The 67,935-nt window shown below is 57.0% G+C and overlaps 1 protein-coding gene across 1 annotated transcript; it reads right to left on the bottom strand.

The window, feature by feature from the left end:
• Positions 1 to 21,138: 21,138 nt before the first annotated feature.
• Positions 21,139 to 51,118, bottom strand: CYTH4 (cytohesin 4). The gene is made up of 13 exons (XM_037068105.1): positions 50,996 to 51,118; positions 42,531 to 42,613; positions 40,460 to 40,524; positions 39,205 to 39,271; positions 37,635 to 37,753; positions 36,050 to 36,130; positions 34,654 to 34,766; positions 32,869 to 33,017; positions 27,108 to 27,219; positions 25,456 to 25,532; positions 25,037 to 25,108; positions 24,552 to 24,706; positions 21,139 to 23,362 (listed from the first exon to the last, which is right to left on the bottom strand). The coding sequence occupies exons 1-13, from the start codon at positions 51,012 to 51,014 to the stop codon at positions 23,290 to 23,292; spliced, it is 1,185 nt and encodes a 394-aa protein (XP_036924000.1). The 5' UTR covers positions 51,015 to 51,118; the 3' UTR covers positions 21,139 to 23,289.
• Between the last annotated feature and the right edge of the window lie 16,817 nt (positions 51,119 to 67,935).

Here is a 67,935-nt window from a genome sequence, read left to right as displayed (position 1 = left end):
CCCCTCCCCTTTCCTTCCTACAGCCAGCTCCCCCAGCTCTCCAAGCCTCTGCAGGCTGGCTCTGATGAAAGGTTCATTTTCCTTTCATTGTGCAGGTGACAAATTCTGCCGCCAATAATCACTTGTGAAAAATCAACAGTGAAGCCCAGAGGCTCTCAGGCCCCTGGAGAAATTTGAGTGGATTTCCGGAGGAGCAGGGTGGAAAAAAACCAGGGGCGGCTGTGGGATCTGGGGGAAGGGTGGCCAGGGAGGGACAGGCAGCCTTCCCACAGGCTGGACCCTTCCTCCCCTAAGGAGATAGGGTGGCCCTCTAGGCAGGAAAATGAGCCCCCCAAAAGAGGGTGGAATGGCATGTTGGGGAGGCAGGCCTGGGGAGGGAAGGGGAGGGGAGGGGGAACAGAAGGAAGGGGTGTTCTGTCCTGAAGGCTCCGAAAGCCTGGGAGGAACTGGGCTCCTTTGGAGGACAGCATGGAGACACGGAAGGTCTCAGAGCAGAAGATGACTATGAGGAAGGCTCTGTGTCAGCTGTCCTCTCCTCAACCCTTCAGGAAGGGGGGCTTTGAAGGAAGACTTGGTCTCTAAGGACCCCAGCCTGCACCCTCTCCTGGGAAGGTCCGGGGTTGCCTGGAGCAGTGAGGCGGAGGCGGGGATGGCACCCACCTAACACAGATAGAGCGCCACCCTCATGCCAGGCTGTCTCAGGGATCCCCACAGGGTGACGCAAGTGGCATGTGGTCGAGCCTGGCTCTGTGGGCCCCCGCCGAAAGAACATTCAGGCTGCAGTCTGTCTGGGGTAGGGGGACTCCCCTAAATGGCCTCCTTTGCTCCTCCCCCTCCCCGGCCCATTTTACAGATGAGGAAATCAAGATTCAGAATTGTCAAGGGTGAGGGGCCACGGAGGAAGTCAGTATTTCTGGCTTCTGGACCAGTGCTTGACACACAGTAGGTGCTTAATAAGTAGCCGAGAGTCAAGATTTGAACCCCTGTTTGGACTCCAGACTCAGTGCTCTCTGGATAGTGCCGAACAACCTTCTCTGAATGGGTGCTGGTGTCTGATACCATGACACCCCAGAAACCGATCCATCTGGGAAATGTCCGACCTTCTGGAAATGTAGCTCAGAGAGGGAAAGTGACTTGCCCGAGGCCATACAGTGGCAGAGCAGGACTGGGACCCAGGTTTTCAGACTCTCCCTGCACCTCCGGGCCCAGGCTGGAGTCCCTGGGGATCCAGCCCCGAGCTGTGTGGGAAGGGTGGGCGCTGCCCAGGAGTGGTGAGTGCTCCCCGGCCCGGAAGCTGGACAGGAAGGCCCAGGGTGGGCGGTGGGGAGGAGGGAGGGCAAGTGCCATGGCAACCACCCACAATGAGGAAAAGTGAGCAGCCATGGTGGGGGTACTGATCCCCCCTCAGCTCTTAGGAACCCCGCACCCCAACCAGGCACAGCCGGAGCCCTCAGAGGCAGGCCTGGCCCCCCAGGGCCTCCACCGTCACTGTCTCCTGCAGCCACGTCGACCACTTCAGCACCTGGTTTCCATTTGTATCAATGTCCAGCGGCTGGTGGCGGCAGATTGCTGTCCTCATAATCCTTCTCGCTCTCTCCCTCTTTCTCTCCATTTCTCTCTGCCCTTCCTTTTCTCCTTTCCTCTCTCCATCTCTTTTTCTTTCCATCAGTTAGTTCCCTCTCTCTTTCTCTCTCTCAGACTTTAGCTTCAGACAGATGTAGTTTCAAAGTCCCAGGCCGGGCATTTCTCAGCTGTGTCACCTTTGCTGAGCCATGTCCACGTGTCCACTGCCTTGCCAGCGGCCTTGCTTTTCTCCTCTGTACAATGGGGTTGCAAGCTTTGCCTGCCTGCAGGGTCCCCTGGGCATTTGGCGGGTGCTCACTCATCGGGGGCTGCCAGGTGGGTGGAGATTCGTGGGAGAAATCACTGGACTCCAAGCGCCACCTGCCCACCCGCCTGCCCACCACGACACTGCTCACTCCCTGCTCTCCACCGGGTCCCAGGAGCTGGCCACTCCCTGCCAGCTCCCCCCCAGAGCCTCCCAGAAGGTTAGCAGCAGCTTCTCATGGGGCTGTGTGGCTTTTTTCTGAGTCTCCTCTACCCCATTTTTCTCTCACGATTTTCTCAGGGCGGCCGCCATGCAGAAGGGAAGGAGGGGAGACCGAAGGCATTTGCCCACTAAAGGGGACAATTAAGGATGAGAGGGGTGCCGTTCTGGGCAGGACTTGGACCAGGCAGTGCTTGTTTCCGAACCTGCTCCCAGGGGCTGGGCCGGGCTGGGTTTAAATGCGGCAGAAGGGGCCCTGGAGTGGGGAGGGAAGCTGGACCTGCCTAGCCCAGGGACGGCCTCTGAGCCTGTTGAGGCCCTGGTCTCCTCTTCCGGAAAATAGTCCTGATGACCCCTGCCCTGCACCCTGAGGAAGGGGCAGACCTGGTGATATGTTGGGGGATGGGCTTGGCTGGCAGAGCCCCCAGCCCTCTCTGGTTCCTCCCGGGGCCCTTTGGCTCTTCCCCCTCTCTACCACGCTCTGAGCTGAAGGCAGCTCCGGGCCTCTGAAGGAAGGCAGGCTTCCCAGCAGCCCTCCCACTACCCTGGCGCTACGCAGACCCTCAGCTCGGGCCCCCACAGCCTTCCCTGGTACGGGGCTGATCCCTCCCGAGTTTTAAAATTACAGTAAAATGTTATCTAACACACAACTCGCCATCTGAACCATCTTGAAGCGCCCAGTTCTGCGGCACCAAGCTCGCCCACATTGTCACCCATCTCCAGGACTCCTCATCCTCCAGAGACTGCATCCCCACCTCTGATGGCCTCCCCACGCCCTCCCCCGCTCTCTCCGGAGAACAGCACTCTTCCTCCTGTCTCCAAGCTCCTGGGCATGGGGGTGTCTGTCCTTTTGTGCCTGGCTTATCGGGCTCAGCATAATCAGAGGATGCCTTCTAACAGGCGAGAAAACAGGCACAGAGAGACCACGGGGGGCTCGTGCAAGCTTGCCCTGTGCCGCTTCCTCCCGCCGCCTCTTTCCTGCTGCCTCCGTCCCTGTGAGTGTCACAGCTCACCTGTCACTCTCCATTTCCAGGAGTAAGAGGAAGCTATGAGCTCAGACGCCCTGAGGGCTGGCAGAAGAGGCCTGGGTTCATTGACTCCGAATGCAGGGCTCGCACATTCAGGGCAGCCGCCCACCTCTGCCAGGCAGGTGGGGGGGGCAGTCTCAGGGTTTGATGGGGAAAGTGCCAGGGCCACCAGGCCCTTAGCAGACCCAAGTGTCACTTTTCCAAGGCTGACCCAGATGAGCAGACCTTGCAGTTGCCTCGGGCTGTGTTGACATCCTTTGGCCCCCGGGGGTTCTCTGAGTAAGGAAGGGACAGGCTAGCCCAGCAACATGGCCTGAGGGGCCGCCCTGGACAAAGTGAAGTCTGACGGGGCTGTGGCCTTCAGGTGACCCACAGACCCCTCCCCCGCTCCTCTCAGGCAAAGTGGTTAGGAACTGGGACTACTGTTGATTGTGCTGTTAGCGTGAGCTAGGGGCATGAGCAAGCCGGGCATCTGGGGAGGGAGAGGGAAGTGGAAAGATTTCTGCCAGCAGCGTCAGGGAGCCCAGTGGGGCCGGTCTGAAGGGCCTTGAGTGCCAGGCGGAGTAGTTTGACACCGTCCCCAATGCTGTGGGAGTTACCAATGGTTCTAGAGAGAGGGAGAGATCTGTCAACACCCAGCCCAGTGTCAGGGCCATTAAGACCCAAACTGTGGACAGTGGCCTGGAGGGAGTGAGGCTGAAGACAGCGAGACTGGTGAGGGAGGGGGTCTTTCCAGGGGGTCCTGAGACCTAGTTCCCTTGGTGTCCAGCCAGGCCTCCCACCTGGACCAGCATCTGGGTCCACCCGGGTGAGCCCCCTCCGCTGCCCTGGAGCCCTGGCCAATGCTGCTGCGTGGAGTCTGAGAAGGGTCCCAGGTCCCAGCCAGTCCCACTGTGCCCTTTCGGCTCTTCATTGAGGTGACACCGCCAAGCCTCAGACAGGCCCCGGGTGCTGGTTACTTGTTGCCATCTCTGGGTGTGCTGTGGCCCAGAGTATGAAGGGAAGAGCCCGAGGAGACTGGGAGGGGAGGGGAGAAGGAGCCCGTCAATGAGAGACAGACAGGGTCCTGGTGACGCGGTCAGGGGCTGTGTGTGCACCCTGGGGTGTATGTTTTGGGAGGGGGTGACGGGGAGTTCTAACGGTCCACTGGGGGCTGCACCCACTGATTTTACTATCCCCTCCCACCTTTTCATCGCCTACGGAGGGTTAAATTGGGGCTCTGTCAGCTCCAAGAGGGGAGTATCCCTGGTCTAGGAATCACCTGTCAGGATAGGTCTCCGGGGGCTGCTGGGAGGCAAAGCTGCCCCTACTCCTTCCCCTGGCTCCACAGTGGCCCTGATCCACCATCACACATTCTGGACACCCTCCCAGGAGAGAGGCTGGGGCGTGGGTGGCAAGGTGCCTCGCTGCAGGGAGGGGCTGCAGGGAGGGGTTGCAGGGAGGAGGAGGGGAGAGAGAGAGGAGCAGCGAGAGGTGGGAGAGAAAAGGAGACAGAAATTGAGCGCAGGCGAGAGCCCAGCAAGCCAGCAGTGACGATCAAAACCTGACGGTCGGCTGAGGCTTCCACGTACGTCTGTCTGCCTCACTCACACACATTATGTGTCAGTCCTCAAAACAGCTTCAGGTACTAATATTTCCAAGGCATAGTTTATGTTTGCCTTTTATTTAATCTGTTAGGAGTTGCTAATCTGGAGTTGCTTAAATCTTTTATTTAATCTGGACTTGCCAATGCATTTATATGTTACAATATTCAAAAGATAAGTGTGTGCAGTACCTGGTCTCCGAACCCCAGGGATCAGGCTCCCCTCCCGGGAGGCAGCCAGCTTCTTGACTTCCCTTCCCCTCCAGGGTGTCTGCACAGAGACAAGTAAACACACACTGGGGAAAGCATTTTTCACACTCAGGCTCCCCCTGTTTAACCCACTGAAGGCAGCATTCCATCACTCAGGTCTTCTGTGTCCCCCTCCCAAAGTATTTTATACTGGAAGGCACTACTAAGGCTCAGAGAGGTTAAGATACTTGCCTAAGGTCATTCAGACGGAATGGGGTGGTGGGCAGTGGCTGAAGTAAATACGTAGGGTGGGAAGGGGTTTGTGGGGTGGGGATCCATTTGGGGAAAGAGAGACTGGAGGAGGAGAGAAGCTCTACAAGGGTGGGGGTAGCGAGCGGAGCCTCGTGGCAGGGAGGGGGACAGCCCCACGGGGGGGGGGGCGGCGGCTTGAGCTGGGCAGCAGAGGGACAGGTCACAGGTGTGGGCGCAGGGGAGGCTTGGTCTCCAGTCGCTGCCTCTGGGGTGGAGGGTGCAGGTGGTGCGGCTGGGGGTGTCCTGGCTATATCATTGTATGCCCCCTCCCAAATCCTCTGCCAGGGGCCAGGCAGGTCCTCGCTCCCTCCCCTGGTCCCCAATTTCCAGCCTCCCAGTCAGGTCTGGAAACTGCTCCCAGTCCAGCTCCTGCCATCAGACCTTGGGCAAGCCACTCGTAAAATGGGTGTGCAGTGAGGGGTCGGGAGGAGCAAAGCGGCTAGGGCCTTTCCCCCCCGGGGGTTCTGCGCTACTCTGTGTTGACACTCCACCGCCCCTATTTAGTGGCACACACACACACACCACCCTGAATTCCCATCCTCCCCACCACTCCTCTGGTTTGGAGAGTGCCCTTGGGGGGGGGGGCTATTAGTGTGCTCCCATGCCCCTTTGCTCAGGTCGGAGTCCCAAATGCCAGGGCAGGGAGCGGCGGGCTGCCTCCGCACTTTAATGACACTCCCCACTTTCCGTCAGAGCCTGGCTGAGCTCTGGGCTGGGGCGGCGCCACCCCACCCTGTTCCTATGCTCCTCCGGGCCCTGAAGTGCTGCGCCAGTGACCCACCCCAGGCTCAAACCGACACGGCAGGTATTTCTCCCTGCAAGCGACACCTCCTGAGCCTCACTGGGCTCCTCTGTGAGGGTGGGGGGTGAGGGGAAGGGAACCCCTCTTAGGGTGGTTGAGAGGAGGAGAAAGTGCCTGTGCCTGTCTCAGTGCCTGAAATGGTTAGACACTCAGCACACATCTGCCAGGATGATGGTGAGGATGATGATGGTGGTGATGGTGACGATAACCATGATGCCAGCTGGCTTGGCTGGAGGCTCTGGAGCCAGAGTGGACCTGGGAGAGGTCCCCAGCCCCCTCTATGCCGGGAGGTGGTGGAGTAATTTGTTCAAGGCCTGCAACCACTAAATTTGAAATAAAAGGCCAAAGTGAGAGGCAACAAGCATTTGTCTGAAGTTTTAGAAAAAAGAAGAAGAAAGAGCAGCTACTCAGGACTCACCGATTCAAGCAGAAGCCCAACAGTGCCCAGGTTAGGGGGCTGTGACACGGGGTGTTCTTGGAGCGGGGCCAACTCCAGCCACAGAAGGACGGCGTTTCTGCGCCTGCCGATGACATGACACGGTGCGCTGATCCTAATGGGCGTTTTCGATTTCCCCACGCCATCGCATCTGCTTTCCCGTTCCCCTTGCCAATAGCTCTTGGGTTCACACCGCTGCGTAGGCCCAGGCTGAACGTCACTGGCCCTGTTTAAAACCTTCCCGAGGCTGGAGGCTGTATATACGGACAAGGCAGCCCCTCTGGGATGGTGGCCTGGCTCTTCCACTCCCACGGGTGGGTGCTGCGCCTAAGTCCCCCCACCCCCCACCTCACTCTCTGTCCCTTCTTTGAAGTCTCATAGTCAGAAAGGCTATCACCTGGCCTAGCCCTCTGACATGCTCTGGGACCCTGAGCTAGACAGGGCCCTCCCTGTCAGCTAGCTGACAGTTCAAGGAGCGAGACTGGCTTGGCAGTTTCCAAACCCATGTCGCGTTTAGAGGCATTTGGAAGCTTTTTAAAGAGTGTGAGCTCCTGGTGCCCTCCCTTTTCAGACCTGGTGAGCCAGCCCCTCCAGGATCCGAGTGGGGGATCTGCAGCCCCCAGACCTGTGCCTGGTCACGGGGGGTGGGGGGGTGGGGGGGTTGGGGGGTGCCGCGCAGACCAAAGAGCCTTCTGGCTCTTGACTCCAAGCTGCTGTCCAGCAGTCTTCTGAGATCCAGAGAGGGGAGATTATATGGCCCCTCCCAGTCTCCTCCCTCACTGGGCTCCCGCCCAGCCTTCTGCCCATTCTTGTGGGCTGAGATGAAGCATCTAAGGACCAGGCTGCCCTGGGACTGTCAGGGGAGCAGGCAGCTTTGCCTCTGCCTGGGGCCACCCTCGTCACCTGGTTCTGACCCCTGGGCTGCGGGCCCTGTCTCACTCTGCTGAGCCCGAAACTGTAGGGGTCTGCTCCTGCAGAATGCTTCTTGGACACAAGTGCCCACAGGGCTCCCTCCCCAGGCAGGGAAGGACCTGGGAAGGACAGGAGTGGCTGTGGTGCTGGTGTGGGAGGGGAAAGACCAGAAAGGCTGGCACGCAGGAAGTAGGCTGGTCTGTCCGAGGCCTGGTCCTAGCTCCTCTTGGGAGAGGTGCTTCGGGGGAGGGGCTGATTGAGATGCACTTTTCGTTTTGGGGAAATTAAAGCCCTCAATTTGAGAGCATGGCAGCAATTAGTATCTAATCAAGGGAGGCACAGCGCAGGGAAGCTTTCCTGAGCACCCACTGGAGGGCGGGCTGACCGGGGGAGGGGCAAAGCTCCCGCCTCCCCTCCCCAGGACAGATGAGAGTGTAACTTAATGAAACCGTTTGCATTCTAGAGGAGGGGGAAGGAAGCAGAAACATGGTATTACCTGGACTCCACGCCTTCCATCCTGTGCCGCAGGAGCCCTCGGGAGAGGGGCAGGGAGGAGAGGCAGATCTAATGGAGGAGGCCCCGGGGACTTCTTCAGGTACTGCGCCCACACAACGGCCTTTGAAGCCCACAGACCTGTGCTCAAATCCAGGTTCTGGCCTTTGTGGACCCTGTGACTTACCTTCTCTCTGCCTCCACCTCCTCATCTCTAAGAGGGGCAGCCCGGGAGGGGGACTGGGCTGACAGTGGTCACCGTACCTCATGCAGTGTCTGGCACATAGTAGGTGCTCAGTGAAGGTGAAAGAGAGAGAGAGAGAGAGCGAGCTCGCTCGCACTGGGTTGGAGGTCTGGTGTGCAGGGAGGAGGAGGAAGCTAGAGCCCGGTTGGAGGGGGCTGACACAATGGACCCCTGTGGGGCTGCACCTGGGGTGCCGGGCCAGGCGGTTCTCTGTGCAGTGGCTGGTGTGCCCCAGGAGACAGGGCACAATGGCAGGAATTCCTAGGCAGAGGGCAAGACTCTAACAGTGGCCAGCAGGGGCAGCTGCCTGGGGCCGGGACCACAGCTGAAAAGTGAGAAGCACCTCTCCCTTCCTCCCAGAAGTCTCCCCATCGCCCTACACAGCTGCTCGCCTCCCGACTTGCGGCACCCACGGGGCTGTGGCGTGGTGGGTGTTAGCGTGCCAGGCAGACGGCGGGTGCGCAGTCAGTGTCGGGCCCTGTGGTGGACTGGGCAGCAGCGGCACAGGGTGGCCGGCTCTGGCTGCCGCTGGACCGGCCGGGGCAGAGGGGGCTCGGTCTCCGTCGGTCAGATTCAGGTTTTGATGGGCCTCTTGCTCGCGGAGTCTGGGGGCGAGTGGCTGCCAGTATGTAGACCTCATGTGTGGTCGCGTTTTCCCGGGCTGGTTATTAACAGCGGCAGCGTTTGCCTCCTGCCTCCTCCCAGCAGCGGTGCCCTACGGGAGCCTGGCCCTCAGCTCCCAGGGACAGTTTTGGTCACTGAGAAGGGACAGTGGGGGTGGAGAGAGGGGCCTCTCCGTTTGCCGAGTCTGGGCCACATCCCAGGCCCTGTGCTAAGGTCTCGACACCCTTTGCTGGACTCCACCACATCTTCAGAAGGCAGGCAGACTTGTTCCCATTTTCCAAACAGACAAACAGGCTCAGACAGGAGGTTACCTGGCTTGCTCAGGCGCATGGGCCAGGGGTGGTCAAACTTGGAGCTCCCTGACTCACAGTCTGGCCTCCATCCCACGGGGCTGGCACTTCGGGAGAATGGGGGACAAGGGCCGGAGGCTGAAGCCAGGCAGGAGTGGGTGGGCAGGCCCACTGATCTTGGCTAATGGCCCCTGGTGGGCCTGGCACTAATGGGCACTGAAAGTGTCAGGGGCAGATGTCATGGGAAGGCGGTGCCAGCTGTAGTGGGGCCAAGAACACCTCTCCCAACCCTCTGGGCAGGAAGGAGGGGTGGGAGGTGGAGGCTCAGGAAGTGGGTATGTGCCCAGCTTCCCATGGCTCTTCAGCTGGGTTCAATGTCCTCTTTTACCTGATGGGCTAATAAGCTGCACCTCTCAGGTCTGTTCTGCTTACCAAGGGCAGTGATGTATGGGGGAGCACCTTGTAAAATTCAGGAGGCCACCTGGAGTGGGTTGCTATTCGCTTCCCCCACCCACAAGTGCTCTCTCTTTGGGGATCCCAGAATCCTGAGGATGCAGGCAGGCGCACCCACATTATGCTAGGGTACCACTTGTCTCCTGCGGAGCAGTCCTACATGAGGGACCCACAGAGTGGCCTGAGTGGGTGGGTGGGAGGTGCTGGCTCAGCCAAGAAGAGCCTGTCTCTGACTGGAGGGCTGGTTTCCATGGCAACCAATTGATCGTTGGCGCTGCAGAGACTTAAGGAGAATGAGCAATGGGCCTTTCTCCCAAGCCGGGCAGCTCTGGTTTGGGCTGGGAAGACACACCTGCGCCTCTCACTGGGAGGAGGAGGACACCTCAGCTCGCTGTTGGGCACCTGCTCTGTGTGTTTCCTGAGCGACCCATTGCATGGGAAGAGAGGGGAGGCCTAGCATTTATGAGGCACCTACTATATAAAAATGAAGATACTGGGGCTTGAACCCAGCCCAGCAGAGTCCCAAGCTCATGGGCTTAATGATTAGCTTACAAAGCTTCCTATGATGTTTGTGAAAACTAAGCACATTTATGGGGGCCCAGCATGTACCCTTGACCACAAGAATGTTACCCTGCCCACAAGCATGAAGCCCAGGGAGGCAGGGGGGGCCTCACTGCTGAGGGCGGTGAGTGCGGGAGTGGGCGGGGAGGAAGAGTCAGGCACACCCGCTGGGGATGGGTCGAGGTTGGAATGGGGAAGTAAGGCATCGCTGAGGGGCCACTGGTTTGGGCAAAGGCAGGGAGATGGGATGAGCAGGACATGGGGGAGGGGCTGGACCCTCCTTCTGCAATGTGGGTCCGTCTGGTTGTCAGCCCCAGAAGTCTGTGCTGGCCGCACCCTGCCCCATCTTAACCCAGTTCCACTCCTCTCCTCCCTCCTGCCTCCCCTCTGGGTCTGGAGATAGTCTGGTCTCAACTCTGCTCCCCTCCCCTTTTGCTCTCCTGAGTCCCTGGCCCTCTCTGGCCACACGGGTCCCCCCCTCGAAGGAGGAGGTTGGCACGGGGTGGGGGGTGCTGCCCCCAGGACGGGAGCATTGGTGGCTCCTGCCTCTCTGCTCCCTCTGCTCACTCGCGCCTCTTGCTTTTCTTTCTCTCCAACTCCTCCAACTGCTTCCTTGCCTCCCCTGGCCTGGGACGACCCTGACTCTCTCAGCCTCTTTTCCTGCCCCCTGGGGGTGATTTTACCCTGGCCCCGCCCCAGCCCCATCTCGTCCTAAACCCAACCCCTGCTCCAGCTGTTACGTTTGGTTCCTGTCCCAGCTCTGTTCCTCCCCTGCCCCCCACATCTTTGCCCCAGCCCCGCCCCATCCCAGCCCCCATCCTGTGCTTTTGCCACTCTGACCTTGCCCTCCTTTGCCCCTCTCCTATCCAGCCCTGGCCCCATGTTCATGCAGAACTCCTACCCCAGACACTGCCACTCTCCTCCCCCTGCCTCATCCCTGCCAGTCCCTGTCCCTGTCCTTCACTGTCTTCATTCTGAGCCCTTGTCCCAGCCTCAGCTTCCCAGATGGGCTCACTTAGGTCCTGCTCTCATTGCCATTCTGTCCACGGCAGCATCAGCCGCTGGCTGCGGGCACAGTCGGGGTGGCAGGGGAGGGAGAGAGTGAGGAGAGAGGTGGGGCTGCAGGTGGGGAGTCTCCTTTCTGGGCAGGAGGGCTCTGACCAGGGCTGACTGCTCTTCACTGAGCATCCCCAGTGTGCCAGGAACTTTAGACGACAGCGTCTCTCACCTCCCAACAGCCCTGCGTGGCAGGCATTAGTCTCCATTTTATTGCAAGAGGTGCAGCTGTGTCCCCATCATAGGCATTGGCAGGGTTCACCCCAGACACAGGTCGTCCTACTCAGAGCCCCGTTCACTGTTGCAGTGGGACTTGAGGACAGGAACAGTAGTCAGCCCCTGGGTCCCTGAAGCCCCGTGGGTCTCCAAGGATGGTCAGGGCGCCCACAGGCACAACACAGGTGAGTGATGAGGATATACAGGAAGGGGGAACAGCTTGGAGGCTGGGACAGACAGCGTGGGGGATGCAGTTTGAGATGAAACTGGGAAGTGGAGCAGAGCCACTTAATACAGGTCTTGGAGACCAGGCTCCATGGCTGGCTTTTAGGGAGAACTGGGGATCCACTGAAAGTTCTTGAGTGAGGGAGGGACAGGATCCCATCTGTATTAATTCCTACCTTCTTTCATTGATCCATTTATAAAAAATTTTACTAAGTACCTTCTCTGGGCCATGCCTTTGCTGGGACTGACGATACAGACATACCATCACACTCTTTGCCTTTGCAGGGCTCTCAGGCTCACCTGGATAATTATGCATTTATGTTCATGAATATTCATAATGGCACTGATGTTTCAGGATAGCTTTGTATGGGGGGGGCAGTGGAGATGGGTGAGAGATCTGGAAAGATCTCCTGGAGTCAGGGCCTGCACTGAGTCTTTGGGGGTTGAGGAGAGGGTGCTGGGCCCATGGGAAGGTAAGAAGATTCTAGGAGGAGGGGGCAGTTTGAGCAAATGCCTGGAGGCCTGATCCAGTGTCTTGGGTTCAGGGCTGGGTGTTTGGTAAGACTGAAGAAGGGTGCTGGGTCAGCTCCTCCAGTGTCTTGGGTTCAGGGCTGGGTGTTTGGTAAGACTGAAGAAGGGTGCTGGGTCAGCTCCTTGTGTCCCGCGCTGGGGAGCATGGCCTGAACGGAGAGGACAGAGGCGAGGCAGGGGAGAGGGGTGACACAGGCATTTTCCTGTCTGTAGGCTGGGGAATGAAATGGAAAGAGCTCGGGAGGGGACAGGGAGAGCTGGCAGGAGATGACGAAGGTCAGAGCGAAGGTCAGAGCGGAGGGAATGGGGCAGAAGGAAAGACAGCAAAGTAGCCCCACATATCCATCCATCCATCCATCCATCCAGAAAATGTTTGCTAAGCACCTACTATGTGCTAGGGACTCTGCTGGGCTCAAGGTGGAACCAGCCAGGCTTGGTCACTGGGCTGGGAAATCAGGCGGTGAGCACACGGTGAGGACAAGCAGGACTGGGGGTGGGTGGGAGGCACTTTGAGTTCAAGGTGACTTCCTCCCCGTGGCTGAGACTCAGGTTTCGGGAGGCAGCCAGGGGCCGGGGGTAAAAGGAAAGAAAGTGGGGAAGTAGAAGAAAGCTAGCTAACTGTGTGGGGCTTTGCTGTTTCATTTTCACTCGGTTCTCAGGTAGCATGATTCCCATTTGTTCTGATGAGGAAACTGAGGCTCCTGGACGTCAGCACTTGGCCCTTTGGTGCAGGGGTGGGCAGGCTTTCCTGGGAGGGGCTAGGTAGTAAATATTTTTGGCTTTGGGGGCCATACCTCTGGGTCAAGACCAAGCAACTCTGCCACCGTAGCAGAAAAGTAGCTGTATTCAGGGCCAAAAATTAACGGGCATAGTTGTGTTCTAATAAATCTAGTGTGTCTGTGTGAACATTGAAATTAGAATTTCATATAATTTCTACATGTCAGGAAATATTTTTTCAATTTTCTTTTAATTCAAAAATGTAAAAACCATGCTCAAACCATTGGTGGACAGGAGCTAGGCAGAAGGCTCCAGTTTGCCCAGTCTATCTGGGTAGCAGTTTACCTGCCATCTACCTGGTTGAGGTAGAGCCGGGTTTGAACTCGGTTATGCAGACCCTGCACTTCCAGGCCAGACCAGCTCCAAGTGCTGTGCACACCCTGGGCCTCCCTCCCAGCCTGTCCCCATATCTGTTCCCTGCTGTCTTATCATCTTCAGATGCACAGCGCAACCAGAGACAGTGGCCTGTCTTGAGGAGGAGTTTGTGGGGGAGGCCGTGGGCCCTGGACCCGCCTCCCTAGAAGGGGGTCCTACCTAGTCACAGTACCAGACGGGAACAATTGAGATATCATTTCTGGGCTGCATCTTCCCCATCCGTAAAGTGAGGCATGAGAATGTGTCTCTTCCCTGGCTGCCTCAGTTTCCCTCCTCCGCTCCTTGCCTCTGAGCCTGGTCTAGACTAGACTGGAAACGTCGCCTCTCACAGCTGTGCCCCCCTTACCCCGACCCCTGCCAGCCTTAAAGCCAAGACCAACGTCCTGGGCGTCTCCCAGCTGGGATGGTTTCTAAAAAGCTTTTAAAAATGAGGTCCCCTCTGGGGTGGCGGGAGTGGTTAGGAGGGGGGCGAAGCACTTGGGAGCTTCCCTGGTGGGCAGCGGCGCTCGAGGCCCTTTTGGAAGATCTATGGCTGATTATTATGGAAATCAGGCCCAGCAGAGCGCCTGCTGGCGGGGGAGGGGGAGGTGGCGGGGCTCGTCTGCAAGGGCTTCATGCCCGATGCCTCTGGCTCTTCAGCCTGGGAGGAGGCAGGGCTGAGTGTCGCAGCCCCCTCGCCTCTCCTGGCACAAGTGGAGCCTGGAGCCACTGTTCCCGAGCTAGCTAATAGGCTGGCCAGCCTTTGAGGCGCTGAGGTTCATTCCCAAGACCTGGGAGTGGGGGCCTTGCTGCAAATTCAGTCCAAACAGAGCAAAAGGCTGTGGGGCTCAGGCCCTGCCTGGAGAATACAACTGGGCGTGAGACAAGTCGTGTTCATTGAACGTGCACTTTGCATCCAGCACAGTGCTGAGTGCACTGTGGCTGTTGATCTATTTAAACCCTACTGTTGATGTGAGCATTTTATTATTCCCATTCTAGAGATGAGAAAATAGAAACTCAGAGAGGCAGAGCTCACAGGGTCAAGCACCAGGGGAAAGACCTGACCCCCTGGCTGTCTGCCATATGTGGGCAGATGTTTTTTTTTTTTTTTTTAAGATTTTATTTATTTATTTTTTAGAGAGGGGAAGGGAGGGAGAGAGGGAGAGAAACATCAATGGGTGGTTGCCCCTTGTGCACCCCCTACAGGGGACCTGAGCTGTTCCACAACCCAGGCGTGTGCCCTAGACTGGGAATCAAACTACTGACCTTTTGATTCTCAGGCCAGTGCTCAACCACAGAGCCACACCAGGCAGGGCATGTGGGTAGCTTGTACACCTTTGGTTATCTTGTCTCCAGCTGGAGGATAAACCCCTGGAAGTTCCAGTGGCTCCATCCAACCTGAATTGCTGGGTGCCGGTGTGGAGGCGCCTCTGGCGCTGGGCAGACTGACAACAGACGTCTGGGGCAGAGCTAGGGCACAGGTGGGGGGGCGCTGAGAGGTGTGTGCGTCTGACTGTGCCTTGTACCAGGAGCAGAGGGCCTCAGGTGGGCCAGCAGGGCACTGTCCACCCTGCTGCCCGCCCCCCTGCAACTGTCAAGGTGCACGAAATCCCATCATCCAAAATCCAATTTCTTTATATTTTTCACATTCTGGAGAGGGGAGACCATCTAAGCTTAAAAGTGATAGAGGAAATAAAAATGGGTAAGTCAGATGCATCTCCCAGTCTGTAAGCCAGAAAAATGACCTCCCGAGACAGGCAGCAGCAGCCTTGAAAGATTTTGTAGCAAATGGGGTCTGTCATCTTTGCTCCATAATGAGCTCAGACAGACCATAAGGAAAGACAGCAACCCGCAGGTACCGGGCAAAGAGCAGGAGCAGACAGTTCACACTAAGAAGGAAAATCAAATGCTTACCCACCACGTGGAAAAAAATTCATTCCCACTCAGAGACATAAAAGGCATGAGAACTTTAATAAATGCAATTACGTTCAAATTAACAAATATTTTTAAAACATGGCGGTATTTCATCTACTGCTGAATGATTGAACTGCCTTTAACTGAGTCCCGCGACACACTGCTCAGAGCCAGACATGTCATCTGTGCTCCTCCTTCCCGAGGCTCTAGTTCAAGGTGAGGAAACTGAGGCTGGGAGGCTAGTGATGTGGTTTGCTTGAGGCGACACAGCCGGAGAGTGGCCGAGCAGAACCGCCTGTCAGATCACACAGCCGGTGTTTAATAACTGTCAGGCCGACAGGATGGGCTGGCGGTTCTCAGAGCGTGGTCCTAGGCCAACATTCCCTGGGCAGTTGTTAGAAATGCAGATATTAGGCCTCCGCTCAGGCCTGCTGAGTCAGCAGCTCTGGGGCTGGGGTCCAGCAATCCTTGTTTAACGAGCCATCCTGGTGATTCTCATGCTGAGGTTTGCGAATTAGTGCTCTGGGTCTTGGAGTGTGTAGAGGTGGGTCCCTGCTTATGCTGGAGAAGGCAAGGTAGGCGGGCCTAGCCCTTCTTCTTCTTCTTTTTTAGATTTTATGTATGTGTTTTTAGAGAGGGGAAGGGAGAGAAACATCAATGTGTGGTTGCCTCTTGTGCACCCCCTACTGGGGACCTGGCCTGAAACCCTGGCATGTGCCCTGAAAGGGAATGAATCCGTGACCCTTCAGTTCGCAGGACGGCACTCAGTGCACTGAGCTGGCCAGGGCTGCCCTTCTGAAATATGGATGGATGGCAGGTACTCTGAGTCTGGAGGGTGACCGGGAATTGCACTTCCAAGAGGACAGGTGGACGAAGTTCTAGTGCTGAAGCTATTTAAGACGGGGTATTTATAAACACGTAAAACTGGGAATAATTGCAGTCTCCAAAAGTTGGGGATTTGGGAGAAAAACTGGTTCCCCGAGTTTGTGAAGAGTATGATTCGATCCAGCGAGAGTAAACAATATGTCCTCTTGCAGTCTGGGACACCTGTCTGTCCTGACCAATGAGTCACCCTACATATGGATCGGTGGGTGGTCGAATGGTAGGCTGGTTCTTCCCTGCCCCCTTGGAGTTAGGTGGCCATGTGACTTGCTTTGGCCAATGAAATGTCAGCAGAAACAATGTGTCAAGTCAAGAGAGTACTCTTGGTGGCCCGTGTCAGACTGGCACTTCCTCAGTCCGGATCCCCCGGTGACTGCGATAAGCAGAGACCCCTGGCCAACTCCTTACTGAGTATAGTGGGAGCAAGACTTGTGTGTGAAGCCACTGAGATTTGGGGCTTATTTGTTACCACAGCATAACCTAGCTTGTCCTGCCTGGTGCACAGGGGAAACACGGAGTCCACAGTGTTAAGCACGTGATGCAAACTTGCCCTTGGAGTTGCAGGGCAGAGATGTAACACACAAGGCAGGCAGCTGTACCGAAAGAATCTAGAATGTGTATTATATCAGGCTGAAGAAGTCTCGATCTACGTTTTCCCTTTCTGATCATGACATTCTCCAGTTTCCTTCAATGAGTGTGATTTATTGTTTTTTAAATATGGGACACTTTATTCAAAATTTAGTTTCTTTGGGTCAAACCTGGGTCCTTCCTGGGCTCTTAGTTATGAAATGCAAATCCCTTGGAGGAGGGAGGAAGAGAAGAGATTTCAGCTCTAGCTTCAAAGGATCAAAGGGAGGGAAAGGTCAGGAGCTAACCCCGCCCCTCTGCCCACGACCTAGCTCCCTGGGTCCTCTGGCCTCAACAGCTCCATGGAAACCAGTTGCCCGCTGCCATTCCCTGGCCCATGTGGCTCTGGGCCTCCACGTTCTGCTGTTAGATGGGAATAATTCCCGTCCTGGCTGCCTCACGGGCTTTTGGGAAGATTAGGCGAGATGAAGGGTGCTCAATACATGCTTCTGCCTCTGTCTTTCTCTGTGTTGGGTGACCTTGAACATGTCCCCTAACCACTGTGAGCCTTGATTTCCTCATGAAGAAGGAGAAGGATGATTGTACAGGCTAAGGCAGGGCTAGAAGACCCTGTGCAGAAGCAAAGAGGTATGCAGAAGCCTGGGGTGGTGAGGGGGGACTTCCTGTGGGAGGAGGACTTCAGCTGGTCCTGGGAGGATGGAATGCAGAGCCCCTGGTTCATGTGGTGGGTCTGTCCAGAGTCCCTGCTCTCAGCCCCGCAAAGGAGACTCCATCAAAAATGTAACAGTGGACTAGTATCAGCAGAGGGCAGGTGGTGGACCAGGCTCGCTATTCATGTGATCAGCCCACGCAGCAGGCCTTATGGGGCAGGACTCAGAAGGACTGATAAAGGGGAGTATTCCCTGAAAGTGGATGGCAGTAGAGGCCTGGAGCCCAGCCTGCTCTGGGCAAAACAGCTGCCCTTTGCTTCTCCAGGATGAGGAAGCCACGGGTCACATCCCTTCCAGCCCATAGGGCCACCTAGGATGCCCACTTCCCTGCCGGACTCTTGTAGACATGTCCAATCTCTAGGGTGACCACAGGCCTTGGGGTGTTTGGGGCTGTCCTGGTGCACCCCCATTGTCCGGGCACCCTCTCTGAGCCAGCACCCTCACACTCTGAGTCCTGTCGGGTGGTGACTGTGTGCCCCCTAAATCTATACAGGCCTCCAGGCAGATGGCCATGGTTTTGAGCTGGCTCAGGCCCCTTTAGCTGGGCCATGGGCCCTGTGGGCTTCAGAGCCCTTATCTGTGGAGTGGGGATAGATAACAGAGCCCACGCTGGAGAGTGGTGGAAGGTTGGCAGGCAGCACGTTGGCAGAGGCCCAGGCCCTAGTTAGTGCCCCTTGACTGGCGGCCTTGGCCATGACATATTGCTGCTGGGCATGCTGGGGGTGGGGCAGGGGTGTCTGGGTGCAATCTGGAGCTCTGGGTCTTTGTGGCTTGTTTTGAGGGTCACTTGCTGCTAAGAATTCACAGGAGGATATAAAGGGAAACCTCCATCAATGTGGCCTGTGTCAGCTCTGGAGGAGCAGGGACTTCTGTGACTCATAGAAGTATTCTTCTCTGGGGCAGGCCTGAGGTTTGAGTAGCCCCCTGGGCTCCTGGGGTGAGCTGCTGCCCAGCCTGTGCCATCCAGAGGGGCCCGGGTCTTCTCGGGTTTTCTTACGGACCCCTCTATCCTGCTCCTTCCAGCCTCTGCTTCCCACCAGGCCCCCTTCCCACACTCAGACGGCAGCCCTCAGTCCTCTGCTCTTCTTGTTCCATGGGGAGGTCGTGTCTGCCACCTCTGGCTGCCCTGCCTCGGCCGCAGACTCTGACTGTTTCTCCCTGTTTCTCCCAGAGCCCTGCACAAGCCTGGAACTCCGTGCAGGAAGAATGAATTCTCCTCGCGAGGCCCCGTGGGAGCTGGCTTTTCTCCTGGAGGGAAGCTGTCGGGTGTTGGGCAGAGGAAACTGCACCAGCGGCTGTCTGGAAGATGCTGAATGGGGTGAGGATGGCGTTGCCAGGCAGGGAGGGGGAGGTAGAGGCTGGCTCGGTGGGGAGCTCTCCTCTCCTGTGAATGTGGGTCCAAAAAGGGCCAGCCATGGGTCTGACATCACACAGCAACTGGGGCAAGGCCGGGGCTTCAACCCAGATGCGTCTCACCAGGAGACTTTGCTCTTCAGCTATTCTGGGGAGATCCGGAGAGGGTGTAGGGGGAGGGAGGGTCTCTGCTGCCCCTCGGAGGCCAGGCCAGCAACACACTCAATGGGTGGTCCTCCCATTGCTGGGAAGGAGGGTTCAAGGCTGGCAGAGCCCTGGTTGGGGAAGGCCTGTCTTTGCTTCTTTGATGCTCACACTTTGTGGACCCCCAGGGGAGCGCCTGAGTCATCACTGAGCCGGCAAACATATTTAGCTCCTTTCATTGTCCCTAATAAATCAATTTCTGTAGGTCTCACACCTGCCGCTTGACTGCTGGCTGCCCGCCCCCCCCCTCCTTCCCTCTCTCCTGCTCCCTGGCATTCATGTACAGGGCCCCAGTGCCTGCTCTGGGTTACCCAGCTCACTCCCACGCCTCAGGCATGGGGCGGGGGCCCACTTGCCTCCCCAGAGCCCTCTTGCCCTCTCCTACTCCATCCCCTGGCATCTGTGCCAGACTTGCTCTTCTCTGTCCAGAGACGGCCTCTGTTCAGCAGCCATGTTACCGGCCCCCTCAGTCAGAGCTTCATGACAAGGGGCACAGTGGCTTAGGAGATGCAAGGGATCACAGCGCTGTGCACACAGCTCGGCTCTTGCTGGGACCCAGCCCTCCTCAAATTCGCATCCTCTTGGCCCACGAGACTTGTTTCTGGAGTCCAAGAAGTACCTAGCCTCCTGTCTGTTTCTTCCTGGTCCCACTGGCTGAAAGAGCTAAGCTTCCGCTTTGCTCATCTTTAATGGGCACCTCTTCCAAGAAGCCTCCCCAGATACTCACCCCCCATTCCCATGAATCTTTTTTCCTCCTGTGGCCTCAGCCGGTTTTGTGTCTCCGTGAAGGCATGTACACATTCTGCCTTGCAATAACAACAATGGTAAATGATACCATTTAACATAAGCTTGAGTGGGTGCGCAACACTGTTCTAAGTATTTTTGCATATATTTAATTATCCCCATATTATAGATGGAAGGTCTGAGGCTCACAGAGCTTAGGGAATTTGCTTAAGACACAGGTAGAGTTGGGCCTTGAACCCAGGCTCTCTGGGTGGCTTCCGGACCCTCCCTGTGGCCTTTCGCACTTTGCAGCTCCTCCTCACTGGCCTCCCCCCTCCCATGCCTGTGTCAGCCCATCCCCGCGTTGGGGCTGTTTACCTGTGCCTGAGACACCCTTGCGCATGGAGGTCCCCGTTAAAGATCTGTGCGATGGCAGTCACCTGGCCCCGCCCTTCAGAGAGGCAGCTCACACCTAGAGAGGGTAACTGCTGCTGGTTCAGGGCCCACAGCCTGGTGTGAGAGAGCTGCATATCCTGACTCCTGGGTTGAGCCCTGCAGGACGGTGTGTGGTGGGGAGGCCTGGGCTTCTCTGGGCCGTGGGTGTCTGTTGGGCGGCTCGAGCCTGCTGGTCCTAGCAGACAAGGTGCCTCTCCTCCAGCCTGCCCAGGCCGAGGCTCTACCCTGGCAGACCCTCGTTCCTGCCCAGGGCAGGCGGTCTGGGTTTGTCTGGCTGCTTCGGGGAGCAATGTCTCATCTGCGAGGGGTGGGAGCCCCCTGCCGCCCGGAGTGAGGAGTGGTGAAACAGTGGGAGGCGGGCAGAGGCTGCCTAGGGGAGGAGCAAGGGGGCTCGGCCAGCCAGGCGGAGGCCCACCAGTCCTGGATGGTGATGGGCCTTACCCCCCTTTCCTACCACTCCCCCGGCCCCTAGCAGCGCCGCCCCTTCCCATAGCTCCCTAAGCCTGCAGACGTTTGCACCCGCTCCTGCTGGCTTTTCAGTTGACTTCAGTGTAACCAATAATTATTTTGTTCTTACTGTGTCCTAGGAACAGTCTGGTCTGTGAGGAGTCGGTGTGTGGGGGTGGGGTGGGGTGGGGGGTGAGCTCTGGGGAACAGACAGAAGATGAGCTCACTGCATTCTCAGGTATGTGTCCTTTGTCCCACCTGGCCGCCGCCACTCAGGCACAGCTCCTTCGAGAAGCCTCCCCAGACTGTCCGTCGGCCCAGCCCAGCCTCCACTGGCCCCTGCGCCCCGCTCTGCAACAGCACAGGGTGGCCTGGACTGTCCCTGCTCGTTCGCACCTGTCTCCCCCTCCTGGTCTGAACTCCTTCTGAGGACGAGGTTCTTTGGGTCCCATCCCTGGCTCTGCGTGAGGAGCTGGCACAGGGAAGGCACCCGACAAGCAGAGCCGAGTGCGTGAATATAGGGACAAGTTGATTGGTCGGGGCCTGAATGTCTTTGAGAGTGACTCCCTGGTGGAATGTCGGAGAAGGGGCTGGGCTAGGGTGTGGGAGCCACTGGAAGCCCTGCATCTGGAAGGGCTGCCTGGAATGTTAGCGCTCCGACCCACTAGAATGTAAGCCTCACGCAGCCAGGGAGTCCGTCTTGTTCTATCAGCGCCTGAAACGATGCCTGGAATACTGGAGCTATTTAATAATTCTCGTGGAAAGCACAAGTAAATGAAGGCTACTGAGTTCAAGCCCCTCTTGAACACCCCAGATGATCACTGGAGCCAGCCTGTGCTTGCATTCCCCCCTAGACAGGGAGCTTACTCCCTGTGTTCCGAGGCTGCCTCTCCTTCTCTTTGGACAGCACCACCTGCTGGGAAGTCCCTTTGCTTTTCCCCTGGCCTTGGCAGAACCAGCTCACCCGGTCCTTGCTCTGCGGGAGCCCCTGTGGCAAATCCAGCCCACAGGGACATCTATCTGTCCAGCGTAGCAGCCTCTAGTTCCTGAGGTTGAGAGTCCAGGGCCCTCTGAGGGTCCACTCTTCCCTGTGTGGCCCTCCTGCCCTCCGCTGGGAAGGTGATGAAGGGGAAGGGCCAGGGCGGGTCAAAGATGGCAGCTGTCGTCCTGGAGAGAAAGGACAGGGCCCCACTCACGACTTTTATTCTCTCTTCTGAGTGATTCATGCCACTCATGCCTAGAAATTGATCCCCATTCAGTGACAGGGAGGAGCCGAGGACCAGAGAGGGGACAGGAATGGATTAGACCCCACAGCCAGTGTGTGCCAGGGGAGGTGAGGGCCTCAGACTCTGTGACCCCCAGACCAGTGTTCCTCCCCTGACCCCTGGCTGCCCCTTCATGGACTCGTGAGGTGGCTGAGGCGGTACGCAGCTCCCAGGCTGACACGGAATCTGTGGAAGTCCTAAAATGTTCTGTGAGACCCCCTCCTGCAGCTGCCCAACCCAGACCCTCCTCAGAGTGACATCGTCACCAGGCCCTCGCCCACTCCCAGAGACAGTCCACAAGGCGGCTGCTCCTTCCTGACCCTGTGGAAGGTGTGCACGTGGAGTAGGGGTGGGGTGGGGGTGGAGGGAGGAGAGGTTGCCTCCCTTCTCCGGGGAACCCAGCCAGCTCCCACGCTCCCGCTCAGGCTGGCGGAGGCAAGCTCATATCCTGCTTTCCACGGGGAACTTCCCCCTGGGGACTCCCCCAGGGCCCGAGTGAGGGGGTGAGATGTGCTTCTGAAAGCCCTCCTCCAGGCTGAGGCCTCCTTGGAGACAGAGCTTCATGCCCTGCCCTGTCGTGTGCTAGAAGCCAGCTCAGCTCTGCACAGCACTGCTGGCAGAGGGTTTCAGGATGCGGGGACCCAGCTGGGCTGCCCCTCACCTCCATGGGAATCCTGCTCAGGGGTCTCGCCAGGAAGTCTTGGCTGAGTCTCTGCCATGAGCTCAGTGTCACTCATGGACTTGGCTGCTGCCTCCAGGCAGCCCTCCTGGTCACCACACTTTCACAAGCTCTCTCTTCTTGCCCTTTTGGAAAGAACCCAGGTGGAGTCAGCAGTGGAGCCTGCTTGTTGGTCCTGCTTGTGTACATCTGTCTGGGATGCTCCGTCCATTTTCTGGAGGGGTCCCACCACTTCTCCCCAGAAATGGACATCCTGAGGGTAGAGCCCCCTCTGCTCTCAGCATCCCAGTGGCTCTCAGTCCAGAGTCCTCTCCAGCTAGTGAACAAGTGCAGACATCTCCAGCTGAAAGCTCCTTAGGGAGACCTGGTGCAATCCTGTCTTCTGCCTGGAAGAAGCAGTTCAAAGAGGCAGGAGGCAGCCAGCTCACTGAGTGCTGGGACCTGCACTGAGGCTGTGGCTACCATCACTGGGTGGAGAGGGGCCAAGCCATTTCTGTCCAAACACCAAGGTTTTCCAAGAATCAGAGCAGGAGACTTGGTCGGAGGGCGCACAGCACGCTGGAGGCGGAGCTTTGGAACCCACAGCCCCTCCTACTTTGAAGACTGGCAGTGTTTCAGAGTGTGAGGAGACAGTCCAGAAGAGGAAACTAAGGCCCAGAGAAAGGACAGGGGGCCGAGTATCTTGGGCTGATTTCTCTTCTGCTTTCCTCAAGCCTCTCCTGCAGCAGCTGGGTGCGAGGGGCCTCGATACTGGCTCTGGGCTCTCAGCTGTTCTCACCCACCCTCCTGAGCTCTGTTCCACCCCCTCCTGTCAGCTTGGAGTAGTGGAGGTAGTGGGAGGATGCCTGCTGGCCAGGAAAGGGTGCCCTGGACTGGGAGGTTACGGGGTTCCTGGGACACCTGGCCCCAGCACCCCCAGCACCACCTCCCACGAAGGTCATTGCTTGTTGGCAATCTTCTTCTTCCGAGCAGAGACCAGGTCGTAGAAGGGGACACGGGTGATGCTGGCTCTGGAAGGAGGGTAGGTGAAAAAATTTCAGGGCTGAGCTGGCCATGAGCGGGTCTCATCTCCCAGGGCTCATTATAGGGGCATGGGTTTCCCATGGAGGGTTGGCCTGCCCCACTGCAGGGAACCAGGCCATGGGGAGTCCAGCCTTGGAGGCCTAACCCAGAGTCCCACGGGCAGGGCTGGAAAGGGCGAGGCCGAGAGCCGGAAGCCTTAGGAATTCTGCCCCCAAATGTCCCAGGGCCCCTGTTCAGGCTCTCAGAAGGAGGTGGAAGGAGCCTGAATGGAGTCAGCAGACTTGCTTGCTGGGTCCAACTCTGTCCCTCACTGGCTGTGTGACCGTGGGCAAGTCCCTCCCTTCTCTAGGCCTCAGTTTCCCCACCCTGCAAGTCTCGGGGACATGGCCCAGGTCCAGAGACTAACCCTATAACTCCCTCCAGCCTACAGGACGAGCCCTGGCCTGCATCTCCCCATGGGCTCAGAGTCAGGGTTGTTGACTGACCCTGCTCTGTGCCTGGTTCTCCATTGCCTGGCCCTCCACTGCCCATACACTGTATACCTTCTCACCTGGCCACCCCCTTCTCTGTTTACCAGTTTGTGGCTCCCCAGTGCCCCCGAGAAAACCAAGCTTGTTGCCATGGTGACCAAGGCCTTGCTATCCTCTGCAGCCCCATCTCCCATAGCTCAGCCCCCGCAGTGCCCTGCGCCTGCACAGTCAGGCCCCACAGCACCAGGACCAGCCACCCAGAACCCCGGGGTGCTGTCCTGGCAGGCCACACACTGACTGGCTCTCTTGTATTTGTCCACACTGGTTCTTCCCCTGGAAGACCCTTCCCTCCACCTTTCCCAGGGCTTTCCAGGGCCACTTCGGGTCCTGAGGCTGACTGCAGCGCCCTTCCCGAGTGCTTGCCCAGTGTCAGGAGCTGGGCAAAAAGCTTTACCTGCAACATCTTACCTGCTCCTCCCACTGGTCTTGGGAAGTTGGTACCTCCCACCCTTGGGTCCTGGAGCCTGGCATTGTACAGGCAGAGAGGGGGTGCTCACAGGGTACGGGTGGGAGGGATTTGCAACCAGAAACAGGAGGGAGATTCTGGAGTTGTCCTTCTTTGCAGACAAGGAAATAAGGCCCGAGAGAAGCAGGGGCTTCTGGAAAGTGCCAGGAGGCCCATCCCTAGCAGGTGGCTGTCCCTCACCGTATGGCCTCAATCCACTGGTCCCGCTCCTCGGCACTGGAGGCCGAGATCCGGTAAGACTCGTGCTTGCCCTCCACCACCTTGCCATCGCCGTCTGTCTTGCAGGCCTTGATCTTCTGGCCCCGGCAGCTGGGGTTGTAGAGCTCCAGACAGAACTGCGGGGGCGGGGGGAGGCGGCCAGGTGAGGGCAGGGCAGGGTGGGGAGGGCAGGGTGGCTGGGCTGGGCTCTCCAGGAGCCTCAAGAGGACTAGACACTCAGGCAAGATCAGAGCTCAGATAAGCAGCAGTATGCACCCTACCCCAGGCCCATTTCCTGGGACAGGTGAAGGGGCAGGCGAAGGGTCCATGGCCCTGAGTCCCCCTGAAGGTGTGCTCGGCCTGGCCTGGCCTCCTGGAGAGACAGCCCAGCAGTCCTCTCCGCTCTCCCTGTTTCAGAAGTGCCCCCCCACCCCATTCTGGCCTCAGGCCACCATTCCAACACCTACTGGCTTCTTGGGATCGTCCACCTTCTGCACGGAGAGGTTCTCAAGGGGTATGATTCCCCGTGGCTCCTTGTCCTGCACGGAAGCAGGAGGGAAAGTCAGGGTCAGCACCTGGAGCCTTGAGGCCGTGGGTAGGAAGTGAGCTTGTGGGGCTCCCCAAACCTAAGAGGAGTGTCCCTATCTTTCTGGGAGTAGGGGAGCAACACAGGACAAGCCCTGGCTGGGAGCTGGGAGACCCAACTCTAATCCCTGGCTCTGCCTCCACCCTCGGTCCAGCCCCTCCTCCTCTCTGTAGCTCTGTTTTCCCATCTGTAAAATGGGTGTGGCAGTGGATTGTGTGATCTCAAAGGAGCCCCGGCTCTGGGAGGCGACTACTTAGTGAAGTCCAGAGGGGCCCGGGGCAGGGGCAGGGGCGGGCTCACCGTGGTGAACTCAAAGTAGTATAGGCAGCTGTCAGTCAGGATGAACCAGCGCCGTTTCCAGGTCTTCACTCGGCCTCCTGCAAGAGGCCAGCAGCGGAGTTAGTCCTCCTCCTCCCTGGCCACCAACACTCCACCACCAAAGAGCAGGACCTTGGATGCTTCTCCTCCCCCTCCCCCCTCCCACTCCTAGCCTGGTGCACTTCCCGAAGATCGAGCCTCTCCTTACTCAAAAATCTCAGTGGCTCCTGTCACCCCAAGCTTCCCCAAGATGCTTGACCCAGCATCCCAGGCTCCTCCCCAGTCAGCCCCAGACAGTGGCTGGTCACTCCCTGGGCGTTCCTGTCACTATCCCACTCCAACCCCTGGTCCATCCCTCAGCCTGGTCCTGCCTGGCACTGGGCTAAGCATTTCATCTTTCATCTGTCAAGCAACATTCTAGAGGGTTTAAAAATATATTCACTTAAGCCCCAGCCAAGTATCTCAGTGGGTTTGGGCGTCATCCCAATATACCAAGGTTGAGGGTTTGATCCCCAGTCAGGGCACATACAAGAAGCAACCAATGAGTGCATGAATTAGTGGAACAGCAAATCGATGTCTCTTTTTCTCTCTCTCTAAAAATTCACAGATAAAAATTTGAAAACAATTCACTTATGAATTCCTAGAAGCACCTATGAGGAGATCATTATTAGCCCTGTTTTGTAGGTGAGGAGACTGAGTCATCCGCTCAGGGTCCTGCAGTAGAGCTGAGATTAAACCCCGGTGTCCTAGCTTCAGGGGCAAGTGCCTGGGTATTTTGTGACGCATTCAACCCTTTCACAGGTCAGGTATTCCCCCCATTTCACAGCTGTGGAAGCTGAGGCTGAGCAACCGGATGGGTGCCCAGCCCATGGGAGGAGGAGCTGAGGTGTGCAGCCAAGGCCTCCCCAGGGCTGAGGACAGTGGGCTGGGCAGGAAAGGAGGCTGCGTGGGCTGTGGAAGGGTGCCCTGGGACATGGGCATGGAGAGAGGCAGGGCCTGCATGGGCCCCCGGGTCCTGGTCCCTGCTCCAACACGAGGAGGCCACTGTGGCTGGCTAGGCTGGCCCTGCTGGGAGGCGTCCAGGAGTGAAGTGGGGGCAGGGGCCGATGGCTGGGCCCTGCGCTTCCCCACCAGACTTAGCAGCTGCCACCCTCACCCCTGCAGCACCCACCCACAGCTCTTCTCGGCAGGCCCAAGGGCCTCATCACGTTGAGGGGAAGCTCCCCTGAGCCACATCCTGTCCTTCTCCCCTCCCCCTGCCGTCCGTCAGGGACATCCAAGCTTCTGCCCACCAAAATCTGCCATTTGCTGGTTATGTGGCCTGGGGCAGGTGCCCTAACTTCACTGACCCTCAGCAGCCCTGGGCAGGGGGGGGAGGTCAGGGAGAGGCAGAACTGTAGTTGAGGGTTTGTCCATGGACTTGTCACCATCTCCCCTCCTGCTTGTTCTTCCCCTCCCGCACTGTCTCCTTCATTCCCAGGACAGGCAGAGGGAGAGACGGGGCAGGCAGACTGCTGCACTGAGAGGCAGGAGACTGGGGTCCTCTTGACTCCACCCTGAGGCTCCACGTCAACATGTGTGTGTGTCTGTGTGTGTGTGTGTCTGCATGGGCCCCGAGTGTGCGTGCCTCTCACCCAGCTTGAGCAGCCAGCCCTCGCGGTCGGGGTTGAAGAAGGTGTGCGTGAGGTCGTTGCCATCGTCCTCGGGGATGGAGAAGGGCTCACTCTTGATGCTGTCGAAGAGGTTCTGGCCGAGAGAGAAGGGAGGGAAAGACAGGGCGGTGACGTTTGCTCCAGTAGGGGCCTGTGCTGGGCCAGCCAGGCAGGACCTGTGTGGCCTCTGGCCGGGCCCTTTGGGCAAACTTTGCTCTCCTGTTAGCTCACTGTTGGTCCCTGGTCTTCTTGGCAAAACTCTTCCTGGCTCCCCCAGGCCCACTGGGACTCCCCACCCCATCCCCATGCCATGCCCCCCGCCCCCGTGCCCAGGGAGTGCAGGTCAGCACCCCGAGAGACTGCCCACTGCCTCACCCACTGCCCCCACACCCCTGTCAGTACTTCAAGTTCAGTTTGCTTGCTGGCATTGACCTTTTCAAATGGGGGCACTCCTCCAGGGAAGGCGTGGGTGTCACAACCCCCAGGCTTCCCCCAGGCCCTGGCCTGAAGCAAGCTGGCAACTGTTTGCTGACTGGATGGATGCTGCCCCCCTTGCACCCTGAATTCCAGCCAGGGCGTGGAAACGCACAAGGGGACAAGAGCGCTGGCTTTGGCGTCAGGCCATCTGGGTTAAAATTCCAGCCCAGTTGCTGAGCGGCTGTCCTTCAGCCTCTCTGAGTTGCTGTGTCCTTACCTGATAAATGGAGAGGACGAGTGTGATTAGCCAGGGCTCTGGGGGTGGGTGGGTAAGTAGACTACACACGGGTCAGAGCCCCCTCCTCCAGATTAAGGAAAGGAGATGAGGAGGCAGAAGTACAGCCCCCACCTGCACCCTGACCGCCAGGTGCTGCTCTCACGGGTCAGTTGCAGACTGTCACCCCTGTGTCTGTGGGTGCTGGGGGCAAGGACACTCGGCTGGGACCCGTATACCCCCACCCTGTTCACCTGTATGTGCATGCAGGGGCCCACACACACATACAAACAGACACCTAGGTGCACGCTCTGGGGCACAGCAGCCAATGTCAAGGTCTCCTGGGGCAACACCCTCTGCTTCAGGGCAGTAGCAGAGACTTCCAGGTGCACCCTGGGTTGGGGGGACACAGAGGACCTACCAGGGAATTGGGGCTGGTTGCCTGTGTTGAGAGGCCAGCTGAGGGGAGACTCAAGGTGAAATGCTGACCTTGGCTCTCAGAGGCAAAGACCTGGTCTGGGTGGGCTCTGATTGTGTGTGGGGGGAGTTCCCAGAAAGTGGATTTCAGTTCTCCATGGAGGATGTTCTAGCAGAGCTGCTGAAATACGGAAGGAGCAACCCTGCAGAGTAAAGAGTGCCTCGTCCCTGGAGGTACGCAAGCCAGGGCCAAAACCTTTCTTTGGGCGAGTTGTGGATGTTGGCGATAGATCATTCCTGTGTGTTTTGAACCCTCGGGGCACTTCGTTTCATGAACAACCTACGCAGACTTCCAAGTGTTTGGAAAAACGTCCCAGGCTGTCTGTCCCTGCTTGTTAAGACCGAGCACGGCGCTGGTTCTCCACCTCTCAGACAATTAAACCATTGCCTTCTGTTGCATTTGCGTGCGCTGCTGTTGAGATAGTTTCCTCAAAATTTTAAATGAAAAATCTTACAAGCACTGCTTGATCCCCCCAGAGATTTAGCGGCGGTGTTTGCCTGTTAAAGCCTTTTCTGGCCTGAGAGCAGGGGGTTAGGGGCAGTCTGGGAGCAGGTTGCCCCGAGTTTGGGGGAGGCGTCTCCGTGCCGCAGACTCCAGAGCTCCTGGGCTCAGCCTGGCTGTGGTGGGTGGGCTGGGGAAGAGCAGGGGCCACGCTCTTTTTGGAGCCCTTGTACCCCCTGGCACTGCCAGGGAGCCCTGCTGCTCCCCCCCCCGCCCCCCCCCGCCCCGCCCAGGCCCAGCCGGCCCTGGGAATTCCCAAGCGGCACAGGCTGTTAAACGAGGGCCTGCGGCAGAAAGGCCTCGTCAGCAAAGCTATCAGCACAGACAAATATTTGGGAGGCTGCGGAGGCCGGCACAGGAGCCTCCCCGACACCCACTGGGGGGCCCTGGCAGCTTCAGTGGGTACCTTATCAGTCTGCGCATGCTGCCCCCACAGGGAAACCAGCTCAGCTCACCCACATTTCCTGTGCCTTGTAAATACCAACCCCCTTCCCTAGTAAGGAAACTCCCCGGCACCTGCCACCACCAAACCGCTGGGCCAGGCTGTCTCCTGCTGCTGGGTGGACTGGATCAGACAGATGATGGCCGTCTGCTGGTGGCTCTGCTGGTCCTGCATCTGTCCCTTTCCACCCCCTTAGTGTTCCTCTGGGGACTCACCCCCACCCCAAACACACTTTCTGTCCAGATTGCTCAGGGGAGTTGACACCCACTGCCTCCACCTTAGGCTCTGGGCTGCAAGGTGAGAATGATTCCCTTTGGGCTACTCAGAGCATTTCATCCTGCTGGTCACAGTGACAGGTTCTGGGAGGGAGGTGACCTACACCAGCCAACTAGCCTGAATTCTGGGACTTTAGTTTAAACAGCTAGGCTAAATGCATGTCTGGTGGTGCCCTGGCCCTCTCTGCCCCGACTAGGGGAAAGCCTGTTGGAGAGGAAAGCTGATAGTTGCTGACAGCTGAAGAGATTAGACTGAATCTGACCTCACTGAGCACCAGGATCAAGCCAAGCCTGAAGCCGAAGACTTATCTGAAAACAGGTCAATCCCATATGTTTTCTGTTACATGAGTTGAGATTCTTCTAGCCAGCAAGCAACTGTCAGCAGGAGCACACAGCTAAGTCCTCTGTCCCTAAATCATGCCTTTGGTCTCTGCAGAGGGAAGGGCTCTGGAATCAGACAGATGTGGGTTCAAATATAAACTGCTCACAAACTATGAAACCCCTCCCTGACCAACTACGCTTCTTGGAGCCCAGTATCCTTCACTGTAAACGGGGAGCAGTACCTCCTGCCTCAGGTTGTCGGGGGGGAACTTCATGAGGACACGCGGTACCTAGAACTGAGCTCAGACACGCTCAGTTCTGATGGAGCCAACTTGGACTCCACAGCAGAAGATGTCCTGAACTGGGGGACTGTCCCCTGCCCAGGCCTCACTTTCTCCACTTGTAAACCTCCTTCTTCTCCTCCTCCACCCTCCCTCCCTCTCTGGGCAGCTCTCTCGAGGTAAGTGATTCTTGTCTCGTTTCTCCTGTGCCTGCCAAGTACCAAGCACTCGTATCTTGTGCATTATATCTGCTTCTGGGAGAACAATGCAAGCTTTGTAACATCAGCCCACTTTGTAGACAAAGAAACTGAGGCTCAGACTCAAGGTCACACAACCATAAGGTGGGGCTGGGGTTTGATCTCCCATCCTCTGAGTCCACACCCCGTTCCCTTGTCCTGAGTCCCTAGGGCGCTCTGTCCTGCCCCATCATGAGGGCTGGAGCGATGCCTGCCCCACCCGCCTGCCCCTCACCCCACATGTACTTCCCTGAAGCCTTTCCTAGTGGCGCACCCTCCTGGTCTGCAAGCCTTGGGGTGACTTCTCTTTAGGCAATGTACCTGCATCGGTTTAATTTCATAAACCAGGCCATTTCAAAGGATTATGTGTCTTTGGCAGGACCCAGGCTGAAATAGCTTTATGAGCATCCCTTCTGTAAAGGGACAAACTTTGAATATCTGAAGGTGCTTAAAGCTGAGTCCTTGCTTTATCACATCTGCGAAAGATGAAGCCCAGAGAGAGGGGAGAAGACCCCACCCTAATCCACAGCAGCTCTCATGAAAGCCCTGAAGAGCCAGGACCAGGCCTGTGTGGTTCTCTCCGATGCTTCTGCATTAATTAGTCCCCTCAATTATACCAGGCACATTGCTAAATCCTTCACCTTTCTCTACTAATCCCATGAGCTGGCAGCTCAAAGAGGTCAGGCCGTGTGCCTAATGTCACACAACCAGAAAGTGGGGGAGCCAGGACTTGAATGTGGCTGTGACTTCAACGCTCTGTTCTTTTCCCTGCTGGGCCCTCGCCTCTCTTGGCTGCTGGGGAGAATAATGAACCCTTCCCCAGACCTCCCAGGCAGAGTTTGAAGCTAAATTGAGCTAATAGACCAGAAAGCCCTAGGAGTTGAAAGTTACAAGCTCTATACAAATGCAGTGCATTGTTATCAACAAAAGGCTGAAGTTGGGAAAAATATCCGAGGAGGGAGCTGCTGATAAAGGCTCACTGGGGGCTGCAGGGAGAACGTGGCACCTGGGAGAGCTGGCAGGGCTGAGCCGGCCCACCATTAACTCACTAACTGCCAGACAAGGTGTGCTCAGCTTCACTGCAATGAGATGAGTCAACAATTCTGAAAGGCCTTTTATGTTTCAGGCATTTCACGGAGTGCCAGGGAGTTAAAATTATTATTAATTATTCTGAGTGGTGGCATAAGCCACCATTCAGGGCCTGTGCTATGTTCCTGGCATGGGCTGTGCCCTTCACATTTAAAAAAATTACTGCTCCTAGTAGCTCTGTGACGAAGGCATCATTATCCCCATTATTCTGTTTTGTGGGGGTGGTGGCTTTGCAGAGGGTGACTCATTACCCAAGGTCACTCAGCAGGCCAACAGGGGAGATGAGATTTGACTGGGGCTCCCCACCATGATACGTTTTCTCTGCTGGGACAAGGAGGGGTGGTGGGCTGAGGGCCCTTCTCACACAAGGAGGGGCACCAGCACCGTTCCACACCCAGCCGGCCCCGCCCCGGACTTCTGCAGGAGTGCCTGCCTTGTGGACCTGGGTGGGCGGGGCTCACACTCTCACACTCTCCCGCACCCCTGCTGGGCTCTGATCTACAGCCGGGCACCTCTCGTCCTACAAAGGAGCTGTCCATTTTTACGGAGCCAGGCTCCGAGTCTCACTCCAGGGTTTCCAAGCTGCTCCTGGCTCCCTGTGGCCCACAGGAAACTGTCACTGGAGACCCTGGGCATGCCGGCTCCACCTCACCACTGGTCACTGTCCATATGCACCCATACCCCGGCCAGCCACTCTGGACTCCCCACCCTTTTCCAATCAGGCCAGGCCTGCATTCTGGCCACTTCCTCTTTCCGAAGTGTCCTTTCCCTACTTCTCCTCTGGGGAGTCTCCTTTTAACCTCCAAGGCCCCGTTCAAAAGTCCCCTCCTCCGTGGAGTCTTCCAGGATGGCACCTTTCCCCTGCCCCCAGGAGAGAGGTGTAGTATCCCCTGTGTCTCCACGGCTATGTCCCTGTGGTTAGCAGAGCATGAGTCACCCAGGGTTGTAATTCACAAGTGTCCTCCCACCAGACCCCAGACTCCCACCAGGGCCTGTGGTTGCTTCCTCCCTGGGCACCCCATCTGCACACAGGGCCTGGTGCACTGTGGCAGGGGTGGGGGCTGTTGGTGGAGGGACGGAGGCCTGGGTTCTGCTTGGCTCCCGAGCTGGCGCGCAAGCTGGCGGAAGACCTGTTTCCTCCTTTCTGAAAGAGGGAGGAGCGCGGGTGCAGAGTGTGAGGGTTTGCAGCGCTGACGCACTCAGAATCTGAGAACCCGGGATTCCAAGAACTAGAGTTGGGCTGTGTGAGGCGCCCTTTCGGGAAATGCGAACGGTGGGTGCAGAGCCCCTCAAAGCTGGAAGTGTGGCAGCACCTGCTGGGTGGTCTCTCTCTGGACATCCTTCTGGAGGTGGGGGCCACCTGGAAAGGGCCATCTTAGGACCAACCTCCTTCCAGGCCCTGGGCTGGGTGGGGCGGTGCCCCACTTACCCGCAGCTGCTCCTCGGGCAGGTCGCTGCCGTCATTGATGCCGCGGTTCATGGACACGAAGCGCTCAAAGGGTGGCCTGTCCCGGACGTTGGGGTTGTGGAGGCTGGTGTTGAGCATGATGATGGAGAAGGACAGGACGTAGCAGGTGTCTGCAGGATGGGGCAGCGAGTCAGCCTCAGCCCTGGTCACTGTCCCCTCCTTTGCCCCTACCCCTTGTAAGGATCAAGGATCAGCCATGTGGAGGCGGAAGGTCCACCCTGTCCTCCTGGCTCAGCCTTTGAGGCCTGGCCTCACCTTCCACTCCATTACTGGGCTCCCCACTCCAAGGAAACTCCAGTGTCATGTTCATGAGGCCCCCCCCACCGTGCCTTCCCACCCTCGCACCTTTGCTCCCACTGGGTCCCCTGCCAGGCACACCCTCCCTCTCCCTTTCCTTTCCACTCAAACCTCCTTCTCTACAGCTCCAGCCCTCCTCCCTGCTGAGCTCTTCCAGCCCCTGGCCCACTCTGTTCTCTGCCTGCTCGGGCCTTGGATGGCACCACTGTCCGGAACTTAGTCACGTGCTGCTTGGTAACCTGGCAGGCACGGAGGGGCTTCCAGGGCCAGGGCTCCTATTCTCCGAGAGGCAGCGAGGCTGCGTGGCTGGCTGAGTACTTGGAGGCAGGCAACTGCTGCTGGTGAGTGTTTGGAGTCAGGGAGGTCCAGCAGGCCCCCAACCCTCTCTGGTTGGCCTTGGGAAAATCCCTGACCTCTCCGAGCCTTAGCTTCCTCACTATGACTGTCAGAGGTTTGATTTTGAAGTCGTTTCATGTTCTAGAACATGAGTAATTCTACCTCTGATACCAATGGCACCTGGTGTTGGTGGTGCGTGCCCTGTGCTAAGCCTTCCCATTCCCATGACAACCCTGTGGGGCAGGTCTTGTTGCCAGCCCCATTTTACAGATGAGGAAACCGAGGCATGAGGTGGTGCCATGCCCAAGGTTACAGAATTAAAAAGCAGTTGGACTGTGATTCAAGTTTGGTGCTTTAAAATTCCTTCCTTCCTACAAATATTTATTGAGTACCTACTAAGTGCAGTGGGCTGGGGATTCACTAGTGAGTAACTCTGAGTCCTCACAGACTCACTGTGAGGACTGCATGGCTTCATTTAGGTACAACCCTTAGCACACGGGGAGGACTCAGCACATCACATTGGTTATTGTTGTTATGGTAACCTCAGATTCCGAGAAGAGGCCAGGACAAGTCTGCTGTGAAGCCTTCTCATCTACCCTGCGTGGGGGAGTGTAGAGGGCTGACTCTTGTTGACATCCTTCTATGCCCCCTTTCCCCCTAATTTTTGCCCAGGCTGGTTCATCCTTCTGAGCCTTTGCTTGAACTAGAACTCCTGCCTGAAAGGCCTTTTCTCCCCTTGACCTCCTGGAGAACTCCTACTCATCCTTCAAAATCCCATTCAGACCCACTGCCTCTGGGAAGCCATCCTGGACATGCTGACTCCCCCATCGCTGCCCTCAGACTGGTGTGCGGCTGCCCTGCACCCTGTGCCGTCATTTCCTGCCTCTTCTCCCAAGGAGTATGCCCTGAGGCAGCTCTGTCCAACAAATACCCCACAGAGGGCCCAGCCCTGAGTTGAAACTCAGCGAGAGCTTGGAATGACCTGTGGTCCCAGGGTCTGGGCACTGGGGGAAACCAGAGGGGGCGGGGAAGCTGTGGTGCTTTGGGAGGCAGCCCTGTGCCTGGTGATGCTGAAGGGCCTCTGGAGTCCCAGGCCCCACCCCACACTGGCACCTGTGGACTGGAAGACGCCTGGGTTGCAGAGGCAGTATCGAGTGGCAAAGGTCTCCATCATCCGGTCAATCTTCTGGGCCTCGCCCGGCAGCCGGAAGCTCCATAGGAACTGCCTGGGAGAGAAACAGGGCCGTGGGCAGCAGGGTGGGTGGGGAACCTGGACAAGCCACTCTGCCTCTCCCAGGCTCTGTCTCTTTGTCCTGTAAGTGGGCAAATCTGAATCTGTCATCTAAGCTCTACAGGGATTTGTACTGGTGAGCACCAGGCACGCAGGAGGTTTCCCACAAATGCCTTTTTCCCCCCTCCTTCAGAATGGAGAGCTGAGTTCATGCTCCCTAGCTGACTCCTAGGACCTTTTGTGGCCCAGCCAGTGAGGGAGCCTCTGACTGCTCTGGGCTCTGCAGCGCCCCTGCCTGGCCTTCCCCTGGGGGTGGGAGGGCTCCTGTTCTTGGAACCTAAGCTTCCAGCTCTGGAAGTGGATGAGCTCCACAACTTTAGATTCCACACCTTGAGGGCGAGGGTCTGTGCCCGTTCTTGTCACATCTCTCACCAGGCCTCACACAGGCCCAGGCACCCAGGAACTGCTCCATAAAGGTTTGTTAAATGAGTGAATGAATATTGGAAACTACCCCTCTCCCTCAACGAGCCTGGCAGTTGGAGGGAAGGTCACATTGCCTGGATAGTGGCGGTTTCTTTCTTCTCTGCCTTGGAACTCCTATTCATCCTACAAAGCCCAGCTCAAATGCCCCATTTGAGGAGCCAGTTCTCCAAGACTTCCTAAACACTTACTGTGGGCCCAATGCTAAGTACTTTCTCATTCAGTCCTCACCATGGTGTGAGGTTGGTACTATTATTATCCCCATTTTACAGACGAAGAAACTGAGGTACAGAGAGGTTTTTGCAACTCGTCTAAGGTCACGCAGGGCGTGAATGGCAGAGCTGGGATGTGAATTGGGCAATCATGCTCCTGGCCATTGTACTATAATGCCTCCTGTAGTTGTAAAACTAGTGGTAGGAATGATAATAACCTATTTAGAAAATAATAAGCAATAATAAGGCAACATAGGCTAAGCTGTATTAATGAAATAAAACAAGCGCTATCCTAAAAAGTAGTGGGCACGGTGGTAATAGTAGTAATAATGATTCCAATGATTAAATATTGTTATAGCAACGTTTTAATGAAATAATGCCGGTGGTAGGAGCGGTAACAAGCCAGGTGCTGGTTCAGGCCGTCCACTGCCAGTTATCCCACCACCCTCAGCTGCATGAGATCGGCACTATCATTCATTCATTCCCACTCCTCACACTCTGTGCTATTTGCCAGGTGGCCCGTGATGGCCCCAACGCCCCCACCCGGGCTGTGCCCCACTCCAGGGCCGGGCTTGGGACTGCTCACCTGAGGGCCTGGACGAGGTTGAGGTTGGCGAACTCGTGGCAGTCCACAAAGGCCTGCAGGACCTGCAGGTTGATGGGGTCCCTGGAGGGGGGGCAGAAGGGAGGGTAGGATGCACTGGGGAACCCTCTGGTCCCTGCCTCCTGGAGGGGATGGAGGTAGGCCAGGGAGAAGAGGGGAGAAGGGCCCTCCTTCTGGATCCGGCCACTCTCTGGCCTGCTCGCATCTGTCTGACCCCACATCAGCACCCCTGACATGCACACCATGCCTCCCAAACGTGAACAGAGCCCACAGCCCCTGGCTCACCAGTGCTGCTCTCACCTGGCACAGGGGGTGCCACCTTCCCCGAGTCAAAGCCTTCCTCTGTCACTGCCTGCCTGGGTGACACCTCTCAAGCCACTTGACCTCCCCCAGTATTTTGAGCATGCTAGAAAATTATACACTCTTTGGAATACAAATAAAGTAGGGAAGGGATGTGAGAGGGCCTGGGGATCACAGACCAAGGGCTGTGACGTCAGTGTGGACAGGAATGATCTCAAGGAGAGAGCAGGGTAGACTTCTAGGGGAAGAGCATTCCAGACAGAGGGAACAGCATGTGCAAAGGCCTCAGGACAGAGGCATGCTCAAGGAGCAGCAGGCTGGTGAGCCTGGGAGAGAGCAGGGGAAGGGGGCAGGAAGCAGTTGGTCACAAGGGTTCTGGGCAGAGGCCTGGTGCTCTGTGAAATGGGGACAACCCTGCCAAGCCATGTTCCTCCCTCTTCCCGGATCTCGGATCAGAAAGTTCTGCCCTTCTTGCCACCTGTGTTCCCCACTTGCTCAGGAGAAGAAACGTGTCCCCTGGGAGCCTGGGAGCCTGGGAGAAGGGTGGCCAGCTCATGGCTCAGCTCCACCCTGGGCCCTTACAGTCCAAGCCCCCTAGCCCTGCAGGTAGAGGGGTCTCAGACCACGCCTCTGCCCAGAACCCTCTGTCGGTCCCTGCCTTGTGACCCACTACTTCCTGCCCCCTTCCCCTGCTCTCTCCCAGGCTCACCAGCCTGCTGCTCCTTGAGCATGCCTCAGTCCTGAGGCCTTTGCACATGCTGTTCCCTCTGCCTAGAATGCTCTTCCCCCTGGAGTCTACCCTGCTGTCTACACGAGACCATTCCTGTCCACACTGACGTCACAGCCCTTGGTCTGTGGCCCTCAGCCCCTCTCACCTCCCTCCACCGCTTTATTTGTATTCCAAAGAGTTTATCGTTTTCTAGCATGCTTGAAATAATTGGGAATCTGCCTTCCCCACTGGTATGCACATCCCCGAGGGCAGGGGTTCCATCTGTCTGGATCACTGGTGTAAATTCAGGGCTTAGAACAGTGCCTGGCACACAGCAGATGCTAACAAATGTCTACTTGTTGGACATGCGAAAGCGGGGAGGAAGGAAGGCGGGTTTCGGGTCGGAATCTGGAAGGAAGTGGCGGTTCGCCTCCTCCAGCTCCGGGTGCTGACTTTCCTAACACGATTCTCTTCCTCACTCACCTGCACACACATCACACTAACCTGCGCACACCCGCTGCCCTCACTCCCTGCTTCCCTCAGGCCCCACCTCCTCACCTCTCCCCCAAGTAGGTGCCGATGGCCGTCTTGTTGAGGCCCTCGCCCTTGTACAGGAACCGAGCGATGTCCTGGGCATCGGAGGTCAGCAGCTTGTGCTCGATGAGGTACTGGATGCCCTGCAAGTGGTACCAGAGATGTGAACAGCCCGCCTGGGGGAGGGCGGGAGGGAGCCCCCAAGGCCAGAGCCCTGTGGCAGTTCTGGGGAGCTGTGTCCCTCCCGAACAGAAGATGTCTTTGTAAGGTGGTGAGTTCCCCATCACCAGGGAGGCGTGCAAAAAGAGATTCAGGTTCCGCGATGAGCCATGTTCACGCCAGGTGCTCCCCAGGGTTCCCTTCAGTCTGACGCTCTTTGATAGTTTGCGTCAATGACTCCGTTGACTTATAGTTTTAATATTCAATGATTCAGCCACTTCTTTTGTCCCTTAAAGTTCACATTACTTAAAAATAGTGCTTCCTTTCAGGTAGTCTATGTGCATTGTATAAACACTAGAAAAAACAGCAAAATCAAAAAAAGAACTTGCCCAAGGCCTGCCACTCGGAGGGGGACAGTTCCCGTGGCTGTGGCTTTCGGTTCTGTTCTGTACGAAAGTGGAAGCATGCCAGGCCATCCACCTGGAGACCTGGTCTTCTGATTTGACGGCATCCCGGACATCTCTCCCCACGACCCTAGCACTTGGGCGTGTGGCAGTGTTGTTTTAGGAATTTGAGGGGTTGGCCTCTGGTTTTCTGTGATGGTTCCTTCATTTCCCATCCCTGCTCTTTTCAGAGAAAGAGTAACTTCCAGAAGATGAGGGGGCAGTTTGAGGGATGCCCTGGATGATAGGCGCAGGACCCTGGGGATCCCTCGGTGGCCCTTGCCAGGGGCTCAGGTGGGGAGAGTCAGTGTGTGTGTGTGTTCCCCGTGGATGGTGCAGGGGGCTGATTTCTGTGGCCGTGTGGGGTGGTGGACATGTGATGCTGTGGGCCTGAGACAGGGAAGGGGGGCAGCCTTTGCAGCCCGAGCAGTACATTTCCAGGGCCCCTTGGCTGCCCCGACCCCCTCTGTGTGTCAGCTCGTGGCTTCCTCCTGCCTGTGGTCCTGCAGGAAAGGAGCCTGCAGCCCCCTCATGGGGCAAGGGGCGGGGCTGGGTGGCGCGTTTTGCAGGGAGAGCAGCAGCTGAGGCCTGAGTGCTCTGGGCCTGCACCCCAGCTCTGGCTCCCTCGGCCCGAGTGGCTGGGAGACACTCCTGGATACTGAGCCCCAGGATGTAGAGTGACCCTGTCCCACGCCTCATCCATGGAGGAGGAAACAGAGGCCTCGTGCCAAGGGACTCCAAGTCCAGGGACATCATAGACTCTATGTCCCCACCCCCCACTTTCTGGCTCCTACTCATGCCTGGGGCTGCTGTGCCGTGGGTGACAAAGTCCCTGCCCGTGACTGGGCAAGACGCTGAGCCCTGCTGCGTCTCGGTTCCCTCATCTGTGGGGCGGCTGTTGTGTCAGTTGAGGGAAACAAGAGAACATCATGAAGGTGCCCAGCACGCAGCAACCCCGGCCCCAGCGACCCCATGACCCCACAACTGCCTACCTTCAAAGGGTCCATGTTGAACTTCTTGCGCCCAATGCACAGCTCCTTCTCCTTTTGGGCCATCCGGCTGTGGACATGTGGGTGTCAGTGTGGGCTGTCCCAGCACCCAAGGGCACCCCCGACCCGCAAGGACTCTCGGACACCTTGAGGACTCCCCTTAGCCAGAGCCAATACTCCCTAGGGCACTCCCGGAGCTCCCACACGGGGTTCTTCCAACTGGCCCAGTGCCATGGCCCAAAGGGAGCAGAGCTGCACCGGGTGGGGGTGGGGGGGCAGCAGGGACCCTGTGCAGGGGTGCAGACCGGGGACAGAGAGGCTGGGCTGAGGGCTCAGGCTTGGGAGGGGGCCAGCCTCCCAGCTCTTGCATCCTGCCCACCCGTTGCTAGCGCAGCCACACAGGGAGAGTGGCTCCACCTCAGTTCCCTCATCTGTAAGAGGGGGCGACGTGGCCACCTGCCTCCCAGCGCTGTGGGAAGGTTAAAGCACTGGAAGTGGGTGGCGGCGAGTGCTCTGGAAATGCTGTGTTGTTACTGTTGCGGCCCGACCGGCGAGTCTGGAGACAGGCCTGTGAGCACCCGAGGGTGTCTGTCTGCAGCTGTGCGGCGCAGGACAGTGGGCATCAGGGGCAGCAGGGAACGAAGGGGGCGGGGGCAGGGTGGGCGTTTCCTGGGACCCTGGATAGCAGAGTCGGTGCCCTGGGGCCCTAGGCGAACGTGCATGGACCAACATTCTCATCTCACAAGTGGGGAAACTGAGGCCCAGAGAGGGGAGGAGACTAGCCCGGGTCACAGAGCCCGTGGGAGCCTCCCCGTAGAAGGGGCAAGTGAAGGAAACCAGCTCCCATCCTGCCCCCAGCCAGGCTCCTGCCCTACTGAGGCCCCTGGCTTCCCTGCCCTCAACCTTGGAGCTGAGTTTTCCTTCTCCCAAGCCCCTCCCAGGATGCTCCTGAGTGATGGTTGGTCAAGGGCTGGGTCAGGATGGGTTGGAAGAGCCTCTGGGTACAGAGGCTAGGAGGATGGGGCCATCTCTCAAGAGAGGGGCTGTTTGGAAACACGGCCCAGACCAGCTCGATGGAAGCTCGGCTGCCCTGTTTCTATCCCGGTGCCGCCGCCTCATTTTCCTCCAGGGGCTGATCCCCAACTTCACTAGGGCCCCAGCCCAGGTGCAGCTCCAGCACATTCGGGACGCGTGACATCCGACATCCCTCGGAAGCCACCAGGGCAGCTTCCCGGCCTCCCCTAGCCAGGCCCCTCACCTCTCCTCCGCCATCTCGAAGCAGTCGATTTGGGCAAACACATCTGAAATCTCGTCCTTCAGCTTCTGTGGGGTGGCGGTTGAGGGGGGCACAAATGGGGAGGGAGAGTCAGGGAGCTGATGCAGGGGTAGACCGGGTTTGCGGCCCTCCCCCATACCCACCCCCGCCCCTGGGCGTGACCCCAAATTCTCTTCCCTGAGAGACCCCCACCCCAGATGTCTCATATCCTCAAAGTCCCAGACTGAACTATTGCTTTTGTCTATACCCTTTCTTCCACCATCTCCTCACTTGGGAAGGCAGTCCCCAGGTGCCCCCCACCCCCCCGCCTTTGCCCCACTCTGTTTTCTGCCTTCCCATCTCTCCCCTCTGCAGGTGTGAAGTCTCCTGCCCTCTAGCCACGCCCACCCCACCAGCCAGTCTCTACCCAGCTGCCCTCTTGCTGAAGTGCACTTGGTACCCGCCCTTCCCCTGCTCAGACTCCTTCCCCAGCTCCCCCTGCCCCCGGCCCCCAGGAAGGAGGCACAGAGGCCCACCCTGTGAGGTGTCCCAGTTCCTCCACAGCTTCCCTCCATCTATCTGTTTACTCTGACACTTGTCCCGGGCTGGGGGCCTGCTGTGTGCCAGGTACTGTGGGCGCACCAGGCACGAGGAAATGCAGGGACTCTGCAGTCCCTGTGGGATTTGCAGAAGAGGATACTGAGGCACAGAGAGGCAAAGGGACATAATTAAGGTCTGGCTTCAAGCCTCTGACTGTAGTCAAGCCTCAAGTCTGTTTCCTCGTGACCCTGCACAGGGTGGCCAGTGGCAGAGGACACGTCCTATCTCTGCCAACTGCCATCGCTGAGCAGATGGGACAAAGTGGCATCATGACCACCATCCACCTGCGGGGCAGCAGCACAAGCCCCCAGGAGGCACCCAGTCCTCCCCCTCCTCCCCTTCCTCCCCTGAGATCTGTGGATGGGGGTGGTCCCAGGGGCTTGTCCTGGGACCCAGGGACAGCACGGGGCCTGGAACCTGTATCTGTGCTCAGTCAGCTCCTGTCCACGTGATCTCAGCTGGATCACTGAGTGGCTTCCCCACAAATACAATAGGGACTCACTCGCAAGTATTAACTGAGCACTTACTATGCTCTGACTATTAGGCTACAAATACAGTGGTGGGCAAGATAGACACAGGCACACAGTCTAGTGGGGCTGAGATCATGGTGGTCACGGGGAAGTGAAAGGACTGTGCAGAGAATGATCACAGTAATGGTGCGGGGAAAGCCTGGCATGTGGGAGGAGCTCCGTGAGGTCCCTGCTGAGTGAATGCTTCTGTACCTTCACTCTTCCCTGCCCCAGAGGTGAGCCTGTGTCAGGGTGAGGTGGGTCCCGACCACAGTAGCCAGGGCGGTCAGGGTAGCCTCTAAGAGGAGGCAGCATGTGAGCTGAGAGTGAAATAATGAGGAGGAGCTGTGACCAGCGCTCGGGAGAGTCGAGGGCAGAGAGAACTGTGTGTGCAAAGGCCCAGGGGCAGGACTGAGCTCAGCGTGTGCCTGGAACCGAGCCAGGGCCGTCTCAGAAGGCTCTTGAGAGTCAGACGTGCTAACATCTGAAAAGCTGGTGAATTGGTAGGGGCTGGGCCCAAATTGGTGCTGTGTTGACCTAATGACCCCCATTTTGCAAGGGGATAAAGCTGAGACTCAGCATGGGGTTGAGGGCGGAGTGAAGCCGCTCAGGTGGGAGTGGAATCCACCGTGCGATGGGGTGTAGAGCTCCAAGCAGGCTCTGCACACAGGAGGGGCTTGACCCATTGCTGCTGGTCCCTCCCTGCTCCTCCGGCTCTCTCCTGGGGGCCTCAGTCTGTCAGTGAGGGGAGTCCCCTGGGGGTCCTGTGCTCCCCCCTCCTGAGGGCCGGGACTGAGGCTGGGTGTGGCTGGAATTGCCCCCCCTCTCTGCCCAGGCTGGGTCAGGCGTGAGTGGGAGGGGTGCGAGCATGTACGAGCGTTTGTGGGTGTGTGTGGTTTGGGAGTGTATCGGTGGGAATGTGTGTGGGGGGACGTGTATTTGTCAGTGTGTGAGTGTGCACTTGCCTGGATGTCCTCCAGAAGCTGCTGCCGGTGCCATTTGATCCGCTGTAGCTCCTCGGCTTCCCCACTGCTCAGCTCCGCTGGGTCTGCAGAAAGAAGGACCTGTGGCCTCTGGCTCCCTCACCGGCCTCCCCTCCCTCACTCAGCTCCGGCCACACCGGTGGGCTCTCAGGCCCCTCTTCCCTCCAGAAACCTGTGACTTATCATCCCTTTCACTCAAGCTTGGGCTCAGGTGTCACCACTTCCAAGAGGCCTTTCCTGACTACTCTGAATCAGCCTTTCCCCCACCCTCCTCTCCCACCCTGCTTTCTGTCTCTTCTGCCCCCCATCCAGATGCCCTGAAATAATCTTGTGTACTTGTATCTTTTCTAGTGCACTCATTATCCTCTCAGCTCCATGGAAGCAGACACTTCAACTATTTTGTTCACTGCGGCATCCTCAGCAGTGAGAAGGAGCCTGACACACAGCAGGTACTCAATGAAATACCTGCTGAAGGCACTCATTCTTCCCTGGAACTTTAGTTTATTCCTTCTTTGGATCATATGTTTATTATTTATTCACTTAATTATTTGCATAACCAGGAAATGGTGTATCATTTTGTCTCACACGCCATTGGCCAAATGTAGTCACATTGCAACACCTAGCTGCAAGGGAGGCTGGGAAATGAGCCTGTGGTAGGGTGTTAACGATATTCTGACTATGTGAGATGAGGAAACTGGATTTTGGGGGACATTAGACAGTTTCTGCCCCAGACACTGAGGCTCAGAGAGGTGAAGTGACCAGACTAAGGTCCCACAGGGACGAGTTGCTGAACCAGGGTGACCTTGGATCGGCCTGACTACAAAGCTCTTTCCACTTCACCTGAACATAAACGAAAGGAGGTAAGTGTGTGTTGGTCAGAATTCTGTACAAGGTGACATGATGATGCCCACACCCAGGTCAGCTGGCTCACTTCCATCCCCCATTGTACTTTCTGCTTCATCCATAACACTGTCCTGGTCAAAATCTCCACGAACTCGCCATTATTTCCAGGAAAAAGTCCTCCTGCTGGTCCCACACAGCCTCCCTGGCCTCTCCAGCCAGCCTTTCCCCACCGTCCTCAACGAGAGAGCCTGCCAGTCCAGGCTGCCAGCTCCCCACTGCCTCCGAACTGCCTAACTCTCAGTCTTACTCCCACGCCTCTGGCTGCGGCCCCTCCACCTGCATGCCTTCTCCTGTCTGCCTGCCCGAATCCTCCCTGACTTCCCGGTCCTGTCTTTGGGAAGTGCCTGGTTGTGTTTCTCACAGCTTGTACAAGGACAGAGACTACCTCTCCTGAGCAAATGCAGAGAGACCGTCAAGTCCTCCAGGTGCCTACTTCTCCGGCCTGCTGACTGAGCAACTGGACTTTGAGATGGAAGCTGGGTATTGAGATGGCAGGGCAGCAAGCTGGAAGGAGCCTGGGCCCTGTGCAGTGGTATGGAGAAAAGTCATCCTATTTGCCTTGATCAGCAGCTACCCACTTGGACTTCTCAAGGAGAGGGCAGTGAGTCTCATTCACTATTCTTCTGAGTCTCTTTGCGACAGCAGGCAAACCTGAAACCTAACCAGCAGAGCATCCTTCTCCAAGAAGCATGAACCCATGCTTACCTAGAGCATGGTGGTCAGGACTAAGGGGGTTGAATTTTGTGAAACATCCAGCAAGTGTCGGACTGCAGTAACGGTCCAACACGTGTACAATGGCTGTCATGTAGTGCCGTGTAGTGCAGCTCTCCTCCTCAGAACCAAGGTGCCTATTCCCTCAGCTGCGGGGGGTGCAGTGGTGGGGGTAGCCTGTTGATCGCTGACAGCTGAGTCTCTCCCCGGGCAATTACCTCAGCCACACGGAGCTGCCCCACCTAAGGACAGGCCCCCTCCCAAAGGGCAGCTACAGCACAAAAGGTCAAGATCCCCGGGTTCGTCTCTGGACTAGAACCAGCCTGCAGACCCCGATCTATCGACTGCAGAAGAGGCTGTGTCCCCAGAGGGAAGGGTCCTGCACCACAGCGGCAAGTGTGTATGGTAACGATTCCCTGGGCCAAGCAGCCAGGGTGGGTCTGTCTGACCCATCAAGTCACAAAGTCAAGTGAGCCCAGCAGCAACTCTTTGGAAGTGGTTCACCTAGGAACAAGCGTGAGCAGAACCAGAAGACCCCAGTGACCCCACGGCGAGTGCACCAAGGCCTGCCCCTCCGCTTGCACCGTGTCTGCATGGGAGGGTCCCTCGTGACCTTCCGACAAGGGAGGAAAATGCCTGGGTTTGGCTCCGGGATGGGTGGTTCGGTGTTGGGTGAGAGTAAAAACCAGACAGCTGCTGAACTATAGTCCTGCTCGCAGGTGTTCTGGAAAGAGGGTGGTGAGAAGCCCTTCCAAAGGGCAGAGCTGTGGGCAGGGCGCCTGGCCACCTGTCTCATGTGGAAGAGAAGTGTCAGGAAGCGAGAGTCCACAGGCAGTTGTGGGCAGTAGTGGGTGGCTTGGTCAGAGGCTGAAAAGAAGAAAGATTAGAAGACTAGGAACAGAGAGGCCTGGGGGAGAGGCAAGGGGATGGCCCTGTGGGAGTGGACACGGAGTGGGAGGATTTTCATAAAGCGCACTTATGTTCCCCAGCAAGCGTCCACCTCAGGGGAGGCAGTAAACTGCCGGGCAGACAGAATGACTCAGCCCGGGGACACCGGCCAGTCTCTGATTGGCCAGCCTGGGGCAGTACAACGGCTCATGAATCAAGTAGCCGTGCGTGTGGCCCGGGTGGCGGCCACGCCTAGACCTACTCACACAGGCTCTCCGGGCTACTGCCACCGCTGGCTCCCTGACTTGCCAGGGACAGAGACCTGTCGCTTCTTGAGAAAACCAGCCAGCAACTGGGCAGCAAATTGATGACACTGGCTCCCTTCTATTCTGCAGAGGCCAGCAATTCATCTTGACTGGCAGGCACCCATGTCCTGGACTTGCGGGGGCCTTTCCTGCCCGCAGAGCCTCGGCCAGGCTCAGTATCTAAGAGCTTCCAGAAGGTGAGGTCCACTGACACAGAACAGTGAATGACATCACCTTAGACCAAGGGACCCTCTTCACAGTAAAGGAGGTGTGGGAGAGCGTGTGGCCACGGGTCCCGCCAGCCCTCTGAACATGTCACCACCAGAACACGCTGGCCTGGCAGGCGCTCGCCTGCTGGAGCGGTGGAGCAGTCTCCTGAAGGTCCTCCTAGTGACTCAGGTGGCAGTTTTCCTTTCTGTTCCCCAACTCGGCGTCTGTGGGTCTAGGGTTCCCAGTGTCCAGGGGGTGGGGGAGGTGGCCGTCACACCAGCAGACAAAGTGGGAGTTCCATCAAGTTGTAAGCTCACAAACACCTACGGCACACCAGCAGTTTCATATGAATTGGGTCGCTGAATCCTCATCACTCTATAAAGTGGGTCTTTTTTCAGTGAAGACACTGAGGCTCAGAGAGGCGAAGTGACTTGCCCTAAGTCATACAACCAAGAAGTGGCAATGCTGGAATCAGAACCCTGGTTTGCTGGAACCCAAGAAAGACCACGTCCCAGGATTCTGCAGCCATGGGGACATTGGGGGATGGGCGGTGTGAGGGGCCATCCACATGAGGACAGGAGTGGGGACCTGGCAGGGGAGGCAGTGCCACAGGCTGGAAGCCCTCCATCGGGAGCTGGAGAAGAGCTGAGTGCTATCACGGAAAAAGCCAGTCACCTCTAGTTGACTTCGGAGTGAAAGATCAGACTTTTTTGCTCAGTTCATTTACTTCCCACTGTCTTCCTGTTGGCTGAGGCTTGTGTCCTGAGGGGGCTTCCTGGCTGGGGCACGCCTCCTGGTGTGGACCAGGAGAGTGGACCACCTCTGGGTCCTATGAACCCCAGAGGGGCTGCTTGTTGGAGAGAAACCAGGCTGGTTTCAGCGTTTCTACTGATGACCCCCAGTGTGGGTGGCCGTGGGCTGAGCCCTGGACTCCCATGGCCGGGTCCTGGGTTCTTCTCCTCTCCCCACCGCTCTCCTTATTTCCCTCATCCTCTCTGGGGACAAGGAGCCACACTCATACCCTCTACTCCAATCCCTCCCAGAGTTTCAGACACTGCCATGCCCCTGGGCGCTGGTGGTTATCTTGTTTGTGTTTTTGACCGAAACGGAAGCCCTAGAATTTCCCTCGATCCTTCCCGAGCTCCTGGGCTCTGGTCTGGTGCCTGAGATACCCTGCCAGGGCCCCAGGAGGCACCTGGACACTCATTTCTCTCTCTGCCTCACATCTGCTCCCTCACCAAGCCCCGCCCACCTGGCTCCACATGACCCCACCCTCACCCTGACCCCTAGCTCTCTGGGTGATTGATGCAGGGCCTGTCCGTGTCTCCCTGCCCCAACTCTGCCCTTCCAATCCCATTGTCCTGGGGCCGGGACAATGTCTGCGATCCCAGACGGCACCGGGCGGGGCAGAACTGCTGGTGCTCCCCCATCTGCAGCACGCACTGTGCCCTGCCCGCCACCCGAGGCCTCACTGGCCACCCTTCCTTTGCTCCCACGGGCCCTTCCTTCGGCAGGCCCGTACACGTGCTGTTACCCTTTGTCTAGGATAACCCCCTTCTCCTCAGGAGCGCCGACTCCTCCCTGCCATCTCTTGTGTGACCCCTCTGGGCCTTGTTGCCCTCTTCCTCACCTCCTTCCCTCTCACTGTGGCAGGCCTGGGGCCACATGGCTCAACAAACAAGCTAAGCTGTTGGTTAAGGAAAGGCGTGCTAGCTGAACACCTACTATGTGCTGTGCCCTGTGTGCTCCAGGCTGTTCCCACCCATCATCTCATTCGAACCAGACAACAGCTCTGGAAGAAGGGTGGCCTCTCCAACCTCGTTTGTGGACAAGACACCCAGGGTGCAGAGGGGCTAAGGGGCCTGCCCGAGGTGACGCAGCTGGAAGGGAGGGGAGCTGAGGCTGGCACCCAGGCCCCCCTGGGGTTCTGAGGCCTCAGTGCTGACGTTACTCCTGTGAAGCCAGGTACCAGCATATGAATCATCAACACCCCATCGGACGTGAACCTGGAACGTTCTGACACCCAGGCACGGGGACTATGGCCATCTGTTTGGGAGTGAAAATGGGGTGCAGAATGCCGCCTGCGATCTGAGCCCCGTCCTCTGTGTGGGTCAGTAATGAAACAAAGCCAGTGTCCCAGAGCTGGGGAGACTGAGGCACAGGTGCAGTTGGAGACAGCGCCCCCAGGAGAGGGGCCCCCATGGGGGATGCGCTTCCATTTCCCTCGATGCAGCTCCTGTCCTGGTGCGACGGGGAGATTCACAGACACTCTCCGGCCGCCGTCCCCTCTGTCGGGCCCTGACCCCAGCAGGTGGCAATGGCCAAGCACACGGGAACCGTGGAACAGGACCGAGAGTCCCCAGGCTGCCGCAGCCCCTTCTGACCCTTCACCTACTTGCTAAAAAGTGGGCCTTCCTTCCCATTTCAGAGCGGAGGACACTGAGGTTCAGTGAGGGTCGGAAGGACCCAGCCTGAGAGTGTTTGCTTCTGATCCCAAGCCTGCTTCAGGCACTGGGGTGGCTCACAGGAGGTAGATTTTTAATCATAATAATAATAGTCATGGTAATAAAACAAAATATAACAATGTGGTAAGAACAACAGTCACCCTGCAAAGCTCTGTTTACTGCCCACGCGGCTCTGTGCTCTTCGCACCTCCCAGTGGTCGCCTTTGGACCCTGACCGCACCCACAGCCGTGCTGGCCTGCCCTTTGCCCCTGCCCAGGCCCACACTGAGTGCAGCCCGGCGCCCCCCCCCCCCCCCCCCCCCCCCCCCCCCCCCCNTCTCCTTTGTCCTTCCTCTTTCCCCTTGTATTTTTAGAAATCACTCTGCTCACAGCCCAGCTTCCAGGGCAGCTGGCCTGGCTTCCCCTTTTCCAGGGCAGGAAGAGGGTGCTCTCCTGAGGCCCCCAGGGCATAGGCGCTTTGGAGTCTGGTGGGATGGCGCCTGGGGCAGGAGGGGTGTCTGGGGGAGCTCGTCCCCGCCCTGGCCTGCTCTGCGGGTGAATCGTGTGGCTTCCTACCCGTAGCTGAGCTGCCTCTGTGCTATTTTTAAGAGCGCTCATCCTTCCTGCACCAGCCAGCTACTGTCATTGGTCCTGTAAGCACTCTGTTGCCTGGCCCTCTCACCTTCCCGGCAGGCCCTGGGGGAGGGGCCTGACCCATTCCTGGGTGTCACACACCCATGGCTAGAGGAGGGGAGGCAGGCCTGGGGAGACCTTTGCCACTGTCTTGTCCATTGCACAGGTGGGGAGAATGAGGCCCATCATGACCACCGGCAGGTTGGTGCAGAGCTGGGAACTAAGCCAAGAGTGGCTGACTGCAAATGCTTGTTCATCATTTAGGTCAGGTCGGGATGACGGCGTCCACCGCTAGATGACAAACCTGATCTCAGAGAGGGGTAGTCACCTGGCCGTGGAGGTGCTTTGATTAAGACCCAGTCTGGGTAACAGAGAAATGATCTTCCCTTTCTCCTGCTTCATTCAGGAAGTCTTCCCAGATTTCCCCTGCTCATGTGAAAAGAGTGGCTTCCTCCCGTGCTCCAGGTCTGTGCTCATTTGCACACTTGTCCTGGGTGGTGGCCCTGCAGATATGCCTGCTCTCCACCACATTGCAGACCAGTGGCACCCCGGGGCTGGGCTTGTGCCTGGGCCACTGCTGTCCTCAGCACTGCACTGTGCCAGGGCCTGCCTCAGGTGGCTCTTTACTGAATAAACGAGTGAATACAAGAACGGATCCATGGAGACCTCAAACCTTCTAACAGACGGCCTTTGTTGACTGCATGGAATCCCTGTTTCCAGGGTCAGCCCAAAGCAAAGCAGTGAGCTCCTTCTGGCCTTCGCGGGTGCCCCTCCCTCTTACAGCCCAAGGTAACCTGGCTTGCTCTCCTCTCAGGCTTGTCCCCTGTTCTGCCATTTACTGGTCGCCTGAATTTGGGCGAGTCAGTGCTCTCCTCCCGTTTATCGTGCTAAGCCTGTTTCCCCACTCACATCCCGGGGACAACGTCCCTGTTCTACAGGACCCTCATAGGTGGAGACCACAAAGGTGGAGAGACAGGCATGTGGGGGGAGTGCTTTGCAGTCTCATCTGCCCGTTGCATCTGCCAGATGACCCTGAGCCATGTGCTGGCCATCGCGGGGTCTCTTCTTGCCTGAGAGGTGTTCCTTGAGCCCATGCCGTTTGTGAGTCCCCGCCCCAAAACCCGCAGGAGAAGCCAGGGGCTCAGGTAGAAAGCACCAGGCAGGGAGCCCGGAAGTGGGGGTGGTCTGCCTCTGCAGGACTGCTTCCCCGCTCTGGGCCTCCTTCCTTCTATCTGAAACTGGGGGTGCTGATATGGATCTGGGTACTCTCACTGTGGGGGCGGGGCTCCCCAGGGGCAGGCTCAGGCTGCTCTGGGTTGGGTTTCATCTGAAGGAAGCCATCTGTTGCTGACAGATTGGCGCTGTCTGGACCTGGGGGACCGGAGGGCTCCCCGCAGCCCTCGTCTCTACGTCTCAGAGGTGCCATGGGTTCTCTCCCATCCCAACTGCACGGCCTTCCTCCTCCCTTCCCTCCGGACATGCGGCCTGCTTCCCGGGAAGTGTCTCAGCCATGGTCCCCTGCTGCTCAGGCCTGGTCCCTCCAGGGCCCTAGGCTCCTTCCTCTGCCTCCTCCTAGGCCACCCTCACTCCCCAAAGGCCACATGGGGGCTTCAGGGACTTTGTATCACCCAAGCAGGCGTCACTGTGACCAACACTGTTGCCTTCAACACCAGCAACCTTTCTCAGTGCCGCCTTTGCTCTGCCTGCTCTGCCCTCCTGGAATGTTCTTTTCCCAGAAACCCACGAGGGTGACTCCTTCCCCTCATTCAGATCTCTATCTTTTTTTTAAATCCTCAACCAAGGAAATGTTAATTGATTTTAAAGAGACAGGAAGGTGGAGAGAGGGACAGACAGAATCATGGATGTGAGAGAGATGCACTGAGGGGTTGCCTCCCCTATGCTCCCGACCAGGGATTGAACCTGCAACCTCGGGATAGGCTCCAACCAGGAATCAAACCCGGAACCTCCCGGTGCATGGGACAATGCTCCAACCAACCCGGCCAGGGCAGGTGTCTGCTCTTGAGACCTTCTCCACCACCCTCTCCCATTCTCCTCTTACTTTCCTGTTGCCATTCTGCTTGTCACCATTTGACATGGGACATTAATGTGTTTACTGTCTGTCCCCTGAAGGCAGGGACAGTGCCTGCTGGACTCATTGCATCCCCAGCCCCCCGGGCACAGCCTGGCAGCCGGCCTGGGCCCACGACCATCTGTTGCATATGCTTCTGCATTTCCCACCTGTGACACAACCGTTCACACACCGAGTCCTCCAGGGTCCCAGGAGACAGGCACTGTTATCCCCATTCTACAGAAGAGGAAACTGAGGCCAGAGAGGTTGGTCCCAGGTGCTTACCTGGGTGGCACAAGTTCATCCCGAAGCCTCCAGGGAAGAGCGGTCAGTGCTCCCGAGAACTGCTGACCCAGCTGCCGCCCAAGCTGGCCAGGCAGAGATGTGTCACCTCAGCTATAACAGGCCCCTTCCCGTTTGCCCCGCCCCGCCCTGTGTGAGGAGGAAGTCCTGGCTGCTGGGGTCTGTGTGTATGCTCTTGACGTAGCTGCAGTTCTTAAAAAAAAAAAAACAACCCCCTCACAACAACAGCAAAACTGGAGTTTTGAGTAGCAGGCTCTCTTTGAGTTTTGGGTGTGAGCAAGGGAGGGGTGGAAGCCAAAGAGACAAAGAGAGAGGAGGGGCGGAGATGTAAGGGGAAAGTGAGACACACACACAGAAGAAGACTTTGAAAGACAGAGTCTTCTCCAGGAAACAGTGGGCATTCACTCAGCAACCTCCTCACGGATAAAATGAGGGGTCACTCAACTTGGCGTCTAAGCTGAGCCCCAGATTCCACCTTGAGGAAAGAAAAGCGGATTCAGTGCCAGGGAGGGCTTTGCTTTCCCTCAGTGAAATGCCTGGTTTTTTTCCTCGCTCGTGACAAGTTGGGCAATATGTTCAGTTTCCCTTTTCCCCTAGGTTGCTAGGAAACTCACAGTGAAATCTAGGGCTCCTGGACAGCTGTTCTCTTGCAGCATATGGACTTTGAGGTCCATATGTGTGACCCAGCCGTGTGACCTCCAGCTCTGCCACTGGGCCCGTGTGAACCCAGGCAAGCCATATACCTGCAGTCTCAGGTTGCTTATCTCTAAAAGGGTCTTAGAAAAGACGGGAGGAGAGAATATGCGTAAGGTGCTGGGACTCAGGGGGTACTCAGTAAACACTGTCTTCTTTCCCCTTTTGATTTTGCTTTTCTTCTCTGGTTAAAATTCACAATTTTATTGCTTGTTCCTTCTCTGGTAGGTTGCAGGAAAAAATATGGGATAAAGAAATATCTATAAAATAAATGTCCTTTCCTTATAACTTTGTGGTGCATATTGGTTTATTCGTCTGTTTCCCCATCCGTCCGTGTCTGTCAAATGCTGGGCACGTAAAGGGTGTTCGAGTGTACAAAACCAAACGAAAGAACAAAACGATAACGGTGAGGCTCATGAAAAGTTAGCTGTCATCTCTACCCCTCCCTGTCCCCACACCCCTTTGCATAGACCCTGCCATTCCTCACATCCAGATGGGGGGGCTGGTTCCTCTCCCCTTGAACCTAGACTGGGCAGTGTCTTCCCTGGACCAGAATGTGATGCCACAGGGCTTTTGAGACCAGGTCTTAAGAAGTTTGGTAGCTCCCACCCTTGCTCTTGGACCCCTGCCCAGTTTCCATGGGAACCAGCCTGGGCTAGCCCTGCTGGAGGATGAGAGACAGCACGAGGGGCGGGGCGGGGCGAGTGTGGGGGGGAGGCCTGAGTGTCCTCAGTGCCACCTGAGGTTACCGCCTCGCGAGGGAGCTCGGGCGATGCTAGGAGAAGAACCTCGGCGCAACCCAGCTGAGGTCACCGTTCCGTGGAACAGTGAGAAATAACAAACGTTGGTTGTTTTAAGCCACCAACTTTTGGGGTGGTTTATTGTGCAGCGAAAGCCCACTGAGACAGATGAAATCCAGCGCTTTCATTTCACTGGGGAGGAAGCCGAGGCTTCTTTCTGGGACATACTCGGCCGAGCTGGGACTCGAGTGAGTGGCCAGCTCAGGAGTAGAAGCCTGTCCAGTGCTCTGAGGGCCGTTCGCACAGGCCTGCTCCCCGGGCTCTTACATAACTTGAGGTTATTTTCTAGGAAACATTGAAATTATCTCATGGCAAACTACATTTTTCTCAACAAATCTGGACTTGAGGCACAAAAAAACATTTCCCAGGCCACTTCAAAAAGAAATAGGGTGGAAGGCGTCCCTTCTGTGCGGGAAGGCATTAGCAGAGTGGGTCCGAGCCTGCGCTCCTTCGAAAGGCTGCTTGCGAGTTGAGCCCCGGGCTGGCCTCTGGGAACCTGGGTGTGTGTGTGGTGGGGCTTTGGCAGGGGGGGCGGTGTTCCTGCCACCCCCCAATAAGAAGGCCCACTGTGTCTACACTGCCTGCCCAAACAATGTGGTTTATATTGAGCACCTGCTTTCCTTCTGGGAGTCGGGGGTTTGGGGCTGTGCTAGGCCTCTGTGGCTGGCCCCCTGGGAGAAACTGTGGGCACCGAGTCCCTGCCGAGCTCCCTGGCTGGTCCCTGATGCGTTTCCACAGCTTGTTGCTGGGGGCATGAGGTGTCTCCTGTGGGACTCTGCCGGAGGGGACCCAGCTTGGGCCTGGTTCCCTCGGCCTTCACTTCAGGCTTTGTTGTTGTTGTTGTTTGTGCTTTTTTTGATTTCGCTCTGTGTCCTTCCACTGTGATTGGTCATGGCTCCAGGTAGGGCTGTGCTGGGTCATGTGACTCCCCCTGGTGAGTCACTGAACCTGGGGGTGGTCTTGGGGACCCCTGACACTGCACCCAGCCCAGGGCCAGGGGGTAGACCTCCCTTTTTGTCTGAAGGGCTGGCTGAATGGTTCAGTTATTATTACTGTTTTATTCTCTAAGACTCGCCCCAAATACTGCCTCCTCTATAAAGCCTTCTGTGATTACGCCTCCCCTGCCCCAGCCGCTACAGCCCTGTCATGTCTCGGGGCTTGCAAGCAGGTGTCCTAGAAGGGCGGGACACTCTCGTCGTGGGTGGCAAAGGGTTTGGTAGTGAGTGGCACAGGAGCTATAGAGACCTGGGTTCAAATCCTGGATTTGCCCTTGCGAGTTGTGTGAATTTCTCCCCTCCGAACCTGTGGATTTTTTTGGTTTGTTTTGTTCTGTCAGCTACAAAATGGGAACAGATAAAATAGGTTTGCTTACATGGAACAGAAAATCCAAATAACGGTTTAAAGAATTTAGAGGTATATTGATCTCTTGAGATAAAGAAGCCAGAGGTAGGTAATAGAGGCCTGGTAATCAGGGATCAAGGCTCCTTCTAACTTCCTGCTTTTTTCAAGGTCTCCTCATGGTCCAAAGTAGCTGCCTGGTCTCCAGTTATTGTGCCTGAATTTCAGGTAGGAAGAAGGATGAAGATGGGAAAGGCTCCCTTTAAAGGGATCTCTTTGAGGCTCTTCCTGGCCTGAAGTCGGCCCTTCTTCCCAAAGGGGGGCTCTGCCTTGTCCAGGTTCACTGGATGGAGGCTCACAGCCGGCTACAGGACAACACGCGTATTCCTCAGATGCGGGGTCTGGGAGGCCCCCAGACAACCACCATCGCCATTCACAGAGTTCCCACTACGTGCCAGGTGCTGCACTAAGTGCGTGTGCACTATCTCACCCCGCCCTTTCCATGGCCCGATAAAGTGCATTGTAGTCCCTGTGTTAGAGATGTGGGAACCGAGCTCAGAGAGTTTAAGTTGCTTTCCCAAGGTCACACAGCCAGGAAGAGGCAAAGCTCAGGCTGAAGGCCTGTGTTGTCTGACTTCACTTCCACGCTGAGCTGGGCAGGCGCCCCTGGAAACGTTCACAAAGGGGTTCACGGCCTGCTCGCCCCTGGGGACAGATAGGGAAGGTCCAGCACTTGAATCAGGTCACAGCAAAACCATTTGAATGATGCTTTCTATTTATCCCAAGGCTCTGAATTCCTCACCCAGACACAGCTGGCTCAAGGGCAGTAGAGCTGGAGGAGCTTGGAGGTGGTCTAATTTAGTGACCTCATTTCACACACAGGGTCATTAGACCTAGAGAGGGAGGGGACTCAGAGTGAGTAAGGGGCAGACTCTGTCTTCGAATCCATTTGGGTTCACGTAGTTAGAGTACCCATCCCACTATCCACTCATCCATCCATCCATCCATCCATCCATCCATCCTTTATCCACTCAGTCGATGATTATTGAAGCCCTACTATGTGCTGTGTGGCGTTCCTGGCACTGGCACAAGAGAGACAAAACTCCAGCTTGCCTAGGGCACGTGGTTGAATCAGCTGAGCCGGGCAGGACAGGCAGGTGGTGGGCTGGGCACGTGTCTGGGATGAATAATCTCTGAAGTCCTTCCCCTTCGTAATTTTCTCTGATGTCTCGTTTTTCCTAATGACTCAGAATTGGAGACAGGCTCTGTCTGCCAGATGGAGCGTCCCCGGGTCTCCGAGCCGCCGAGAATTCCTGCATCTGGCCTGTGCGTCCCGAGCAGCAGGCAGGGCTTCAGAGTCCCAGGAGCTCTTCGGACGTGCCCGGGCCCCCAGACCTGTCACTCCTCCTTCGGGTTTGGCCGCCAGACGCACTGGGAGCCGGCAGCACAGAGGGACAGAAGGGAGTCAGACTCGGTGAGGGCCCATACTTCAGGAAGCCAAAGGCAGGGATGGGGGTCAAGGGCAGTGGAGCACACTTGGTGTTCAAGGTCACGTGTAGAAATTGCCCCTAATGAGGTTACTGCACACATGTGGGAAGGTGTGAGCACATGGAGGCTCCTCGCAGGGTCACTGAGAATCAAATACTCCTCGGGGGCTAAACGGTTACTACATGTTGCTGCATGCAGACCGCCGGCCAGTGTGAGCCAGTAAAGAGAGTGATGATGATGCGGAATTCAGGCATCTTTTGGTTTTTAGTAAACATAACTCAGTCAGGATTAAACTGGAATTTACTGGCTCAGTTCCTGGAGAGGCAAGGATGGCATTGGCCTTGGGATATGAACACCAGAGGCTCAAATATCCTTGCATTCTCTGTCTCCCTCTCTTTCCCTCCCTCCCTTCCTTCCCCACCTCCCTCTCCCATTCTCTTAGTCTGTATTAGTTGTTTCTTTCTCTGGCTTTAGATGGGTTTTCTCCATAGGGCAGTCGGCCTGGCCACAGACAGCTCTAGGCTCACATCAAATCACCTTTGACTTTCAGAAAGAGGGCCTGTCAGAAAAAATTCTTAGGGAAAGACATGGACTGGCTAGGCCTGGTTCATGTCCCTGTCTCTGGGCCAATCACTGCAGCCGTGTGGGAGGAAGACCATGATTGGTCAGGCCTAGGTCACATGCCCAGTCAGAAGGGAAGCGAGGGGATGGACAGCCCCACCAGGACCCCCAGGAGATGGGCAGTTCCTCAAAGGAGGGAAAACCAGGTAGATAAAAACAACAGATGCTATTCTGAGATAAGCTTTTGTCTTTGTTTTGTTATATAGGTGACCCTAGAAAATTATTCTCCACATGTAGTAGAGTGTATGCATCTACAACAGTGGGGTCAGAGGCTGACTGTGGAGCCAGAGTGCTCGGGTTCAAATCCCAACATTGCCATTTTCTCACCCTGTTCTCAGTCTATTGACCTAACCTCCCCGAGCCTCAGTTTCCTCATCTGTAAAACAAAAATAATCATAGTGCCCACCTTATATCATTACGTGAGAACTGAATCAGTTGGCCCATGCCAAGCATGTTTAAGTGGTGGTAGGCAGAGAGCAGGTTTATGGTAAATGTTAACTATTGCAGATGCCTACCTACAGCAAGAGTTGTTAACCTGAATTCTTGTGGGGGTCAGGCAGATGAGTAAATGAGGAAAGTAGACCTACTTGGGGATACAGTAGGGAATGGTGGGGACTGTGGCAAAAGAAAGTGGCCTGTCCCATATGAAGTGGGTGGCTGGTCATCAGTTCTATTTGACTGTTGCCAGGAAGACATGGGAGCTCTATTTTCCAAGAATAGGTAAGTCTATAAATTTTTATGTGATATTAATAATCACTTAGTTTTTTTTAATTGCAAAATACTGAGCTGAAGAACAAGGTAAAAGCCAACAAAATGAGTGGATCTGGCTCCTGGTTTACCCATCTGATGCCCCTGATGTAAACACAGGCTGGAAGGACGGTTACTGAAATGTTAACAGACATGGTCGTGGGATTTAAGGTGACTTGAACTTTCTTTGTACTTTCTATGTATTTGAATGTCTTATTCAACATCCACAACAGCAGAGGCAGCAGGAGCTGCAAAAAAACAGGAGGAGGGCACGTGGAGGGGTTGGTAGAGAGGATAAGAGCCAGATGGCTATGCTCGGGGCAGCGGCGGAAGTCAGTGTCACCCTGCCAATGGACACCAGCCTTGACCCTGAGCAGGGGCTGAGCAGGGTGGGGCCAAAGCTGCACTCTCAACAAAGGTGACTCATGCAGGTAAACTCCTCTCTCATCTGAGGGGCTCTGGAGTTAGGCTCAAACCCCAGCTCTACCTGTACGGCCTGGGGCACATGACTTCACGCTGTGAGTCTCCCCTTACCTGCAAAAGGGAGACAGGAATGCCTCCCTCTTTCCTCTGTGGATGAGGAATATGGGCAAACCGGTGAATACCATAGCCCAGCATGCAGATTGCGGGTGCGCTGCCCAGCCCAGACACCCGGGAGCCTGGCGCTTCCGTGCTGGGAATGTGCGTGGTCTCTGGGTGTGGGCCTTGCATGGTGGACTTTCGAGCGGAAGGCAGGTGTCAGGTGAGAGCCATCACCTCACTCTGTGTAGGCGGCCAGGAGTTCCTGAGTGCAAACTTTGTCCTGAGCAGGGTTCTGGGGACAGAAAACTGAATAGCCACTCACAGCACTCAGTGATAAGTCTGGGTGAGAGGGGTTCTCAATGCATGCAGCCGGGGCTTCACGGAGTGGACAACCTGTCTGGGGTCTTGGATATTTGTACTGGGAAGGAAATAATCCTATGGAAGTTCCAGCAGGAGTTTGTGCTTTGCAGAAGGGGAGGGGGAGGGTGTTCCACGCTCGAGAAACAGCATGAGCAAAGACTTGGGTTGAGATGTGCCGTGAGCAATACTTGAACCACAAGAGTGTCTGTGCTCCAGTCTTTCTGCTCAACCAGCCTCCAGCCCTCGTCATGGGCTAGGGGCACGGGGCCAACTATACGGCCACAAGCCCTACAGGCAACAGCGGCACCGAGAAATAACAGTGAGCCAACGCAGGGGACTATTCTATTCACTCAGTTTTTGTTAATGCAGGTTCAATCCAAATCTATCATAACCCAATACAATAATAATCACTCAGAGACCTCAGCACTAACAACACACGAGAGAACTGGGGGAAAACAAACCTGAGTCCCAAGAGTCCAGAGCAGGGCTGGGTCTGGGAGGCAGCTGGGCTCGTCTTGCAGGGCAGTCTGCAAGAGCAGGGTCGATCGGAGCGTCGTCGGAGCGGCCCTCGGTCATCTCAGCTCCCCTCCCCTGTCTCGGCTGTCTGTTGGAAGGCTTTTGCTTTCACAGTCTTGTGTGATGCAATATTGCACCAGCCTTTGATCAGTATCAATACATGTTGTTTTGTGCCCCCTCGATAAGCACATGTTGATGGTCGCTCAGTAGCACATCCTCTGAGCAAGTGGTGTTATCCTCCAGGTAAGCACAGGCTGTCTGCCACGCTGTACTGCACATGCTCGAGGGGTTGCACCATCCCTCTGAGTCATCGCTCTACTGCACACGCTCTAAACATGGCTTCCTAGTTGACAGGACTGACGCTATCTTAGTGGAGGCCTGCTCTCCACAAGGTGGAATGAGGGTGGGTCTGGGGCAGGCCGAGTCTGGTTCTGTCTAGGGTCTCCCTGGCCTTTCCCCCTCCTCTTCTTCCTGAGCCTCACCCTCCACCCGGCTGCTCCCTGACTCCCACTTCCCTTTTCTAACCCAGTAGTTTCTGCTGGGGACAGAAACACACACTTGCCCATCCAGTGCACGTGTGCATATCACGTGCAGGATGGAGGCGGCCCCAGGCTCCACCCATCTTCTGAGCTCAGTGGAAACCGGTGCCTGGAGGGGCCAGGTGGCTGGGGCATGGGATGCGACAGGGCTGAGGTCTGAGACAAGCCAGAGGACACGTCTCGCTCTGTCACACCTCCCTCATGGTCACCAGGTGTCTGTGCAGTTCCAGGGGTCTCATACCTACTTGACCCATGAGGGCCCACGAGGGCTCAGTGTACCTCCTTTGTCCAAGTTCCTTGCTCACGCCTGCATGCAAAGGATTCTGGGAAACTGCGCACCTGGAGTTTGCATTGTCTGGGTCGGAGGCAGGCTCCTCCAGCCAGGAAGGTAGGATGGAGGGGCTGCTGGCAGGAACCAAGGCGCAGTCTGTGGGGCCCTGAAGGGAGATGCCACCACAGGGACCAATAGGGGGCAGCCCAGGTGTGAGGAAACCCAAGTGTGGTCAGAGACCCCAAGATGAGGCCCCCTCCAAAAAGTGATCAGCAGTGTCCACTGTGAGGGGGGGAGGTGAAGGTCTCTGAGCATCCAATGTGTTAGCAAATGGGCTGTTGGGCTGGGAAATGGTCAGGCTGGGCCCCAGGTGGTGGTGGTGCGGGGAGCTGAGGGAGTGGAGGCAACAAAGAGGAAGAGGCACTGAGAACCAGAAGCTGGAGCAGAGAGGGAGGTCTGAGGAGGGTGTTTTAATGCAGGGAGCCGCTGGAGTTAAAGCATCGAAGACCCATGGCATGTGTGACTGGTGAGGGTCCCTGGCAGGAGGGGAGGAGGGCCTGGGGCGGGCTGTCAGGGGAAAGGCCTGAGGGCAGCTCTGTTCCCCACTTCAGAGAGCAGGAAACTGAGGCTGGGGGTGGGGGGCTGCCCCCCGGGGTGCTCCCAGGTGCTGCCAGCAGGCAGGGACTCTGGTCTGGAGCCCGGCCTCGACTTTTGCATTCTGGTGGTTAGGGATGAGTCATCCTTCTGTGACATCAGCCCCAGTCACCCAGGAGGCCACCCCTCCAGAGTTTTGGCAGTCCTTCAAAGGACTGACATCTGATACTTCAGTGTTCAAACTCGTGTGAGGTTCGGGCGCCCGTGGAATCTCATTTGTGCAATTACAGAGCCTGAACAAAGTGGCCTTTCCCACCTTTTCTCGGATCCCCTCCCCATTTCTGTCCTCTTGCTCCCATCTCCTCAGTCTCTGCGTCCGAGCTCATGGGCCGGGTGGCACTCAGGAAGGTGAGGTCACCCAGCTCTGCGCACTGGCGTTGCCCCATCATCTAGGACCGCCCTGACCCCCGGGCCATGCTGGGCTCTCTGGGACCCCCTGTTTTGAAAGTCAATTGGTCGGAACCGTTTCTGTGGACCAAGAGGACAGGGCTGGGTATTTGAAAATGTCCCCTGGGTCATTTTATTCAGGCATTGAGGGGCCAATAGAACAGATCATTGTAGCCAAAAAGAGTGTCATTCACAGTCCCCAGAGAATGGGGGTGCGGCAGCCTACGCAGGCCGAGGGAAGACCGGGGACGGCCAGCAGGGATGAGAGTGGCGGGGAGAGCTTGGACAAGAGTCTTTTCTGTGGTTTTCCGGGAAGAAAGAGGCGCGTTTGGGTGTACAGCAGAGCAGGCGTGGGAGTGGCTCTTTGGAACCATGCGGGGGCGGGGGGGGGGGCTTTGGGCTGCAGCGCTGTCTCCAATTGCCTTGTGTGTGGCCCTGGGGTCTTTAGGGCCAAGGGACATTGCCTCCTAGGGTGGGAAGCCAGGCAGAGGAGGCAAGTTGGACGTATGGACTCAGGATTGGTTGGTTTGCGATGATTGGCATGTTGGCAGGCCATTGATCACCTCTAGAAAGAAGCTCCCCCTCAGAGGAGCCGTTGCTCAAGGGCAGTGAGGCTCCAGGTGCTTGAGCACCGAGAACACAGAAAACAGGGAAACACGGTTAATGCATACTTAAATACAGTGGGTGGTTGGCATGGGTCCTTGTGGCATCCAGGTACCTGGAAGAGACTTGGCACACAGTTGGTGCTCAATACATGCTTCTTGAAGGAGTGAGTGTCACTCTGTCACCCATGAGGCTCAGGCTGTGTTTTGAAATGGGCTGATGTGTGTCACAGCTGGGAGCAAGGGCCTCTTCTCTGGGTCAGCCCGTGAACTCGCTGGGCCCTGATGGGGCGCCCTGGCTTTGAACCCCAGGGCCCCCACCATGAGCCGAGGCAGCACCCTCCGGGCTCAGGTCCTGTCACAGGAGACACTCTGCCGTGTGCCACCAGCCTGAGATGATCAGAGAGTGTAGTAGCAAGGAGTGTGGCCCAGAGAGGGTCACTGGTCCCTCGTCAGGCCATGCACTGCCTGCCTGAGTGCCCCAGGGCCTGGTGATCAGGAGGGACTTGCCTTGTTGGCTGTTTTCCTGCAATTTAGGACCGCCGATCTCAGGTAGGAGACCCCAACCCCGGCCATGCACCCGTGTGGCCCAGTGTGACCATTACGAGCCCAACCATCAGACCTCCGGCTCCCGAGACCGTTCTCTGGAGGTGGGGCCTGAAGTCATTAGTTTCAATGTGCTCTCGGATGCTGGTGACCTACTTCTGTCTGTGAAAATGTCGCAATACCCTCTGGGCTTCCGAGCTCTGGGGTCAGCCTTTAGCAGACAAGTTACTATGAGAAGTAAGGGAACTACATCTGTTCGCTGTTGGAGGCATAAAGTCACTCAGCCCCCCTTCCATCAGAAGCACCCGGGAGCTCTCTTTTAGGGTGGTGTCGGGAGAGCCTAACTCGCAGGGCACTGCCATATTTCCCGTTTTCTAGTAGAGAGAACTGAATAACTGTCCCATTTCCCTTTTCACTCCAACTGCCAGGAAACTCAGGCAAATTTGAAACTCAACTATTGCAACCCATCATTTGGCATACTTAATTTCTTTTCTCCTTGGTCTTGATTTTCCACCTTCATATCTAGCGTTCGGTGTGTGCATGCGATGGTCTGGGAGACGCAAATTCTAAAAATAAAAAAAAAGGATGGAAGGCAGGAGGGAAGGAAGGAAGGTCTCAGGCAAAATATGAGTGTAGTGGTTAGGGGAGACCAGACTTAAAGTTTTGGCCACCAGCCCGCTGTGTGCCCTGGGATGCTCACTCACACTCTCTGATCCTCTCCAACCTCCTGACTACCTCTCAGTCTCCTCGCTTACTCTGCTTCCTCTTCTTGTCCTGAAACAGCCATTCAGCACGTTCTTCCCAGACCAGGCTGTCAGTGAGCTGGTCCTCCACCTGACCCCAAGCACAGGTCGGTGCGACTTGCCCAAAGTCAGCACCAAGGTGGAGGGACAGAGGACTCCTGACTCCTCCATGCTGGAGTCCCTAGCTGGGCCCCACTGATCTGCAGACCAGGCCACAGGTGGGGGCTGTGCTGGGTGGGAGGAGGGCACAGAGAGCTGGGGCTGGAGCTGGGGCAGACGCAGGCTTCCCCACTGCCTTTGCCCTCCCAGCTGTCTGATGGGAGCTGAAGTACTCAGCCATTCTGGGCCTCGGTCTTCGACTCTGTGAAAGGGGACAGTTGGCTCATTTATTCCTGGACTGCTCAGAATGTTCTCTGCCAGGCCCTGGAGCTGTGGAGAGTGGGCAGGGGCGTGGGGCACCCACTGGGTGCTAGTGCAGGCGGTCAGAGAGGCCCTTCCCCTCACCGCCAGCTGCCGCCCAAAGGGACTCTCCCCACTGGACCTTGGTTTCCTTTTCTGCAAAAACAGGATCATGAGGGCCCCTCCCAGAGGGGATGTGTGAGGGATTTCCTGACAGAGGCCACTTAAGGCAGCTGGCACAGAGCTCGGCCACGACTGTGGTCGAGGCTCAGGACACCTGAGGGGGCGGAGTTCCAAGTCTCAGTCCTGGCCACACAGGGCAGCCCAGGGGTTCTGGCCTCTTCCCTCACCTCCATTTCTCTTTACTGAGACCAAAATCCAGCCCACGGGCTCCCCCCTGTGGTGGCCTCAAGGATGCCACTCAGAGAAGCCACCTCTTGGGCTCTGTGTGCGCAGGGAACCTCACAGGGTCCTTCACCCAGACACCCAGGAATCTGCAGACAGGGACTGTATCGGGGGCTAGGGCCAGGTGCTGGGAAGAGCGTGGTGGCCCTGTCTTCTTTGTCCTCCATGGAGCCTTCCTGACTCTCCATTGCTGGCCTCAGGTTGGGGGTGGAGGGGTGAGGAAGAGGGCCGGGGGCACCGGGTTGGCACAGGTAGGAGGTGCTGGGGTGGTAGGTAGGGCCTGGACCAGGGTGAGGTGGATGAGGATAGGCAAGTGCAGGATAAGATTTAATCTATACTTAAATGTAAAGAAATAACTTTATTTATTTGCATATGTATTTATTTTGATTTTTTCAGCATAATTTTTTGCATCAATTTTTATTTATAAAGATATCGCATAAAGTATAACTTGTCTTCATTAGCTAATTTTTAGCTTCCCCTTAGATTCTGCACCTGAGGCACAGCCTGTTTTGGGGAGTCAGTGGGGAGTCAGGGAACGCCTCTCCTGGCATCCTCCTGTCTCCATCCAGTGGGTCCACCCGCCCAGCCTCCCTCCAGCTTCTTCCATCCATGCTTCTGTCCCTCTGTCCACTGCCTATCTGTCCATCTGCCCATAGTGTTCAGAACTTGCATTCTGCTTTTAGATGGCCCAAGTTTGTGTCCCGGCTGCCCCTCCTAGGCCACCTGTGACATCCATTCAGTACCCACACTTTCCATTTGATACAGTGTGACAGTTACATTTATCTACATAATACTTAAATATATTGTTTAAAAATATTTATTGCTTTCTAATACATATCTATTGCTCTCTAACCGCCACACATTTAGTGATATACACATGGGGAACAAAGGCCCAGAGAGTCGAATGTCTTGTCTGGGGTCCCAGGGTCTCAGAATGACAGGGTGTGACACCCAAGGAGACAGAGCCCAAGGCCAGCATGTTCACCTTGCTGGGTCGCTGCCTCTCCTCAGGGTGCAGTGAGGTCTGGCCTGGGCTGCCTCTTCCGGACACCTGGCCGGACGAGGCAATGGCTCCTGTGTGTTCAGGCCCCTGTGGCTGGGTTTCTCTCACCTGCAGTGGAGTGGAGTCCACTGACACAGAGCCAGGTGCTGGGGAGTGTTTAAAAAGTACTAAGAAGCGGGGGACGTGGCCCCAGGGTGAGCGATGGGCAGGGGCTGGGAGAACGGGCCTGTGATGGAGCCGGGGCAGCTCACTCACCTTCCACCCTCCCTCCCTCTGCTGTGCTTCCTCCAACAAGTCTGGGAGGTGGCCATCTTCCTGCCTCTCTAGGCCGGTGTGGGGATCGAGGAGGCAGTGGCTGGACTCTATGCCGCAGTGTCCAGTCACCTGCGTCCTAAGGGGTGAGAGACAGGAGCGGGGCGGTGGGGTGGGGGAACTAGCTTCCTGAGCCCAGGCAGCAGCCGCAGTGGGGCCTCCAGGGGCGGCCGCTGGCTCTTCACTGTCCTGCCTGTGGCCTTGGCAGCAGCTCCCCTCCGGCGGTTCTGCGGTGTCCTGGGGACCCCACCACTCAGCGCGCATGTCCTAGGGTTTGGTGAGCGCCCGATCCTCTATGTCAAATCCTTTCCTGCTTAAGATTCCCAGAGCGGTTGTCAGTTCCTGCGCTGGAACATGCCTGACACAGGATTGAGATGTGGCCCTGGGACTCAGGAGTCCAGAAGTCACAGGTGGCCTTGGAGGAAGGGGTGAGGTGGTGAGGGGTGGTGAGGGGCCATGAGTTATGGAGCCCAGTGGGTGCCCTCTGAGAACATGGCCTAGTCCACGGAAGGGGCCGAGGCCTAGAATATGTGGATCTAGCTCCCGCATGTCCCTGGCTCTCCGGAGTCCCTGGTCCCCAGACCTTTTTGGTCTGAGTCTCTGGACCCACATCTTGGTGTGTTCAAGTCTGGCGCTGGTTTTGCCACGAAGGAAACCAGACTGCAGCAGGTGAGGGGTATCCAGGGCGGTGGGGCAGGGAGGGCAGGATGGGTGCGGGCCCTGGGCGTTGAGCAGAGACCAAGCGAGCACGGTTTCTTTCTGAGATGGGAGAGACTTGCCGTGGGAAGGAGTCAGTGTGAAAAAGCCAATACCTGAGAAAGCAGAGAAAGTGCTGGAGAAAGGGAGCGGGACAGAAGGGGGAAAGGGCAAAGCCAGCCCCTCGCCAACTGCAGCCCTGACACTACTGAAGCGCCTGCAGCTGGCCAGTCACAGCCCAGTGCATCACTCATGTCACTCCTGCTGCCTGCGCCCCGCCCCGCCCCGCGCCCATGAGAGGGAAGGAAGGGAGCTGGAGGAAGACCTGGGCCATCTCTGGACAGGTTTGGGTGGAGTGGAAGCTGAGGCCATCTCCTGAAGGACAGGGCTGGCGGTGCCACGACGGAATGTCTGCGGGGGGAAAGGGTGTGTGAAACAGCGCCCTCTAGGTGTCGGCAAAAGAATGGCTGAGAACAGCTGCCTTGCTAAACGGAAGGTGGAGCTAGAAGGGTAGATGGGGCAGGTCTGGAGGTGTAGGTCCCCATGAAGGATTAAGGGGGCTTTGGGCCGCTTGTGCAGAAAGAGTGATCTGAGATTGAGCTGCAGAGGGAGGCAGGGAAGGGCGGGGGCCTGAGCATGCAGCCAAAGCAAGTGCAAGGAAGCTGGGGTGGGGCTGAAGGCAAGGTCAGGGAAATCCTGGAGGGGGAAGAGATGTGCCCCCAGATACGCAGTAGGAAGGGGTTTTCCCACCCTCTGCACCCTCCCAGTTCCTCCCAGCTGGTACAGTGGGGCCATCAGTGGGAGTGCTGCTCATTCCCTCAGGGCAGAGAGGGAGGCAGCCCGCTGGAGGCCACAGGGACCCAGGCTCGGTCCTGCCTGTCGTGAGTGGCCCATCAGTTCTGGAGTTCCATCTCTACAGGCACCCTCTAAGAACATGGCCCAGCCCTGGCTGGTGTGGCTCAGTGGACTGAGTGCCGACTTGTGAACCAAAGGGTCACTGGTTCGATTCCGAGTCAGAGCAAAAGCCTGGGCTGAGGGCCGGGTCCCCAGTAGGGGGTGCAAGAGAGACAACCACCCATTCATGTTTCTCTCACTTTTTTTCTCCCTCCCTTCCCTTCGCTAAAAATAGATAAGTAAAATCTAAAAAGAAAAGACTTCATCCTTCCTGGGTGACCCCCTGTTGCTTTACATACTATCTACACCCAGACAACTCCACGCGTGTCTCCACCCTGGGTCCTTCCTCTCGCACTTATCATCCAGCCTCACACCCGACCTCCCCATGTCCATCAGCTGAAATGTCCAGAGTGGAAGTTTCAATCCCTGACCCTGCAAACCCTCTCCTCCCATAGTCTCTCTCTTCCTGATTAAATGGAACTTCCATCTGCCGAGTTGCTAAGAATGAAACCGGCACCATCTTTGTCTCTATCAGACCCCACAGACTCGACAATACACATCTTGGGTCTGGTGACTTCTCACACCCTCCACTGTCACCGCCTTGGTCAAACCTGGATACTTCAGCGACAGCAATCTCGTTTCTGCCCTTGTCCCAGTATGGTGTATCCCCCATATGGCCACCAGAGGGCGCCCTCTAGATCTGGCTCTCCTGGGTTCCTGATCACAGAAGGAACCCCAAGTCCTTACTAGAGTCTCCAGGCACCCCAGCCACTCTGCCTTGCGCTCTTTGTTCAAGTCCCACGGGCCTTCTTGATGCTCCTGAAAACACTCCAGGCTCCTCCCCACCATAGCCCTTGGCAGGTCCTTCCCCTGTGGTGTTCTCCCCTGATCTTTGCAGAGCTCGGTCTGGTTTGCTTCTTCCCTTCTCCCTTTTCTCCTCCGCAGCTTCCTTTGCTATTTCTCTGTGGCACTTTTCACCACCTGTATCACCCTTCTAGTCATTATTTTGTTTATTGTCTGTGTTCCTGTCGGGATGTGAGCTCTCTGGGGCCAAGGGCTTCACTTGGCCAGCTGTCATTTCCCTGGGACCTGGCGCCCAGGATGAGCTTCTTAAATAGGAGTTAAATGATGAGCCATCAGCCTGACAGGGAAGGCAGGCGGCCATCCTCCCCATGCTCTGGGCCAAGAGCATCAGAAGCCACTGCCCATCCAATGTCAGAATGGGCAGAGCCAGAGGACTGACACCCATGCCCAGCGCTCAAGGAGAAAGGCAGGAGCGAAGGAGTTAAATGGCCGAGGGCAGGTGGGTGGGTCCATGGAGGAGGGGATGGACGTTGAGGGTCAAAGCCCAAGGCTCATCCACTGGAGGAGGTGAGGGTGCCCTGGACAGAGTGGAGATGATGCCCAGAGGCCTCTCACCTCTGTCTGGCTAGTTCTGTGCGGTTCCTGTTCACACTGAGGCAGAGGAGCAGGCTGGGGGTGGGGTCTCTGCTCCCGCCCCTCCATAATAAGGACAGGGGCCCGGCTAAGGGGTCTTGGAGAAGAAACAGGATGTGGTTGGGCAAGGACAGGGAGGACTGAGACTTCTGCGTGGGGGAAATGACAGGCGCAAGGGCACATCAAAGGTGGCATTTGAAGACCTTCCAGGGCTCTGGCCTGGCAGTGACAGAGGGGAGCAAGAGAGGGAGTGGGGAGGGTGGACAGGGACAAGTGTGCGGAGCCTTCTTCCTGAATGAGGGCCTCCTTGGAGGGAAACCGGGACCCCATTGACATTTGGGAAGGCTCGCAGCCCTCCCTCCTCCCCCAGCACCGACACCTCCGCATCTGTCCATCCCTGGGGAGAGACACTGGGCTCTGAGCCAAAGCTGCGAGGCAGAAAATGACAAACCTGAGAAAGAATAGGAGGGAGAAACCGCAGGGCCCTGAAGGTGTCTGGATGGCGGCTGGAGGAGAGAAAGGCCTGGGAATGCTGCCCAGCCTGGGAATAACGTCCAAGACGTGTGCAAATTTAGTAAGAGATGAAGGCAGCTTCTCAGTCGGGGGAAGAAAATGCATTGTTAGGATGAATACAGTTGGACGCTGGGCAGCCACCTGGAAAAAAATGAAATCGGATTCGTGCCTCATCTTATGCAAGGGAGTAAGATGAGCAGTCTCAAATACCCGGACAGAAAAAAACGGTTAAACCATGACACTGCAAGGAGACACGTAGCAGGACGCCTCAAAAATGCCCTTGCGGTGAGGTGGAGGCCTAAGGACCACAGAGACCTAGAGGCCATAGAAGAGGCTGACGAAGGAAGTGATGTGCATGGGGAGAGCATTGCAGGGCTCCGGGCGCTGTTAGGGGAGCCAGTGCTGTCCTGGGGAACACAGTTATAACGTGGGGGGG

This window comes from Sturnira hondurensis, unplaced genomic scaffold (genome assembly GCF_014824575.4).
Source record: "Sturnira hondurensis isolate 20B ecotype Veracruz unplaced genomic scaffold, ASM1482457v3 Scaffold0017436, whole genome shotgun sequence".
Classification (NCBI taxonomy): domain Eukaryota; kingdom Metazoa; phylum Chordata; class Mammalia; order Chiroptera; family Phyllostomidae; genus Sturnira; species Sturnira hondurensis.
This window is presented reverse-complemented; position numbering and strand designations above follow the sequence as displayed.

Bases quoted from the DNA above. Each gene is read 5' to 3' on its own strand.
- CYTH4 (XM_037068105.1), bottom strand. The intron at 39,272-40,459 runs GTGAGGGGCCTG...ACATGTCCACAG, and splicing joins TTCGAGATGGCGGAGGAGAG to CCGGATGGCCCAAAAGGAGA. The intron at 37,754-39,204 runs GTAGGCAGTTGT...TACCACTTGCAG, and splicing joins TCAACATGGACCCTTTGAAG to GGCATCCAGTACCTCATCGA.